This window comes from Triticum aestivum, chromosome 5A (assembly GCF_018294505.1).
Source record: "Triticum aestivum cultivar Chinese Spring chromosome 5A, IWGSC CS RefSeq v2.1, whole genome shotgun sequence".
Taxonomy (NCBI): domain Eukaryota; kingdom Viridiplantae; phylum Streptophyta; class Magnoliopsida; order Poales; family Poaceae; genus Triticum; species Triticum aestivum.
This window is the reverse complement of record NC_057806.1, coordinates 121,332,850-121,404,938: the sequence shown is the minus strand read 5'-3', so window position 1 is coordinate 121,404,938 and position 72,089 is coordinate 121,332,850. Positions and strand designations below refer to the sequence as shown.

Here is a 72,089-nt window from a genome sequence, read left to right as displayed (position 1 = left end):
GTCAACCACCTTTTGACAGGCCACCCACCTTTGACAATCTGAGTTGATTGTCGACCACCGGTACCTAAGTGATCGGTTGGAGCGGTCAATTCCACTCATGTTGCGAGCATCAAAGTGTTCCTTCATCCGGTTCCAATAAGCATCTCTACTTTGATCACCTCCAACGCATGGATCCCTCGACACTTGCAACCAAGTATTGCATAGTAAGATGTCATCGGCGTTGGTGTAATTGCCCGCTCTTCCTTTCGGTGCGTCGATAATGCCCTCACCCTCCTCGTCCACCTCGAACTCATGGTCTTCAAAATGCATGTCATTGGTTTGAGACCAATGCGAATTGTTGGAGCCAACACCCAACGTTGACACGTATGCATCATCATTGAGACTACAATTTTTTTTGCACAATGCAAATAAGCTATCTATATGTGACGAATGCATTCAAAAAATAACAAAAAAAATGAAAAGTTAGAATTTTTTTTACCTTGGAGGCATTTCATCGAACATGTTGTGCGCGCCGGCCGCCGGCTCAACGAGTGAGCTTGCCAGCGCTTCGGCAGCCGCCACGCCCGTCGCACGCCCCACAAGCTTCTTCCTCCTCGCCTTGGAGGTGCCGGAGCCGTCCACCACCTTGTTTTTCTTCGCCGATGTCTTGCCCTTCTTTGGCCGCGCCGCATTGGGGAGCTTTGAGGAGGAGGGGCGGCGGCTCGGGTCGGCGCCGGCGCGACGCCACCCGCCGCCGAGGTCATCTGTGGCGGCACGAAGAGGCCGCGCGTGAGGCCGCTGGTCGGAGGAGCTCCGGTGGAGGCGAGGCCAACGTCACCCGGGCTAGGGTTTGTGGCGGCGGCGACGGCGGGGGCGGGGGGGTCGCAGCTATAGGACGGGGTGAGCGGGGTGCTGGCGCGTGCGTCCATCGGTGCGGGTCACCGGCGCCGGCACGCGGGGGGCTTTGGAGGGGGAGAAGAAGAGCGCAGCGCGAGCGTCAAGTGTGCCGCGCGCGGAAGCGGGCGCCGCAAATACACCGCGTGAGGTACCGCTTCCTGTCGCGCGCCCAACTGGTTATACCGCGCGCGCGGTTATTGCGCGCCCGCTGGAGCCATCCGCCGGGTTGTGCCCGCGCTAAAGTGGGTATATTTACGACGCGGTGCCTGTTTAGCGCGCCTGTTGGAGATGCTCTTACGCGGTCGACGCACAGATTGGCTGCCTATACTGGTGGAATCTATCGTCGTGTAATTGTTCAATCTCATCTCATCTTTACCTTATGAATACAACTGCTTGTTCATTTGTTACAAATTTAGAATGCATAGCATGTCTATAACCACATCATTGCTATATGTTCCTCTCATTTCCTAGATTTTTATGACCACACATGTTATTGTTAGAGTTGATATGAGAACAATTGGCATCTAATGATTGTTATAATACATATTATGATCATAACATCATGATTGCTATATGTTACTGTCGTTTACAAGATTTTTATGACAATGCATGTTATTGCTTAGAGTTGATATGAGAACAACAGTAGTAAGTGCTATGGTAGAATATGAGTAGGCATTGTCATAGCTGTTTTCCTCTCGTTGTTACATGATGTTTGAACCATGACATATTGCTAGACTATGAAAGCCATTGGCTTATTTTTTTAACTTGGGGTATGATTATGACCACGACATTGCAATTCTCTGTCTATGATATGTGTCACTGTTATAATAATCTTAATTCCACACATACTCTAAACATGATTGTTTATTTTTGTCCTTTTGGTCTCCAATTTGAATTGTTGCAGCAGATGCAAATGCGCTGGCCTTCATGATTCCAGGACCTGGAATCATCCCAGCCGATGGGTGGTGGTTTATCGCTCATTCAGCTGACGGCGGTCATTTGATGCTCATTGGCACGTACCAAATTGACCAAACCATTACATCAAACCACATGCAGTACAATGCGTGGGAAGTTCGTGACATTGATGGCTATGGCTGCTTCGTGTTCGAGAAAGATCCCAGCTCCGTTGGGCCAGGCTTATTCAACTGGAGGCGGCTTTACAGCCTCGGCAACTACTCCTTGTTCCTCAGGCTCAATTATCCGATCATCCAACCAATCATCGATCATATCACCGGCGATGATTACTGTCCTATGCAACTTCCATTAGCGAGGGGGGCTGTGTTTACACATCATACCATGGGTTTCATGAATCACCATATCCAGAGATTCATCGACACAGCTTGTTGCTAGATAATCTTCAGTGTGTGAAAGGCATCAAGCTTCCATGCGATGGATGGCTTTTGCAAACCCGACATGCTGCGATGTGGTTCATGCTAATAGCAAATATGCACAACTTGGTTCGTGCTGATATCTAGACTGAGCCATGTATTTTGCTGCTGTAGCACGACCCTCTTTTGTTGGATATTATGTATTGTTGTTAGTCTGAAGCACTCCTCTGGTTTGAAGGATAGATACCTTCCTGGGATCAAGTGCATCCTAACTCACCTGCGTAGGATGTACTGATAATGATGATGGAGATGTTGTGCAGAAGCCATATATATATATATATATATATATATATATATATATATATATATATATATATCAGTTAGGCTTCAAGTGCGTACTTGTTAGTTAAACCTATGTATAAATTGTGACACTAAATATGACTAGTAAGTAGTACAGTAGCAGTACTAGTATACGTCGGTCAAATTATTCATCATGTCCACACATTGAATTGACGTGACAACACGCTGCGCGTGAGGTGACACAAGAATCCCGGCGGCGTGTTCGGGTATTCTGGACTTCAGATTTAGAGTACCACTTATCTGTCGAAATCTTTCATCATTCACTTAAAATAGTCGATTGATCATACATTGAGTACCATATAACTGGAATTACCGATGCAAGTCAAAGAAGGATTGGCCGGTGCTGTCGGCTGGCATCTAGTTTGATCCCACGGATCAAGAGTTGATCGAGCACCTTAAGGCCAAAGTAAGTGCTGACAGCGCGAGATTTCAGTCTCTCATCGATTTGTTCATACCAACCATCGACAACGAGCACGGCATATGCTACACCCAACCTAAGAAACTTCCATCTAAGACACCGATCGGCCGTCTACTTGCACAAACATATTCCTTTGTTTATAGCTCTATTTTTCTTTTTAGACGCAGACCTGGTGAAGCAATTACAATTTGACAGTTAATAGAAAGTGAAACAAGTAACTGCAACATGCCAAAGATCTTATGAAAATACCAACTACGTACACTAAAACCTGTATTCCACAATACTGCAGGTAACACACTGAGTGACCCAAGGAAGCATTTCTTCTAGCGTAATTCCAGGACATTCAAAAGGGGCACGTGGACGCGTCGCAAGATATAGTCGGAGTGCGGCATGCACGCGATGTGGCACAAGACCGGCAATACCTTGCTGGTGATGGTCAACGGCCGGCAGACGGGCAGCAAAAAGGTTCTGGTGCTGCACACCAACAAGAACTTCGACCAGCAGAGGACCAACTGGGTGATGCACCAGTACCACCTCGGGGACCTGGAGCAAGAGAAGGAGCGGGAGCTGGTCCTCTGCAAGATTTTCTACCAGACGAACACTAGGTCCAAGAGTAAAAAGATTATAAGTTAGTTTGGTATTGGTAGTTGTACTACCTTGTCGTCTGCAAGTTGGTATTGTTGTTAATGATCTTTTGGTATGAACTTGCATTTGCTTCCAACCATCATGCCGAGGGTCGACGTGGATATAAAGCTGAATCATTTGTTTCGAAACGAATTTTCAGGCACCTGATTTTTATTTGATGGGTAGCATAAGCACCCACCGTTCGAATTCCCAGTTCTCCAATTTTTTCGAAACAAGTGCATGCACTTATTATCATGATAAAAAAACAATATTCGTGCTGCATCCCAGTTATCAGTCTGTACTTGCAGAATTCTCTCATTTATTGAGCACGTATATTGTTTTTTCAGGTCGAGCAAGTTTCAACTGGGCTGTAGACTGTCCAGGGTTGGTTTTGTTTTTAACAGACCCAGCCCATGACGACAACGGGGCACAAAGATCCATCAGGTATCTACTGGCCTCTGGCCCTCCAGCGTTAGTTATATTTTGTCTTACAATATCCGTAGGCAGTTTTTTTACTGAATCAAACACACAACCCAGTTCTATTTTCCTCTTGAAACGCATGTCCTACATCTGTTTTCTAATCTCTACCTATAGTTTTACTAGTTCATATACACGTATCATTATATTGAAAACACATAAAATTCCCTTTTCATATTTACATCCTTATTTTTGTTGTTTTTTCCCACCCAGCGCTGATTTTTTACCACTGGTTTTCCCTTAAACCAACTCAATTGTCCCACGTCTTATTTGCTTACAAAAAAATGATTTTTTTGGCAAAGCAATAAGTTTTTAAAAATGTTTATCATTTCGGGATTACAACAGTTCGGACTCCACCAAAATATGCAAAATAAGGTTGAACTTTTTGACCGTGGTCCTGGGCAGAAAATGGGTTGTGATAAATTACTTAAGAATTAGCAGATGGGCTGCAAATTATAAAAAATAGCAAATGGGCTTTATGTTGTCTGCCACAGATTTGGAGGCTGACTTGTGGGCCTACTAAGTTCATGCATACACAAGGTTTCTCAAAAAAGAAACTTAGTCAACAATTGACTCTAACAGCATCAGACCGTTAGATGTCAATCTAACGGCAATCGTGCTTCTTCAGTCAATGATCTTCCTGCCCCCGCCGCCCAAACCAGCGCCGTCGGAACCGCCTGCTCCCGCCTCCCGTGGCTGGCAGTGCTGCCGGGCAGGCCTCACAACCCCATCATACTCGCATCCCTAGCATGTCTATCCCTCTACTCACCCACACATCCTGTTATTTTCCGGCGACGGTAGCTGAACCAGTCAACCCTCATACTCTCCACCGCGTCGGCAGCCACTGCCGTGTCTTCCCCGGCTCTGTGTCGTTCCCTTCATAAGCATCGTCGTCCACCGCCCTGGTGCTCTCGGCGCGGCGTGGTCAACGATGTCCATCCAACGGCTGTAGTGCTTCTTCAACCTCTGATCTTCTTGCCCCAGCCGCCCAAAGCAGCGCCGGTCGTGCCGCATGCTCCTGCCTCCTGTGGCCGGCTGTGCTGCCGCGGAGGCCTCACCATCCCCATACTACTCCCACCACTGGCCAGGCCATCCCTCTACTCACCCACTCCCCATGTTATTCTGCGGCGACGGCAGCCTCACACCACAGTCGAACCAATGAACCCTCGTACTCCTCTCCGCGTGGGCATCCACTGCCGCGTCTTCCCCGGCTCCACGTCGTCCCCTTCCTAGTCCTCGCCATCGTCCACCGTCATGGTGCTCTCGGCGCGGCGTGGTCAATGTGGTCAATGACCAACTTCCATCGGAAGAGTACTGTACATGGAGAGGATGATAGTTGGGTCCACGGCAGCCACAAGGAAGTGCCTCCTTATTACGCGCAAAATAATTATTCCTCCACCTGACCGCAGGGACCCATCGGACGGGCCACCAGTATTTCATGGAAAAAACGTTTCCCCCCTGACTGCTGGGACCCACCGGACGGGCCATCGTATTTCACGAGAAAAACGTTTGCCCCTGACTGCTGGGACCCAGCGGACGGACCACCGTAGTTCGCGAAAAAAATGTTCCCCCCGCTGTCAGCTCGGACCCACCGAAAGTGCCTCCTTATTACGCACAGAAAAATGAATACTCCCCCCGCTAGCCGGGACCCACCATGGCGGGAGGCTGACTTGTGGGCCTACTAAGTTTACGGGGACGGAGGCTTTGTCAACTTAGTCAATATGAACGATTCTAGCTCTGTTGGATTTCGGGTTCCGGCAGACCATTAAGGTTCGAACTCTAGGGTGCACACGGAGATCTTTCCCCTACCGACTCGCGCTTCTATGGCTCGCAAGAAATCTAGGCTAGAAAGAAGAACACACAAGGGACACGAGGTTTATACTGGTTCGGGCCACCGATGTGGTGTAATACCCTACTCCAGTGTGTGGTGTAGTGGATTGCCTCACGGGCTGATGATGAACAATACAGGGGAAGAACGGCCTCGCGAGAGGTGTTCTTGAGCTGGTGCAGTGTGTTCTACTTGGTACGGACCTTTCTCTCTTTCTTTCTCTTCTCTCTTTCTTTCTCTATGGACCTCTCTCTTCTTCTTTCTCCTCTCTCTTTCTTCTTTCGGGGGCTAGTCCTATTTATAGAGGCCCTGGTGCTCTTCCCAAAAAATGATCGGGAAGGGCGCCAAAAATTGGCCATTTTGAAGGGGAACATCTAGTACAAGTTATCCTGGCCAAAGATGGTCTTCGGCTGCCAAAAGCACTGGTGATGACGCCGTCTTGTGCTCCACGGTGACCTCCGTCCTGCCGCTCTGCTGGTCTTGGTCTCGTTGCACCGGAATGGTAACCTATTCCTGATGCCTTGGCTTGTGCTTTCTCCCTTTGCACCGAAGGGGAAACAAGGACACTGCGCAGGCCGGCGCCCGCCTGGCGCCCGCCTAATCTCGATCGTCATGGCTTGCGTCACGGGCTCCTCGTGAGGCACCCCTCCCTTGATCTCTCCGCCTCCTTGAGAGCCTGCCTGATGAGGCTACTCCTGAGGAAGCCTCCTGTCATCCGCCCCGCAAGGCTTGTCCCCTTGCGAGGGTCTTGAGCTTGAGCTGATGAAGCTGGGCCGCACTGGGCCCCCACTCGAGCCACGCCGCAGGCCGCAGGCAGGCAAGTCTAGGGACCCCCGTTTCCAGAACACCGACAGTAGCCCCCGGTCCCAAGGCGCGCCCGGACTTGGCTTAGCAGAGAAGCTAAGGGGCAAGCGTGAAGCGCCGCGGGCCCCAATAGCCTGCGGCCTTGGGCGCCGCATGGCGATTGATGGGACGTGGGCATCTACGCTTCCCCACGACGCCTTGTTACGCGCCCGGCTAAGCGGACCCGTAGTTGCACACAGTTGTTCCCTTTTCCGCTGCTCGCTCGCCTCCTACCTTTCCTTCTTCTTCGAGCTCCAACCTCCGCCGCCAATCCGGCTCGAGCTCTTCCCTCTTTCCATCGCCATGGCGCCAACAAAGAAAGAAAGGGGAAGAAGCCCACGCCTTCGCCCCGCTCATCTGCGGTGGCGCCCCCTGCCATTGATTGGTCGATCATACTCAATCCAGAAGCCCTGAACAAGGTCCGCTCTGCCCTTGCCACTATCTTCAATGATTGCGGCAGGACCACAGTCTGGCCTGCGTCCCATGCCTCCCTTGATAGGATCGTCACGGAGGTCCGATTCTTCGCTGATGCCATGTGGGCGGGTCTGGTTCCCCCCTTTTCCGCTTTCTTCAATGCGGTGCTCTCCCATTATCAAATCCGCATGATGCACCTCGGGCCTGAGTCCATCACCCTTCTGGCTGTCTTTGCTTTTGTTTGCGAGGAAATGGTAGACATTCCTCCTTCTGTTGCCCTGTTGCGCCACTTCTTTTCCTTACGCTTGAGCGACCCCACTCAGTGCTCAGGGTGCGTGGGCTTCTTCGCCGTGCCAGAGATGGCCGCTTCAGGGATCGACTTCGGCCTTCCTCCTTTTGAGGCCAGGTTCAGAGAGCGGTGGCTATATGTGGATGTTGGAGTGCCCAACCCTCTGCTTTCGCACCCGACCTCGCCTGTTGTTCCCCACTCGGGCTGGGAGCATGAGATGCTCGTGAGCCCCAGGCTCGCCTTCGTCTGGCGCCGCTTCCAGAGTTTGAGGGCGCTCAATGTCACTGCGCCCAAGGTGGTGAAGGAGTTCCTCCAATGCTGCATTGCTCCTCTCCAGCGCCACTCTCGTCGGATGTGGGACTTTGCAGGGCACAGAGACCGCATGCGACTTCAGGATGAGGACTTGGCGCATGAAGTGCTGTGGACTGTGCTTAGGGTCTTGACTGGCGATCCTTCCCCAAGCAGCCTTCGGCGTGATGGTGCCCTTTTGTATCTTTGCTCTAGCAGGGCCAATTTTGTGAGGCAGATGCCCAGCTTCGACGAGTGGGGGCTGCGCCCGGCTGGCTTCACGGGGCCCCGCGAGAACCCAACCGCCGTGGTTGCTCCCCCTGTCGTCCACAGTGGTCCTTCCTCAGGCGATAGAGCGGGGAGACAAGAATTGGCGGGAGCTGAGGCGACTGATGTCGAGGTGCCGATGCCGCGAGAAGCCCTGAAGGTGGCGCCTCCCGAGGCCCGCCCTAGAGCGGCGGCTGGCGCGGAGTTGCGTCCCTCGGCTCTTGAGGCCGGGGCTCCCGAGGCCCTGGCCGTTCCTCGCGAGGCGTTGCCTGATGGCGTCCCCCAGGACGGCTCCTTCGGCGCTGATCTTATTGATGCTTCTTCCGCGCCCCAGGCCGACCCCTGCATCGGGCGCTTAGGCCGGTTCCGTGTAGATTTCGAGGCCCTCCGCAAGAGGAAGGAGGCCTTGGGTGGCGACGACCGCCCTTGCCGCTTGTTGAAGCGCAGGAAGTACTTCGCCAGGGACGAGTAAGTCCTCTTCTTTCTCTGCTCATTTACTTTACTATCCCTGCGGCTGATTGTGGCCTTTCAGGCCCCGTCCTACCAAATTCGCCAAGTCAGACCAGGAGCCAGCCCCCAAAGCTTCGCCTTCTTTGCTGGCTCTGGGCGCACCGAGCTCGAGCGGCACCCCCGCCGCTAGACCGGTTGGTGGAGTGGTCTGTTCCACTGGGCACCTTGAGCCTTCGCGCCTGATACGTCTCCAATATATCTATAATTTTTGATTGCTCCATGCTATATTATCTACTGTTTTGGGCAATATTGGGCTTTATTTTCCACTTTTATATTATTTTTGGGACTAACCTATTAACCGGAGGCCCAGCCCAGATTTGCTATTTTATGCCTATTTCAGTGTTTCGAGGAAAAGGAATATCAAACGGAGTCAAAACGGAGATTAGATCTGGAGTTCCGCCGCCGCAAGCCTCTGTAGCCACCAAAAGTCAATCGGGACCCTGTTCCGGCACCCTACCGGAGGGGGGAACCCTCACCGGTGGCCATCTTCATCATCCCAGCGCTCTCCATGACAAGGAGGGAGTAGTTCACCCTCGGGGCTGAGGGTATGTACCAGTAGCTATGTGTTTGATCTCTCTCTCTCTCTCTCTCTCTCGTGTTCTTGATTTGGCACGATCTTGATGTAGCGCGATCTTTGCTATTATAGTTGGATCTTAGGTTTCTCGTCCCCCTCTTCTCTCTTGTAATTAATCGAGTTTCCTCTTTGAAGTAATCTTATCGGATTGAGTCTTTAAAGATTTGAGAACACTTGATGTATGTCTTGCCGTGGATATCTGTGGTGACAATGGGATATCACGTGATTCACTTGATGTATGTTTTGGTGATCAACTTGCGGGTTCCGCCCATGAACCTATACATAGGGGTTGGCACACGTTTTCGTTGTGATTCTCCGGTAGGAAATTTGGGGCACTCTTTGAGGTTCTATGTGTTGGTTGAATAGATGAATCTGAGATTGTGTTATGCGTATCGTATAATCATACCCACGGATACTTGAGGTGACATTGGAGTATCTAGGTGACATTAGGGTTTTGGTTGATTTGTGTCTTAAGGTGTTATTCTAGTACGAACTCTAGGGCAATTTGTGACACTTATAGGAATAGCCCAACGGATTGATTGGAAAGAATAACTTTGAGGTGGTTTCGTACCCTACCATAATCTCTTCGTTCGTTCTCCGCTATTAGTGACTTTGGAGTGACTCTTTGTTGCATGTTGAGGGATAGTTTTATGATCCAATTATGTTATTATTGTTGAGAGGACTTACACTAGTGAAAGTATGAACCCTAGGCCTTATTTCCACACATTGCAATACCGTTTACGCTCACTTTTATCATTAGTTACCTTGCTGTTTTTATAATTTCAGATTACAAATACTATTATCTACTATCCATATTGCACTTGTATCACCATCTCTTCGCCGAACTAGTGCACCTATACAATTTACCATTCTATTGGGTGTGTTGGGGACACAAGAGACTCTTTGTTATTTGGTTGTAGGGTTGCTTGAGAGAGACCATCTTCATCCTACGCCTCCTACGGATTGATAAATCTTAGGTCATCCACTTGAGGGAAATTTGCTACTGTCCTACAAACCTCTGCACTTGGAGGCCCAACAACGTCTACAAGAAGAAGGTTGTGTAGTAGACATCAAGCTCTTTTCTCGCATTGTTGCCGGGGAGGTCAGTGCTTGAAGGTATATCTTGCAATCAAGTCTTTTAGTTTCTTGTTTTATCACTAGTTTAGTTTATAAAAGAAAACTAAAAAATTGGAATTGAGTTTGTCTCATACGCTTCACCTTTTTAATATCTTTCGTGAGTATGATGGAAAGGATAATTGAGCTCAAGTGCTAGAAGAAGAAATCTATAAAATGTTTGGCACTAAATATTTGAATTATGAGCATGATTGCAATGTTGTTAGTATGAATTCCTTGAATATCCATGATGCTAATGATATGCAAAGCCACAAGCTTGGGGAAGCTATGTTTGATGAAGATGATATTTTTTGTCCCCCAAGTTTTGATGAGCAAATTTATTATGATGGAAGCATACCTCCTATCTATGATGATTATTGTGATGACACGTATGCTTTAAAGAATAATGATAACCATGAAACTTGTCATCTTGATCTTAATTTTCAATCACATGATAGTTATTTTGTTGAGTTTGCTCCCACTATTATTCATGAGAAGAATTTTGCTTATGTGGAGAGTAGTAAATTTTCTATGCTTGTAGATCATGGAAAGAATGATTTAGGTGCTGGTTATATTGTTGAATTCATTCATGATGCTACTGAAAATCATTATGAGGGAGGAATATATGCTTGTAGGAATTGCAATAATATCAAGTTTCCTCTCTATGTGCTTAAAGTTTTGAAGTTATGCTTGTTTTACCTTCCTATGCTAGTTGATTATTGCTCCCATAAGTTGTTTGTTCACAAAATACCTATGCATAGGAAGTGGGTTAGACTTAAATGTGTTAGTCATATTCTTCATGATGCTCTATTTATGTTTCAATTCTTATCCTTTATGTGAGCATCATTGAAATCATCATGCCTAGCTAGGGGCGTTAAACGATAGCGCTTGTTGGGAGGCAACCCAATTATATTCTTGTTCTTTGCTTTTTGCTCCTGTTAAGTACTCCCTCTGTAAACTAATGTAAGAGCGTTTAGATCATTATTTTAGTATTATAAATGCTCTTATATTAGTTTACGGAGGGAGTAATAAATAATTCATATATCCTCTGTTTAGATGTGGTTTTATGCTTTTAATTAGTGTTTGTGCCAAGTAGAACCTTTGGGAAGACTTGGGGAAAGTCTTGTTGATCATGCTGTAAAAAACAGAAACTTTAGCGCTCACGAGAACTGCTGCCATTTTTATTTGGAGAGTTCTATTTAGTTAATTATTTTTGCAGATGATTAATAGATAAATTCCTCAGGTCCAGCAATTTATTTGAGAACTGTATGAGTTCCATAAGTATACGTTTGATCCAGATTACTACAGACTGTTCTGTTTTTGACAGATTCTGTTTTCTATGTGTTGTTTGCTTATTTTAATGAATCTATGGCTAGTAAAAGAGTTTATAAACCATAGAGAAGTTGGAATACAGTAGGTCTAACACCAATATAAATAAAGAATGAGTTCATTACAGTACCTTGAAGTGGTGATTTATTTTATTATACTAACGGAGCTTACGAGTTTTCTGTTAAGTTTTGTGTTGTGAAGTTTTCAAGTTTTGGGTAAGCATTCGATGGACTATGGAATAAGGAGTGTCAAGATCCTAAGATTGGGGATGCCCAAGTCACCCCAAGGTAATATTCAAGGATAGCCAAGAGCCTAAGCTTGGGGATGCCCCGGAAGGCATCCCCTCTTTCGTCTTCGTTCATCGGTAACTTTACTTGTAGCTATATTTTTATTTACCACATGATATGTGTTTTGCTTGGAGTGTCAATTTATTTTGTTAGGATTTGCTTTCTTTTATTTAGAACAATGTTTTGCATCTTTTATTTCAATAAAAGTGGCATTGATAGCCTTTACTATGCCTATGTTACAAGTATACATGTTGCTGTTTGAAAACAGAAAGTTTACCGCTGTTTCAATAATCCCCTAGAAAAGTCAGAATGTGATAAAATGTTGAATTTTTTTGCATATTAAGCTCTGATAAATTTACTACAGTGGTAATTTTATTTCATAATTTTTGGAGCTAGGGAAGTATGGATGTTGCAGCATTCTTTACAGACTATCCTGTTTAGGCAGATTGCTGTTATGTTTGCATTGTTTGCATATGTTTGCTTCTTTAATGATTCTATTTGAGGATAGAACTATTAACTATGCAGAGCCATTTAGTATGCATTGTTGAATAATAATTTTAGTGATTTTCTACAGTAGAGTATGATAAGGTTTTTGCAATGGTTTATACTAACTTATCTCACGAGTCCTTGTTGAGTTTTGTGTGGATGAAGCTTTTGAGATTTAGGGAGACCGTGATATGAGAGGAATTAAGGAGACACGAAAGCTCAAGCTTGGGGATGCCCAAGTCACCCCAAGATAATATTTCGAGAAGTCTCAAGCATCTAAGCTTGGGGATGCCTCGGTTGGCATCCCACCTTTCTTCTTCAACAACTATCGGTTAGTTTCGGTTGATCCTAAGTTTTTGCTTTTTCACATGATGTTTGCTATTCTTAGATGTCATTTTATTTTGATTTGCTTGCTGTTTGAATAGAATACCAAGATCTGAAATTATTAAATGTTAGGGAGTCTTCACATAGTTGCATAATCATTCGACTACTCATTGATCTTCACTTATATCTTTCGGAGTAGTTTGTCGTTTGCTCTAGTGCTTCACTTATATCTTTTAGAGCATGGTGGTAGTTTTATTTTGAAGAAATAGATGAACTCTGATGCTTCACTTATATTATTTTGAGAGTCTTAAATATCATGGTAATTTTCTTAAATAATCCCAATATGCTAGGTATTCAAGATTAGTAAAAACTTTCTTATGAGTGTTCTGAATACTAAGAGAAGTTTGATGCTTGATGATTGTTTTGAGATATGGAGGTAATAATATCAAAGTCATGCTAGTTGAGTAGTTGTGAATTTGATAAGTGCTTGTGTTGAAGTTTGCAAGTCCCGTAGCATGCACGTATGGTAAACGTTGTGTAACAAATTTCAAACATGAGGTGTTATTTGATTGTCTTCCTTATGAGTGGCAGTCGGGGACGAGCGATGATCTTTTCCTACCAATATATCCCCCTAGGAGCATGCGTGTAGTACCGAGGTTTTTGATGACTTGTAGATTTTTGCAATAAGTATGTGAGTTCTTTATGACTAATGTTGAGTCCATGGATTATACGCACTCTCACCCTTCCATCCTTGCTAGCCTCTTCGGTATCGTGCATTGCCCTTTCTCACATAGAGAGTTGGTGCAAACTTCGCCGGTGCATCCAAACCCCGTGATATGATACACTCTATCACACATAAACCTCCTTATATCTTCCTCAAAACAGCCACCATACCTACCTATTATGGCATTTCCATAGCCATTCCGAGATATATTGCCATGCAACTTTCCACCATTCCGTTTATCATGACACATTCATCATTGTCATATTGCTTTGCATGATCATGTAGTTGACATCGTATTTGTGGCAAAGCCACCGTTCATAATTCTTTCATAAATGTCACTCTTGATTCATTGACCATCCCGGTACACTGCCGGAGGCATTCATATAGAGTCATATTTTGTTCTAGTATCGAGTTGTAATCATTGAGTAGTAAATAAATAGAAGTGTGATGATCATCATTATTTGAGCATTGTCCCAAGTGAGGAATAAAAAAAAGAGAAAGGCCATAAAAAAGTGAAGGCAAAAAAAAGAGAAAGGCCATAAAAAAAGAAAAGGCCCCAAAAAATGAGAGAAAAAGAGAGAAGGGACAATGTTACTATCCTTTTACCACACTTGTGCTTCAAAGTAGCACCATGATCTTCATAGTAGAGAGTCTCTCATGTTATCACTTTCATATACTAGTGGGAATTTTTCATTATAGAACTTGGCTTGTATATTCCAACAATGGGCCTCCTCAAGTGCCCTAGGTCTTCATGAGCAAGCAAGTTGGATGCACACCCACTTAGTTTCTTTTGTTGAGCTTTCATACATTTATAGCTCTAGTGCATCCGTTGCATGGCAATCCCTACTCCTTCCATTAACATCAATCGATGGGCATCTCCATAGCCCATTGATTAGCCTCGTTGATGTGAGACTTTCTCCTTTTTGTCTTCTACACATAACCCCCCTCATTATATTATATTCCGCCCATAGTGCTATATCCATGGCTCACGCTCATGTATTGCGTGGAAGTTTATAGGTTTGAGATTACTAAAGTATGAAACAATTGCTTGGCTTGTCATCGGGGTTGTGCATGATGAGAGCATTCTTGTGTGACGAAAATGAAACATGACTAAACTATATGATTTTGTAGGGATGAACTTTCTTTGGCCATGTTATTTTGAGAAGACATAATTGCTTAGTTAGTATGCTTGAAGTATTATTATTTTTATGTCAATATGAACTTTTGTCTTGAATCTTTCGGATCTGAATATTCATATCACAAGTAAGAAGAATTACATTGAAATTATAAAGTAGCACTCCGCATCAAAAATTCTGTTTTTATCATTTACCTACTCGAGGACGAGCAGGAATTAAGCTTGGGGATGCTGATACGTCTCCAACGTATCTATAATTTTTGATTGCTCCATGCTATATTATCTCCTATTTTGGGCAATATTGGGCTTTATTTTCCACTTTTATATTATTTTTGGGACTAACCTATTGACTGGAGGCCCAGCCCAGATTTGCTGTTTTATGCCTATTTCAGTGTTTCGAGGAAAAGGAATATCAAACGGGGTCAAAACGGAGATTAGATCTGGAGTTCTGCCACCGCAAGCCTCTGTAGCCACCAAAAGTCAATCGGGACCCTGTTCCAGCACCCTGCCGGAGGGGGGAACCCTCACCGGTGGCCATCTTCATCATCCCAACGCTCTCCGTGATGAGGAGGGAGTAGTTCACCCTCGGGGCTGAGGGTATGTACCAGTAGCTATGTGTTTGATCTCTCTCTCTCTCTCCCTCTCTCTCGTGTTCTTGATTTGGCACGATCTTGATGTATCACGAGCTTTGCTATTATAGTTGGATCTTATGTTTCTCCTCCCCCTCTTCTCTCTTGTAATGAATCGAGTTTCCCCTTTGAAGTAATCTTATCGGATTGAGTCTTTAAAGATTTGAGAACACTTGATGTATGTCTTGCCGTGCATATCTGTGGTGACAATGGGATATCACGTGATTCACTTGATGTATGTTTTGGTGATCAACTTGTGGGTTCCGCCCATGAACCTATGCATAGGGGTTGGCACACGGTTTCGTCGTGATTCTCTGGTAGGAACTTTGGGGCACTCTTTGAGGTTCTATGTGTTGGTTGAATAGATGAATCTGGTAGGAACTTTGGGTTCTTCCCCTGTATTCTAGTACGAACTCTAGGGTTGTTTGTGACACTTATAGGAATAGCCCAACAGATTGATTGGAAAGAATAACTTTGAGGTGGTTTCGTACCCTACCATAATCTCTTCGTTCGTTCTCCGCTATTAGTGACTTTGGAGTGACTCTTTGTTGCATGTTGAGGGATAGTTATGTGATCCAATTATGATATCATTGTTGAGGGAACTTACACTAGCGAAAGTATGAACCCTAGGCCTTGTTTACTATCATTGCAATACCGTTTACGCTCACTTTTATCATTAGTTACCTTGCTGTTTTTATATTTTCAGATTACAAAAACTATTATCTACTATCCATATACCACTTGTATCACCATATCTTCGCCGAACTAGTGCACCTATACAATTTACCATTGTATTGGGTGTGTTGGGGACACAAGAGACTCTTTGTTATTTGGTTGCAGGGTTGCTTGAGAGAGACCATCTTCATCCTACGCCTCCTACGGATTGATAAACCTTAGGTCATCCACTTGAGGGAAATTTGCTACTGTCCTACAAACCTCTGCACTTGGAGGCCCAACAACGTCTACAAGAAGAAGGTTGTGTAGTAGACATCAACTCTCCGGTAGAATCTTTGGGGAAGTCTTTGAAGTACTTTGTGTTGGTTTGAATAGATGAATCTGAGATTGTGTGATGCATATCGTATAATCATACCCACGGATACTTGAGGTGACATTGGAGTATCTAGGTGACATTAGGGTTTTGGTTGATTTGTGTCTTAAGGTGTTATTCTTGTACGAACTCTATGATAGATTGAACGGAAAGAATAGCTTCGTGTTATTTTACTACGGACTCTTGAATAGATCGATCAGAAAGGATAACTTTGAGGTGGTTTCGTACCCTACCATAATCTCTTCGTTTGTTCTCCGCTATTAGTAACTTTGGAGTGACTCTTTGTTGCATGTTGAGGGATAGTTTTATGATCCAATTATGTTATTATTGTTGAGAGGACTTACACTAGTGAAAGTATGAACCCTATGCCTTATTTCCACATATTGCAATACCGTTTACGCTCACTTTTATCATTAATTACCTTGCTGTTTTTATAATTTCAGATTACAAATACTATTATCTACTATCCATATTGCACTTGTATCACCATATCTTCGCCGAACTAGTGCACCTATACAATTTACCATTGTATTGGGTGTGTTGGGGACACAAGAGACTCTTTGTTATTTGGTTGCAGGGTTGCTTGAGAGAGACCATCTTCATCCTACACCTCCTACGGATTGATAAACCTTAGGTCATCCACTTGAGGGAAATTTGCTACTGTCCTACAAACCTCTGCACTTGGAGGACCAACAACATCTACAAGAAGAAGGTTGTGTAGTAGACATCAGCGCCCGCTGTCCTTTCTTCATGAGTCCCCCTGGGGCACATCCGGCTTGCCCCGCATTCCTCCTCTGATCATAGAGGGTGAATGGTTGAAGTCTGCCTTTAGCTCCTCCTCCGTGGGTGGACCGACGACCGGCTGGATTCCCAGAGGGGTCCATTCGGTGATGGCTAGGGCGCCAGCCCCCAGCCCTGCGCTGGGAGGGGGCATGCCGCCTCGGGGCCCTCCGCATACTCCGGTGGAAGAGGGTGATGCGGAAGAGGTGCTCAGGAGCACTCGGGAGCGTCGCGCCCTTCGCCAAGAGTTCCTCCAGGGGGCGGCGGACGCGGTGAGCCGGATCAGGGCATAGCTTGCTGGCGAGGATGCGTGCCTCGAGGCCGAAGGTTTGCGCCTTGCTGAGGAGAGGCGCAAACTGAAGGTAGACGTCGCCCTCGCGCGTCACCAACGTGATCTTGACAAGGCGAAGGCTGAAGCGTCGCTGGTGGCTTCGCGGGAGGCCTGCTCCCAGGTCGTCGAGGAGGCTCGGGAAGGAGACCGTTGGCGCAGAGATGCGGAGGAGCGCGCATGGGAGCTCCAAGCCTGGAGCAACTCCCTGGAGCAGCAAGTGGAACTGCGCCAGGCGGCCCTTGAGTCGCTGAAGGGGGCCTCCGTCGACCAGGCGGAGCTGCTGAAGCGCGAGGAGGCACTGACGCTGGAGGCCGCCGAGCGCAACCTTGACCTTGAGCGGTTGGAGACAAGGGAGCGCCTGGTGGCCCAGGCGGAGGATGACGTTGCTGCGCGCGAAGTCCGGGCCCAGGAAGAGGTCGACCGCCGCATGGCGGAAGCTCGCTCGGCTTTCGAGCGCGAATACGAAGCGAGGTTGGGGCTGATCAGGGCCGAGGCTGAGGGTAGGACTGTGGCCCTCAGGGCCAAACTGGATGAAGTGACGCGGCGTGCGGACTCATCCACAGCTGCCCTTGGCACAGCGCAGGCGGAGCTGGCCTCTTCCCGGGCTAAGCTGGTTCTTCTCCAACAGAGGGTTGATGACGCCGAGGCCGTCGCGCAGCGGAATGAGGACGAGATCCGTCGGCGGCGGGTTCTAGAACACGTGCATGCCCCCATGCTTCGAACGCTCAGGGAGAGGGCCAACACAGCTTTGGGCAACATTTGCGAGGCTGCCGCTAAGGAGCCGCATGAGGCCAGCTACGCCGGCAACCTCCAGTTTTTCACTGATGTGGTGACGCTTCTGGAGAACCGCTCCGAGAGGTCCCGTTGGCTTGTCGAAGAGAGGAGCTGAGCCTTGCTCGGGCGTGCCTTCTCCCGCGTCTTCAGCTATCTGCAAGACAGGGACCCCCACTTCGACTTCGACGCTGCCATTGCACCCGTGCCCATAGCCGTTCGAGGCGACCTGGCGCAATGGGTGGACGACAATGTGGATGCCCTCGTCAGGGCCTTTGCGTCTGATGATGACGGCGTGATCGTGGCCGCCAATGAAGGCGGCGTTGTGGACGAGCCTGGCGCTGTCGGAGGTGTTGGCGGTGGAGGCGACGATGTCAGCGACGCCAGTGATGCCTCCGGGGGTGCCCTAGAAGACACGGTGAGTGATATGTCCGACTGACCGTATGTCGCTACTGTTTACCCTGCACGAAGAAGGTTCGGGCTCGGCCCTGAAGAATGTAAGAGCATTTTGGGAGGGGAGACCCCTCATGTAAAGGTTTGCGATCAGTATCTTGGTAAACATAACGTTGCGTGTGAGCTTAGCTGCTAGCCCGGTGATGGGTCAGCCGACTTGTTTTCCTTTCGACTCCGACGAGTTCCGAGCGGGCCTGCGGGGGCCGCCGCGCCTCGGGTGTCTTCTGATTATCATGTTGATCCTGCGATGAGAACCTCCGGAGAGGGTGCGGTGACGAGGGGCTCGCGAGGGGGCAACCAACGCTAACTTTGGACGCAAAGCCGAAATCAGAACACGAGAGATTGCTCGAACGAGACTAAACACCCCTTCCCCAAACACACGCAAGTCTCGAGCTCAAATCCAACGTAAATCCAAACCGAAGAAACTTGTCAACAAGGAAGAAGCGAAAAGCAAAAGGCCGCGTCCGGCACCTAGTCTAGTCTTCGACGTCTTATCACTAACACGGAGCTAAGTGCTGCCACTGGGCGTGGGCGGGAGCCCCCGAGGCCCGAGGGCAGCTCTCCGGAGACTCCGGGGCGTGTACATCCCCACTCATTATTATGTGAGTGTCACGGGCGGCGAGCTTCACAGGCACTGGGTCTTCTTCACAGGTACCAGCCTTGCTTCATATCGCCTGACAAGGGCCCCGCCTTGCGCCACACTCTACCGCCATTGACGGTGGCCGGAGACCAAGGACGACACCAATGGGGTAGAGCGGTCGCTAGCGGTTCCCCTAACGACCACGGGTCCTCTGCCGGGGGCAGGCCCTGGGGCACCTCCTCGGCAGAGGGCCTACCTCATGAGAGCGCCTTGCTCCGACTGCCGCGGGGGCGAACCCGGATCTCGGCCCCTCTCATGCAGCCCCCTGCGCCCTCCTCATGAGGGATAGGAGGCTGCAGCATTGGGGCAGCCATCTGCTGCGGCGACCTGTATCTCATGCGACCCATTGTTAGCATAAGCTTGCTCCCGAGGAATGAGTGGTACCCGATAGTTGTTGCCGCCAGTGCGGTTGTCGAGGCTCTCTCGGGGTTCCTGAAAGAGCTCAACTTCTGGCGCCTCCTCGCCCCAGCCTGGCCCGAGGAATGAGCCATGATCTTCTTCCAGCGCGCACCCCTGATCCACCATGCGGGGCACATAAGCTTCTGGGTCCACCGCCTCGTGGGCCTCGCCGTAGCGCCCCGCATGCCATGCAGTCTGGCTTGGAGCATCATCTTGGGGGTGATGGCGCGGCGGTCCGCAGAAGCCAGAGGCCATGGCGTGCATCCCTTCGCTGGCCGGAGGTGGGGCCGGCGCGACTTGTCGCCTGGTGCCGACGGAGGCGTTGGCGCTGAACAGGCCCTGGAGTCCGCTTGAAGTTGCATGAGCACGTATAATGTCGCCATACGGCCCGCCCTAGACCTGGGGCGGCAGCTGGACGCGGAAGGGAGGTGATCCTGAGGCGGCGGCGTCCAGGAGCTCGGCTACTCGCTCCAACAACACGTCGCGGCCGCCGGCACCGTAGCAGCTCTCGGGCCACCGTGAGCGCGGCCCTGGAGTTCGCCTGTTCCCGTCGGGTGTGCGGCGCTGTGGCCGCGACATGGTTTGAGGCCCTTGCTGTGGCCCGCACCTGCCGTGGTGTGAGGGCAGGCGGCGTCTGGCCGCGTCGCCCGCGCCCCGCAGGGCCCTACGGAGCACGGGCTGCCTGAGGCGCAAGGTTGAGGTCGCCCCGAGCCGGCGACACGGCGTGGGCGGGCCACGCCGCCCAGTGGTTGGTGTTGGCAGCCGGGTCACTCGACATCTGAACGGCGAGGCGACGGAACGCGATGCGGAGGAAGAAGGATTGCAGCGCACCCCTACCTGGCGCGCCAAATGTCGGATTTCGGGTTCCGGCAGACCCTTAAGGTTCGAACTCTGGTGTGCGCATGGAGATCTTTCCCCTACCGACTCGCGCTTCTATGACTCGCGAGAAATCTAGGCTAGAGAAAAGAACACACAAGGGACACGAGGTTTATACTGGTTCGGGCCACCGATATGGTGTAATACCCTACTCCAGTGTGTGGTGTAGTGGATTGCCTCAGGGGCTGATGATGAACAATACAGGGGAAGAACGGCTTTGCGAGAGGTGTTCTTAAGCTGGTGCAGTGTGTTCTACTTGGTCCGGACCTTTCTCTCTTTCTTTCTCTCTGGACCTCTCTCTTCTTATTTCTCCTCTCTCTTTCTTCTTTCGGGTGCTAGTCCTATTTATAGAGGCCCTGGTCCTCTTTCCAAAAAATGAGCGGGAAGGGCGCCAACAATTGGCCATTTTGAAGGGGAACATCTAGTGCTCTCGGCGTGGCATGGTCAACATGGTCAACGACCGACATGCATCTGAAGTGGAATGTACGTGGAGAGGCCGACAACTGGGTCCATGGCCGCACGCAAGGAAATGCCTCCTTATTACGCGCAAAATAATGATTCCTCCACCTGACATCAGGGACCCACCGAAAGGGCCTCTGTATTTCGTGAAAAAATGTTACCGTCGCTGACAGCTCGGACCCACCAGCTATATCTTCGCACGCAAGGAAGTGCCTCCTTATTACGCACAAAAAAATGAATACTCCCCCTGTTAGCTAGGACCCAGTATAGTGGCAAGCTGACTTGTGGGCCTACTAAGTTGACGGGGATGGAGGACTTTGTCAACTTAGTCAATATGCACGATTCTAGCTCCAGTGACCGTACGATGTCCATCCAACGGACGTAGTGCTTCTTCAACCTCTGGTCTTCTTGCTCCAACCGCCCAAACCAGTGTCGGTCGTGCCTCGTGCTCCTGCCTCCCGTGGCCGGCTGCGATGCGGCGGAGGCCTCACCGACCCCCTACTACTCCCGCCGCTGGCCAGGCCATCCCTCTACTCACCCATACCCCCTGTTATTCTGCGGCGACGGCAGCCTCACACCACAGCGAATCAGTGAACCCTCGTACTCCTCTACGCGTGGGCATCCACTGCAGCGTCTTCCCCGGCTCCGCGTCACCCCCTTCCTAGGCCTCGCCATCGTCCACCGCCCTGGTGCTCTCGGCGCGGCATGGTCAACGTGGTTAAGGAACGGCTTCCATCGGACGTGGACTGTACGTGGAGAGGCTGACAGCTGGGTCCACGGCCGCAGCAAGGAAGTGCCTCCTTATTACGTGCAAAATAATTATTCCTCCACCTGACAGCGGGGACCAACCAGACAGGCCACCGTATTTCGCAAAAAAAACGTTTCCCCCTGACTGCTGGGACCCACTAGCTACACCTTCGCACGCAAGGAAGTGCGTCCGGGAAAAAAACAAAACGATTCGCCCCCCTGACTGCTGGGACCCCACCAGCTACATCTTCGCATGCAAGGAAGTTCCTGACAGTCGGGACCCACCTGGTCGAAGCATACGTAGCGTTGTCATTCTGGTCGCGAACGTGCACGTACATACTGGTTGATGTAGAGGCGCGCACGTGTCGTAGTAGAGGCGCGCACATGTTGTAGTGGAGGCGCGCACGTAGCATGTACACGTACGTACAGCGGCCAGGATGCAAGAAAGAATATACGGCCACGTATGTGTACATACGGGTGGGGTCTCGAACGCCTACTCGTGCATACGTACGGCCAAGGCTCCTGTACATGGCTGGGTCGGAACGGAGAAACAGCGTCGTCGTCGTGTTCACGGGAAGGCAACGGAATGCGTCGTGTTCATCGGGAGGCGACGGAATGCGTCGTGTTCATGGGGAGGCAACGAAATGCGTCATGTTCATCGGGAGGCAACGAAACATGTGGGAGCCAACCGGCTGGGTCGAAACGGAATGCGTGGTCGTGTTCATCGGAAGGGTTTGGACGGAACAAGCGATGGAAACGAGGCCTGGCGTACCGCAGAACGGAGGAAACGGACCTCCTATGGTCAAAACGGGGGTCCTGTTGATCGGGAGGGGTGTGGCGTACCGCAAAACGGAGGAAACGGACCTCCTACGGTCGAAACGGGGGTCATGTTGATCGGGAGGGGTGTGGCGTACCGCAAAACGGACGAAACGGACCTCCTACAGTCGAAACAGGGGTCCTGTTCATCGGGAGGGGTGTGGCGTACCGCAAAACGGGACTCCACGGGATACTGTTCATCTCCACCGTCGACCTCCTCCAGCCTCCACGGGCTACCGTCGACCTCCTCCAGCCTCCACGGGCTCCTGTTCACCCAGCCTCCACCGCGCGCTATTCCACCGGCTACTATTCAACCACCTCTCCATGGGCACCCCTCCACCGTCTACTGTTCATCCAGCCCTCCACACCACGGGGTCTTGTTCAACCACCCCTCCACGGGCACCCCTCCACCGTCTACTGTTCATCCAGCCCTCCACACCACAGGGTCCTGTTCATCCAGAGGCAACGCCACCGCTCACTGTTCATCCAACCCCCCTCCCCCTGCAACGCTCACTGTTCATCCAATCGATCGGCTTCAGTTAGCAGCAGTAGCGAAGGAATCGCTCGATCGGGTTCAGTTAACAGTCATCGATCGATCGCTCGGGTTCAGTAATGCGTAGCCTGCAGTGCAATCGCTCGGGTTTAGTTAGAGCCCAACGCCTCGCTCGGGTTCAGTTAGAGCCAACGCCTCGCACACACGCACGTACGTGTACGAGAGAAACGAGCATCGCTCGGCCCCCGACCTTCCACCGTAACCAGGAACTCCCCAAAATTTTCCTCGCCCTCGCTTCTACCACGGTTTTTTCCGTCATGGACGACCCAAAGAATGTCATGCAGCCACGTCTCCGGCCCGCCCAGGACGAAAAGCCCATTTTCTATCATGATTTTTTGTCATAGAAGTATGATCCCACCACATCTATGATGATACCGGGTTTTGTCATAATTATCATCATAGAAGTGTCATATGTATGACAAAAAAATTTCGTTCGGCTCAAAATGTCACAGATGTGTCTTTTTTTGTAGTGATTACATCGAATAGATCTCCAAGAACATCGAGGAGAACTTTGTATTGAGAACCAAAGAGAGAGAAGAAGCCATCTAGCTAATAACTATGGACCCGAAGGTCTGTGGTAAACTACTCACACATCATCAGAGAGGCTATGGTGTTGATGTAGAAGCCCTCTGTGATTGATTCCCCCTCCGACAGATCGCCGGAAAAGGCCCGAGATGGGATCTCACGGGTACAGAAGGTTGCGGCGGTGGAAAAGTGGTTTCGTGGCTCCCCTGGATGTTTTTAGGGTATAAGAGTATATATAGACAAAAGAAGTACGTCGGTGGAGCTACGAGGGGCCCACGAGGGTGGGGGCGTGCCTACCCCCTGGGCGCGCCCTCCTGCCTCGTGGCTGCCTCGTTGCGTCTCTGACTTCCACTCCAAGTCTCCTGCATTGCGTTTGTTCCCAGAAAGATCCTTGTGAAGGTTTCGTTCTATTTGGATTCTGCTTGATATTCTTTTTCTACGAAACACTGAAATAGGCAAAAAAACAGAAACTGGCACTAGGCCTCCGGTTAATAGGTTAGTCCCAAAAATAATATAAAAGAGCATATTAAAGTCCATTAAACATCCAAAACAGGTAATATAATAGCATGTAACAATCAAAAATTATAGATACGTTGGAGACGTATCACTCGTCAAGCCGAAGATGGAGCCGGGCCTCGCCGCCGTGAAGAGCGAGCATGATGACGCGCTCGACGACGAGGCCGCCATGAAGTGGTCGCGGAAGGATTGGGCCCGGCTCGAGATGGAGCACCAGCGCCGTGCCCTGGAGGAGATCCCCGCACGCCACCGTGGCCACGACGAGGGAGGCGTCATCGTGCTCAAGGACAACGACGATGACGCACCGCCACCGGCCAAACCAGTCCGCCAGGGCAACCCCGGGCAAGGCTCTGGCAGGGACGGCCGTGTGAAGAAGGAGAAGGAGGAGTACGACGACGGCGACGGCGACTACACCGCGTTCAGCAAGTTCTTCGGCCTGTAGGCGTGGCAGCAGCCCTTTGTTTTCCTTTTTAGTAGATTTTATTTTTTCTATATGTAAAAAACTGTGAAACGCCTAAATATCATCAAATATATGTCGTGTTTGCTGAATTTTGGCCAAATGTCTTTTTAATTTTTTTACAAAAAGGGCGTCTGGGGGCGGCGGCTAGAAACCCGATCGCCCCCATGATGAAAATATCGTCGGTTCGCCCCCAAGCTACGCTTTTTCTAGCCCCTCGGGGGCGAACGGCTGGAGATGCTCTTAGCACGATTGGGACATGAAATATAGTCACATCAATAGCATGTACATCAAGGAGTAGGACGTTTTGGTGCCCAGGCTTATTTGCACCTGGTTAGAAAAGAATTCATAAAAAATTCAAAAAATTCCAATTTTTTTGTACGGTAGACAATTTGTTGCATGAGGCCCGCTCCAAATTTTAAATCATTTGAACATGTGAGCAGCTCTCAGCAAAAAAGACAAATTGGACCAAAACAGTACATGAACAATAAACATTTTTACAGACCCTCAATTTGTCTTTTTTGCTGAGGGCTCCTCAGATGTCGAAATGATATGAAAATCGGAGCGAACCTCACGCATCAAATTTTCTACCTCACAATTTTTTTGGAATTTTTTGATTTTTTCTAGTTTTTTTTATTTTTTTCGTCAGCGTGGGTGCAGATGAGCTCGGGTGCAGAGATGGATTTTCGGTATATCAAGCATATTGTGCACACAACTATGGGAAGCATGTAATGCATATGATAGATGAGCTCGGGTGCAAAGATGGATTTTTGGTATATCAAGCATATTGTGCATACAACTATTGGGAGCATGCAATGCATATGATGAATCACAATCTTCTAACATGTATAAGGAAACTATAGAGGCTTCCTCACGAGCAATAGTATAAGCATGTTGCAAGTAATGAAAGGAGAAATTGAACAACATCTAAAACAATGCATGTCCAAAGCAAGGCGATCATGGCATGGGATATGTGAAGAATCATGCAAATTATGTAAAGGTAAAGGTTGCATAACAATAACATTACAAGATATGCAAATAGCACTAACCAAGATTTTTTTTATCTATGCTATATTCACATATCAAGTTGATTTTAATGAAATGGCATAGGCACAATAAGCTTAACGATTTTATATTTGCAATCTCATTCATAGGATATATAAGAAAACAAGTTGAGTTTTTTTTTGCGAAATGTGAATATGGCATAGATTCACATATAAACCGGAGTTGCAAACATAATCTGACGAATGAAATTATCACAAGATGTCCTATCAAATTTGATTCATTGTCCAACTTCAAAAAGAAAAAGTTTGATTCATTGTCCCCTCAAAAGGAAAAAAATGATTCATTTTGTAGAGCTCAAGCAAACTGACCATAAAATCGAACCGAATTCATAGCTTGCCTAGCTCGAACTTTTTTTTGACAGCCCGTACCGACTAACGTCTACCGGCCACCACCGACCCCCGTCCTTTACTGGCTCCTCCTCCCCTCCTAAGGCCAACTTCACCGCGCGACCCCAAACGGACGTCCGTTTTGTCCGGATTCTGTCCGTTTGGGTAGGGATTTGGGGTCGTGTCCGGGCGTGTCCTGGGATGCGGTGGCCGTGCGCCCACCGCGCGGACGCATCCCGGCCGCATCATGTCCGCGTATTATTTCTTTGCAAGTCCTTAACTTTATTTCATCATTCATTTTTGGTACATGGAAAATGCATCATCACATTTTGACTAGTAAAGCAAGACCAAAGAAAATAAGAACAACAAGAATACATTTTAGAAGATAGCCAACTTTCATAACTGCCCCCTTGAGTTGGGTTAGGGCCTTCTCGATGCACTCATTGCTGATCTGTGGAGGAGGCTCGATCTGGCATCCTCCTTTCTTCTTCAAGCCACAAGTAGATGTTGCTTCCTCAGATCTAGTCTTGTGTCTAGCCTCTAATCTAGCAACAAGTGTACTTGTCTCATTTACAGCCTCTATGCTAGCTAAAAGTGCACGAACATGTACTAAATTTTGCTCTATCGATATATCGATGTACTCTTCTTCTCAATACCAAAACTTGCATCCATTCTACACAACAAAATTTGAAGTTAGCACAACTAGTCAAATCTAGAGCATAAACCGAAGCTAAAAAAGCGCATACCCCATCGTTTAAGCACTTGATGAACACCCATCCGGGATGTTCCGGCGTTGTAGAGATGTGGCGCACGACCATCCTTGGGCAGTGGTCGCACTTAATGAGTGGCAACGGTGCGCCGGTGAGCTTTTGGGCAAGCACCGAGCCCGGCCGGCCGCCATTCGTGTATCTGCCGGCGGCCCACCGACGATGCAGATCCGAGCAGCTAGAGGAGGAGCCACTGCCTGCATGTGGCCTTGCGGCCCTGCCAGGGCCTCCCGGCGAGGTGCCCGGCCAATCCATGGCGCGGCCAGGCCTCCCACAACCGGCCGAGCTCAAGACCGACCGGATCTGCCCCAAAACCGGCCGGCGGGTGCGCAAACCAGGTGGTCGTGGTTGGGTAGCTCGGCGGCACCGAGGGGAAGGGGTTGGGCGAGCTCGCGTCCGAACTGCACGGCTGCAATGGCAGCGGCGGCGGCGGCAGCGAGGGGAAGAGTGGGGAAGAGTGGGGAAGAGTGGAGGGGGTGCGGCCGGAGGAAGGGAGGGGCGGATAGAAAAAGACCCGTCTTGTACCACCGACGGGCGGGCCAAGGGAGGACACGCGCAGACGACCCGCGCGTCCGCGTGGTGTCCGTTTCACCCCAAAAGCGGCGCAAACTTGGGCCGCGGATGGGTCGAAAGCGGACACAAAGCGGACAAAAGTCTGTTTGCTCCCGTGCTGGGCCGCCTTTTTTGTCCCTTTTACCCTAAACGGACGGGGACGGACAGGATAGGGTCGCGCGGTGGAGTTGGCCTAAGCCGCCGCCGCCCCGCCGCCGGTACAGGAGCCCAGCAGCGCCTCCCTCCATCGAGCAGCCGCTCCCACCAGCAGCGCCGCCCTCCCTGGAGCAGCCGCTCCCGCCCAGCAACGCCGCCACCCAGAGCTACGCCGGCGACCAGTCCATAGGCAGGTAGCCATCACTCCTTCGTCGTCCTTTCTCCCTCTTTCCTTCCTCTTTCCTCATCCCCCTCCCTCCTTCTCTTGCATCCTCTGTTTGTTCAAATGTCTTTCCTGATTTTTTTATTGGGTTGGTACTTGCTGTAGATTTGATATTGTGAGAATATAATGATGATTATTTCTTGATGAGTACTTGTCGCATGATACTTTAAGTGCATATTCAAGTTTGCATGTGAATAGGTGTCTATGATAATGCTTGTAGGGCTAAATGCTTACAAATTCTAGTTTAATTTTTTTTATTCAGATGAGCAAATGTTTTGGTTTAAACATGTCAGCAGTGAAATATGCAATGAATTTTATTTTTTTGACATGAAACATGCAATGATTGACGGTATATGAAAAGAAAAAAAATGAAGTTGTTTTATCTGCACCATCTTGACCTGAAATCAAAGCTTAGCAGTAACATGCAATTTGAGAGAGCAGGAGCTTTGTCTTGGGTTATACTAGCCGAAATTGGTTAACACATTATTACTAGTGGTATTGTTGACCTGATAGACATCCCAGGTCTTGTTTATGATCGGTAATATAGTGGTATTGTTACGCTGTGTTGTTGATTTTAACAGTCAAACCTAAAATATTCCCGTTTAAAGTGATTGTTTCTCCTTTTGCATGTTAGCTATTTGATTTTCAGGTTCCACCTTACATGTTATGCCATGAGAGATATACAACTAACTAATGATTTGATTTGGTGCTCCGTATTCATTTTACACTTACTAAAAGTCTAATTCTACCTCTTTGGAACTTGGAGTTGGAACAGGGCATCAACATTGTCAGTTGGAGGGGCTTGGAGCTGCTTCGGCATACACAGTAGAGCCAATAAGAAAGCTATCTGTTGTTCCTAGATTCTATACATATTTTTTTTTGTGAATTAAAAAGTAGTTAAACGTATCCCTGTATTGGCGTATTGGCGCTTTTCCACAAATGTCGAATTTATGTATCCGTATCGGTGCAGCTTAGCTCAGCACCCTGCTTTGCTTTATATGCAACTTGTACTATCGACATTTCATCGAAAAATAAAAATAAAAATTTGGGAGCCTCGATGTCGAAGAGCAATCCTGGTTATCTTGGCGTCTCCGAGCCAATCTCGTTAAGGCCTTGTTCGTTTAATCCTCCTTCCAAGGGGATTGGAGTGGATTGGAGAGGAATTTGGCTTGTAGGGGATCTAATCCCCCTCAATCCCTGCCAATCCCCCTCACAAACCACCTCAACCGAACAAGGCCTAAGCGGGCCGACCGAGAAGGATGTCATTCAGACAGCTGAGGTCGAAAAGGTGCGAGCCTGTGTGGCAGGGGTGTCAGATGGACCAAGAATTTGCAATTTTTTTGCTGCTCTCTTATGTAATATGTTTTGCTGATATATTGTTATATTGGTGTTAACCAGTTTCTTGCTGACGCGGGCTTGTACGAGAGTCAAGAGGAGGCTCTCTCGAGAAGAGGTCGTAGGCAAACTTGACCAGGTTTGAGCCTACTTTGCCGATGTGCTTATATTTTGGGTAGGCCGGCTTCAAGATGACTTGCTGTTTGTCCTGGCAGACTGTGAAAACATGGATTAAGAAGGCCACCAGAGTGAGCGGTTATCGCGAGCAGTTTGTGCAAGAAGCAAATGCTAAGAACTTCACATTTGGTTCATACCGCTTTGGGGTAGTCTGTTACGCCGTTTCTTGAGTAGTTCTTATTTCTAAAGAAAGACTCGTTAGTTGTTACAGTGTTTTTATGCTTTTTGCCTATTTTGTATTCCCTCGGTCCGGAATTGATTGTCGCTCAAATGGATGCATCTAGCACTGAAATATGTCTAGATACATCTATTTCAATGACAACTAATTCCGGACGGAGGTAGTATGTTTTTTCTATCAACGATGCAAGTGAATTAGTCACTATGCATATATCCATGTAGAGTCTGGTGGTTTTAGTTATGTTTAATGATAAAGATATATAGTTTTGCCGCTTTTCGAGGTTTTGTATCTGTCACTTTTTTTTGACATCACTCTATCTTTGTCACCTAAATTAACTGTTGTGGTCCTATCTATTCTGTTATTTATTGCCCAAGTGCACGGTCCTGGCGCAGATATTGATACGCTATGTGTGGGTCCAAGACATGCAACTCGAAATGTAAGAGGATCTGTTACTAATAAAAGTAAAAAATCCTAAGGTATCACTGTCCTACGGTGTCCAATGGTCATTTCATTTTCCGTAGGACTACTTCTTCCAGTAGCTTCACGATATGCTAGCTGAGATGCCAGAAGTTTCCGAATTACACCCAGTACCAGATGCTCATGTGCCTGTTCTGGTGTTCAAACTTTGTGGGGTGTCTATTGACCTTTTATATGCAAACCTCGCACATGTGGTGATTCCTGACGTAAGTTTTATTTTACAACTTTGTTATTTAAATAATATATCGCTACTGTATGTTATCTTTATCTTGCACTCATTGTAGTAAATGAGTATAGAATGGAAGCATCTGCATCTCAAAAAATGGAAGACTGGAAATGGAGTTTAGCATTTTATTCCCTAGTTTTGTTTGGCTTGCGTATCATTTCATAACATGTTCTTGTGATGTTCGATAGCAATTCCTAATCATGTTAGATGATTCCATTTCAGGATCTTGATCTTTCTCAGGACTCCATACTGCACAATGTTGATGAACAGGCTGTCAGTAGTTTAAATGGATGTCGAGTTACGGATCAAATCTTACGATTGGTCCCAAACATTCCGGTATGTGTCACCTGTTTCTCATGTAAACATGTTATTATTATTCTATGGACTAAAACCCTTATTTTTCTTCTCAAATCCAGAGTTTCCGCACAATCTTAAGGTTCATGAGATACTGGGGGAAGCGCCGTGGGGTGTACTCAAACGTATGGTTCTTCTTGCTGCAAGAGTATGCTTTAAAGTATGAACGTACGTGCATTATTAGGGAGAGTTATTTACCGAAAACCATCACACTTGGGGTTAGGATAACCACTTAGTACCACATTGAAGGCAGGGCACAAAAAACCACCGTTTTTGTGCCTAACTAATAACACGGAGCATTGATAGTCGAATAACCTCACGAAAACAGCCAAACTGACTGGTTGGGCCCACATGTAAGGCTGACGTGGCATGCCTATGTGGAAGTTCTGCTTAGATGGACCTAGGTCCCACCTGTCATCCACCCACTGCCTTCTTCCTCATCTCTTCGACAGGTCACGCACACAGGAGCGGGGCAGGGAAGTTGCAGACGAGCTCGCCGGCGGCGGCCAGGAGCGGTGCAGGCCACCATGCTCCCGTAAGAGAAAAAGGAGGCCACCACGCTCCGGTGGTGGAGAGGTGCTCCTCCGCGTCGCACGCCCTACTCGGCCGGAAGAGAAAAAAGGGAGGGCAGGTGCGTGGCTACGGCGGCCGGGTTGCTGAACAGCGGCGGCGGTCGGAGTTGGCGGCGTGGAGCTCCGCGATGGCGGCAGAATACGGCGGTGGCGCTCCTGAGTGGGAGCAAGGAGGCGGGGTCGCGCGACAGGGGAGTGCACGATGCGGGCGCGGAGTCGCACGGCCTGCTGCCAGCGCTGCTCCCGCTCTATGCGTCCCTGCCTCCTTCCTTCGTTCCTTGCCGCGCAGCCATTGACGGCTAAATAAGAAATTTCGGCGCCTCCATCTTGCTGTCCATGCCGAGCGGGGCCGTACGCTGAGCTCGGGCGAGATCCCGCCTCGACCATGTCCGCGTCCACCGGAGGAAGAGCGGCCACTTCTACGACGTGGCCCGTGGACGCGAGCTGGTCTCCCGGAGGAGCTCGCCGGCAGCAGCAAGGAGTGGTGTTGGCCAGGCATTACCGCTGCAATGTCCTCTGTGGCGGCGCTGCCGGCGATGTCCGTGTCCAGTGCTCGCCCACAACCTGTTCGGTCAAATGCCCATAGACGAAAAGAGAGAGAAATAAAAAAGAATAGGTGAAAAAAATAAACACTTTAGTCATTGACAGGTGGGACCTAGGTCCAACTCAGCAAAATTTCCACATAGGCATTCCATGTAGCCTTACAGGTGGGCCCAACCAGTCAGTTTGACTGTTTTCGCGAGGTTATCTGACTATCAGTGCTCCGCGTTATGCATTAGGCACATTTCCGGTGGTTTTTTGTGCCCTGCTTTCAATGTGGTACTAAGTGGTTACCCTAGCCCCAAGTGTAGTGGTTTTGGGTAAATAACTCTATTAGGAAAGAAGAGGAAACTTTATACGAGGAGGCCAACAGAACAAGAGAATACATTATGTTCCATTTGGTTTCAAGCAAGAGCTGACACCAAATGTAACAATATGCTGTCTGATTTTCTGCATTTATCTGCCTATAGTGGATCTACCAAACTAGTTTTTATTGTTTTGGGGTCAACTGTTAAAGTAGTACTGTGGTAGTATGGGGCACAAATACAAGTAAAGAAAACAATATTACAAAAAAGCATTTTCTTAAGCTGTTCAATGATGTTTCTAAAATACCGCCGCACATAAAATATGGTTGGGTAAATAAAAACAACTTGCAGCACGGGGAGCCCCCTAGCACCCTGCTAGCCATGTCCAGTGCATGATTGCATGTTCACATTATGTACATTTGCATATCATTATATCAGTATTATGATAAGCATGTGGAATTGATACTCAGATATTCCTTGCATTTCCAGGTTATAGGATTTTTGGGTGGCATAAATTGGGCTATTCTTGTTGCTCGTATATGTCAATTGTACCCAAATGCATCGCCCAGCATGTTGATATCTCGGTTTTTCAGAGTCTACAGCCAGTGGAAGTGGCCCAACCCTGTTACACTTTGCCATATTGAGGAGGGTCCTCTTGGCCTCCCTGTGTGGGATCCAAGAAGAAACTTTAGAGACAGGGGCCATCAGATGCCTATAATTACACCTGCCTATCCTTGTATGAATTCTAGTTATAACGTATCTACTAATACTAGGTATCTGATGGTCCAAGAATTCACACGAGGATACGAGATCTGCCAGGTATTTATTATTTCAGAATAATTTGTTTATAATTATTCAATGGCGAGATGTTACTGATGTCTACTGTCTAGTATTATATATTGATCTTAAATGTGTGAACTGTATCCTCAGAAAACATTGATCTGAATGTAGAATTTGTAACTAGTTGGGTTGTAATGCTAACCGAAGCACCCCATTTTTGTAACTCAATCTGCAACTGTCTAAATAGTAATTATGAATGTAGGATCTGTATTTGTTATACAGAGATTTATAGTTATGCAAATTCATTTCATTGTAGAGTTATCGAACTTTAATTAATGTATGCAATGCATGTGTTTTGGCTGTCAACTTATACTATATTTGAACAGATTCTTGAGATTATGTGGCTACTCTGTAGCATTTTTTTTTTTGCATTTATCTTTAGCACTTCTATTTTAAGTTCACAGGTATGGAACCTATTTATGTCTTGCATCAAACTTGATTTGCCCTCGATTATTAACTGTAGGCAATAGATGAAAATAGAGCAACCTGGGATGATTTATTCGAGCCATATCCATTTTTTGAATTATATAGAAATTATTTAGAGGTCGGTATCACAGCGAGAAATGAAGATGACCTCAGGAATTGGAAAGGTTGGGTAGAGTCTCGCCTTCGAACACTTGTATTGAAGGTGAGTAACTGAAAAAAGCTTCCATTTTTCTTAAGTAACATGTGTGCTGCGCTGTCTTTTAATATGTGATTTTGGCTGCTGATGTAGTTTGAGCGATATACGCATGAGATGCTCCTTGCACATCCTCATCCCCGAGATTTCTCAGATGGATCCAGGTCGTTGCATAGCTTTTACTTCATGGGTCTTTGGAGAAAAGAAACTGCCCAACCTCAAGAACCTGAGCAATTTGACATCAGATGAATCGTAAATGAGTTTAAGGTCGCAGTTCTTGCTTATGTACATCGGAGAGAAGGAATGGATATTGTGTTTGAAATATGAGCAATTTACCAAATGATTTTATTAACAGAAATACTAGATAAAGTATGACTAATATAGTAGAGATAAAACAAGTCATGCGTTCTGACAGAGAGAATGTAAATAGCTTCTGCATATATGAACCGTAGCCTATCATATCTATAGCAGACAGTAGAACTAGTTGCATATATGAGGTAGAACCTAACATATTTAGGGCAAGTACTAGTACGAGAAACTGTGGTAGGATATCTAACAGAAAGAAGAACACATACGGGACAGCAGCAGCAGTAGCACTGGACTTGGGGTCGGTGTCCTCGCCAGCCATGTCGTCGAGGAGGTTGTCGACGTCAGGGAAGAAGTCGTCGTTGGGGAAGTAGTCGTCGGAGTCCGGGGCGTCCGTGACGAAGGAGTCAGTCAGTAGTCGCACAGAGCGCTCCCCAAAAACCTTATCACCCTTCTCCCGTACAAGACTCAAAGAGGTGCGGTTTCGAAGGCCTACTGTCCCGACCTGCGATGCACGCCGCAAGCCGGGATGAGGAAGAGAATAGCAGCTCAGAGATTAGAACCGGTGGCGAGAGGAAGGAGAAGTTCTGGTGCGTCTCTCTGAGAGGAGCGACCTCCCTTTTATAGGCGCAAGAGAAAGAGGCGAGAGGCTGCGCTGGGAGCTGAAGGGAACGCGGGAGATGAAACGAACAGGCAGCAGCCGAAGGGTGCAGCGTTCGTATTCAATATCCACTACAGCAAAAACTTTCCAGCTCCCGAATGACCTTTCGTATACCCGTAGTGCGTGGCAAAAATTTAGACATCGGCTCATTCCCGCAACCCGCGTCGCGTCGTGGCATGGCGTGGCGTGGCGTGGCGTGGCGTGGCGTGGCAAGGCGGACGGCGGAGGAGGAGCGCGCGTGGATGTTCCTCTTGTTCTCATGCTCATATAAGTGGGGAAAGAATCTCCCTTATAAGGAGGTTCAACTCCCACTAAACTAGCAATGTGGGAGTAAACTTTAGTAGTATCCCTTACTTTGCACAAATGGGATAAGTGGGCCTCTAGAATTTATTAGGAATTTCTGAAATAGTTATTGGGCTGCCCCCAATATAGACAAAATTCCAGCATATTGATGTGTCCCACGTAAAAAGAAAAGATATCCCTTTGTTCGTTTTTCCTGGTGGAGTATGCCCTCCTCGTTCTTCCAGGACAACAGCTAGGAACAGTCGCGTTGTTTCTAGGAATGTTGTTACAGCTAATGTTCAAGTTGGAAATCCATTGTGTGTTATTTCTAGGAATGATGTTACAGCTGATGGTCAAGTTGGAAATCCGTTAGCCGCTGAAAGTTGGAGTGATCCTCAATCTGCTGTAGATCGTTCTGGTGGCTATCAAAGCACTTCTTTATTGGCCTCTAGTGTATCAAGTAAAGAAACCCAAAATATTTTGAATAGACATTCAAATCTTCACACAGAATATGTTGAGCATGAACATCCAGGGCGCTTTCTTGGAAGTACATCCGCTCCTGGGAACATTGCCGTGTCTGATGTAGTTACACAACCAATCAGTATGCCATCTACTTCAATTAATGTTGGTCCAACAAATGGGTTGGGCATTTGTTTCAATAGTTCACATAAGGAATCAGAGGGTGTCGTGGAAATGTCACGGCAGATGTCCTAATGGAAGGACTTAGTTGTGGAGCCATTGCGACGAGGTTAGCTTAAAGGGGTTAAACGGGACAAAGGACACAGAGAGTTTATATTGGTTCGGCCCCTTGCGGTGAAGGTAAAGGCCTACTCCAATTGAGGTGGTATTGCTAGGATTTCGATTACCAAGGAGCAAACACGCTTTGGCTGGCCCTCGATTTGATGTTTCTTGCCCTAAGCCGATGCCGGGTCATCCACTTATATACACGGGTTGACGCCCTGCGGCCTACAGAGTCCCGACCGGCTCATACAATGTGTCTGGCTCGGTGACGTATCTTATATGCCTCATATTACAAGTCTACTCATACATGGCGGTTTACGCTTATGGGCTTTAAGCCATCTCCGGGCTTGGGCCTCTTACCGGCCTATTTATGAACTGCCATCTAGTATACTCTTGGGCTTCATGGATGAACCGCCATTGTGGTTGACCCAGCCCCTCCTGGGCGGGTCATACCTGATAGTCATATCCCCAACATTAGGCCCCAGGTTGATTTGAACTTGTTCATGTCAATTTTCAACACTTAGAAAAATCCTTCTTCCTCTGCTGTGAAACATTGTAACCCGCCATGATGTCATCTCCAGAAATTTCAGAAAACCCGCCACAACATCATCTTTAACAGATCTTTTCTCTTTAATGACCTTCCGAAAATCGAGGCGTTCAATTAGTTGGATAATCATCATTTGGCCTCCTCGTTTTTCACGCCTGCCGGTTACTCTTTTCCTTATAAATAGGGTTAAACCACCCCTTTTCTCATTCTCCTCTCCTTCCTGTCTTCTTCTTCCTCGCGACGCACCACCCTGCACGAGCTCCGCCATCGTCGACCTTCGTCCTCTTCGTCAACTCCGGCCGCTGCATCACCCTGAACGGTCCAGAAACGCCGCGGCGCTCCTCCACTATCAGCTAGCATCAGTAAGTCTTCCCTTTTCCTTTTCATGGATCTGTTCTTTAGGGTTTCGGTGTTCGTCGGTGTTCATCGTTGCTCCTCCTTCTCCTTGCTAGATCGTGTAGTTTTGATCTGAAAATAATGTAGGTCCTATGCGACAGAAGTTCTAGCACCCGCTTTTGATATTAAAACGTATCCTCATCATGACAGATCTCCTCTGGAGCACCTCCACTTTTTCGCTGCCGCCTCTGCAGGTTTAGATTTTATCTCCTTTTTTGAACAGCTATAGATCCAAATTTATAACTTTAGCCTGCGGAACCTGTTTGTCCCAACACTTAGCAAATTTTGCTCTTGTTAGATCTTGAATATCTTAGTCATGGCGGCTTACTTTACCGGCTTATCATTACTTTATATATCATTAGCCCTCGCTTAAGCCGCCATTCTGAATGTACACTGCAACTGTTAACTTGTGATTTCACCAGCTGACTTGAACCGGCAAATTATTCCCTTATTTAGGTTGTCCTTCTTTCACAATGCCACCAAAGACAGTTACCACATGTAACTGGGTTCCTTCCATCATTACTGAAGGTACCTTGAAAGATTTTGTCAAGGTTGGATATCTACCAGAGAAGAGTGTCATGCATTACCGCGCTCCTGACCCGGGCGAAAAGAGACCTCTGCCAAAAGACGGTAAAGTCATTGTTTTCACTGATCGTATGAACCGGGGCTTCTCACCGCCCGGCTCTAAGTACTTTCGAGATGTTCTGCACTTCTTCAAACATTGGACCCAACTCCGTGTCAAACATCTGTAACTTTCAAGTTTTATGTGAAGTATACCTTCAAGAAGAGCCTAGTGTCGAGCTTTTCAGAGAATACTTCTATCCGAACCGGCAAAATGAGTTCACAAACGGGCCCAGCTTGGAACTTGATGGAATTTCAATTCAACGCGGAAGAGACGCCATCTTTCCTCAAGCAGCTCTACCGAGTCACCCAAGGACTGGAATCAAACATGGTCCTATCTCGTCGTCTGATGTGAATCCATTGCTGGGTTATCGTGCTGAACGTCTTAACCGAAATTATCAACTCCCTGAGAAACTTACCGCCACTGAACATAAGAAACTCGCCCCTACTATCAGAAAAGTCCAAGCCCTGCTAACCGGAGTTGATTTGATCCGATGTTGGGTCGCATGGCGGATCATACCCTTAAGCCGCCGGTCTGGCTTGATCTGTACTTATACCGGAGGAACAGATGATCCATTACGCCATAGCTCTCTGCGTCTGACTGAAGATGACATTGTTGAAATGGCAACAACCCTTGTAAATAGTAAATTCAAAGACTGCAAGAAAGTGGGTCTGAACCCTTTCTGCAAGCTTAACCCGCCGCCAGATGTAAGTCTCTTGATTTCACTTACTTTATCGCTTCGTCCAAATATTATGTGAGATCAAGTATGTTACTCTTCCACGGGCTAAGTCTGACTTTTGGAAGGCAAAATATGATCATGAAGCCGCCAAAAAGGCTAGGGCTGCCGCAAAAGCCGCCAGAAAGACCAGCAAGAAACCTAAGAAGTCAAGCGCCTCTGACATGTTTAAGCTGGATGACACTTCTGAGTCAGCGATAGCCCTTGACTCTCTTGGCTTGTTTTTCAACCATCTTATTGACACTGACTATTACCAGGATGACACGGAAGCCAGCCAAGCAGTTGAAGAAGAGGTAACTATTATTTCCAATGAGTCAGACCCTTTGCCAAGACAGAAACTTCGGCGAGTAACCCGGAAAGTAAGGTTTTCGCACCCCTTGGCTTATTTAGATCCTCATTTTCTTTTGAAATGACAGCAACACGAGAATCACCGCCAGACTTGGACCAATGGAGGTGAAGAATTATCCTTCGGTTTACCAAATACTCCTCGAAAACGCCAGAATGAGGTTCTTTTTAACCTTAACTCTCTTATTTACTGGCGGGTCTCTTTCGCTAGTCACTCAATTCCTTTGATTCAATCTTGTAGGAAATTTCTCGTTCTTCCTCTAGCGATTCATCTCAGACCCAGCTGCCGGCTTTCAAGACTGCCCCTGGGTAAGAACAATTACCTTTTCTCCTATACTTTGATATCCTCGTCGTTATGCTGACTTGTGCAAATTCTTTTAGTGGTCAAGCAAAGCCCAACAAGAAGGCAAAGGTGTCAAAACCGGCCGAAGACCCTAAAGTACCTGAACCGGACCAGCAAGCTTCTGCACCAGACGCCTCTGAACAACAACCAGATGATCCTGCTTCCAACACTCAATCTGAAATACCTGAGTTGTCTGTTGATCAAACCAACATTGACCCTTCCACTACTGAACCGCCCAACTCACTTAACTCGCCAAAAACTTATGTTGATGACATTCTGATCACTGGCACTGGTTTTACTGAACCGGGGAACCCAACTGTGTTAGCCAAACATTCTGCCAAGCAAGAAGTCATGAAGAGACGGAAAGTCAGATTTGATGTCTCCCACTATGCTCAATTGAGCAGTAGTGAAGTATTGTCTGGTTATCTCAATCAAGTACACTCCAGTCGTGACTTAGAAATTGAGATGGTGAAACAGATGCCCTAGGAGTATGAGGTATGTCATCCGGCTTACATAGGTTATGTATATCCTGCTAGCCGCCAAGTCTTCTGATTATGATAAGAATGAATAATCTGTAGACTTAGAAGAATCATAAGCTTATGTCCTAGACTCCCTCCAAGTCCGGTTTAAAACTAAATCGGATGCTGAAAATAACATAATTTTGCATTCATAGTCCCCAAGGGTCGGTTTAATCAGTATGAATGAGTCGGTCCTATTGACCACTTTGCACACCCAGCTCATCTTTAGGAAGATACAAGCAATATGCATTAGCCCCCAAGTGCCAAGTAGTCTTGCTTTGCAAAGTGCTTGGGAATTTTAGTTATAAAGGTCGTTTCCGTTGAAAAATTGCTTTGATAGACATTAGCCCCCAAGTGCCAAGTGTTGTTGCTTGCAAAGTGCTTGGGACTTATATTGTTGTAATCCGCCATGAAGTATGTTTGATAAATACGTGTTGTATGTAGGCTGCTACCGCTGAATTGGAATCTCAACTGAACGATGCCAAGACCCGGCTGGCGGCTCAAGAAACTGAGACCCGGAAAGCTGAATCAAAATTCTAGTTTAGTGTGTTTGAGTCCGAAAAATTGAAGACCAGTTTTACTGCGGATAAAAAGGCTTGGTCTAAAGAAAAGACTGCCTTGATACAGCATGCTGAAAAGGCAGAGGCGGCTCTTCAGGAGGCTACCACTGAACTCACCAGTTTAAAACACCGTGTGTCTCAGATGGTTTCTGCTTTCTTCGGTGAGTTGCCTTGTTATTCATCCAAAGTAAGTACTTGTCGCCATAACGTAAGCCGTCATTCTAATCAATCTATGACTTACTCAGGTCCTAGGAGCAGCAACCTTAGTCAAGACACTCTTGTGAAGCTCAAGGCGGTTTATACTCTCGTCGAGCAATTGTATACTGGAGCTCAACGTACATTGGCTACCATCTCTCCGGCTAATCAAGGATCCAATCTATTAAGCGATGTGCTGAAGAAATTATCAATCTTGCCCACCAGGATTCAAGAGATAAAACGGTCGTGTGCGAGAGTTAGTGCTGTGACGGCCTTGAGCCGTTCTAAAGCTTGGGTACTGAAGTTAGACCCGGCGGATGTAGCTAGTGGATATCCATGTCTGAAGGAGGACGGTACTTCTTTTGATCAACGGGATTTCGCGGCTTGTGTTAAAGCCATCCGTCCTCATGCCATAGTCGTTGCCGAAGAAACCAACCTCTCTAAATATCAGCCGGCTTACGACGCAGAGAATCAAAAGATGCATACTCCTGGGTACAAAGTGATGGATTTAATTCCGCCGATTCGTAAGCACACTTTTGTTCCTAAAATTGACCCATCCAATCTGATTGACGATGAAGTTGAATTCTTCGCCTTGCGTGTCTTTGACTGGTCCAAACCAAACTTCTAGACAGCGGAGGAGGAAGAAGAACCGACAAGGGATGAATCGGAGGCCTCCCATCAGCAAGGTCAAGAGAATTGAACCGTTGGGCGATGTATAAACTTTAATTTTTGGAAAAACACTTGATCTCATTTTGGTTCATGGAGCCATGTAACCGGGTCGTTTAAAACTTGTCTGTGTTGTGCCATCGTGCATGTTTCTGTTGTCTGTAATACTGCTGGTCCACCGGCTTAAAAAATTATTCTGTGTATGATAGCCTTTGATTTATGCAGATTTGAATTATTATTATCCTGCACGTAAAGAAAACACAAGGGCCCTGGCGGCTCACTGTCGGGCGGGTCATGGTACCCAATTAAAGCCGCTGGGGACAAATAGTCCATAACCAGAGCCGGTCTGACAACTGGTAAGTAAAACAACATACCTGTAGTATATACTTAAACTGCCGATTTATCAGCTTCATGCAATTGAGAGGTGTTAGAGTTATACCTTCAACCATAGGATTCATCATACTTTGGAAATTGAGAGTCTGCCCTCCTGACGGGTTGTATAAACCCTAAGTGTGCTTCCAATACGAGCCGTAAACAGGGCAGCTGGCCCTGACTTATAAAAAACCAGAAAGCAGCGAAAAACTCAAATACGAATAAGAAATCAAAAGAAAGTCAAGGCTTTTGTAGACTATCAAAGTAAAGTGTCATCTTCAATGAAACTAGCCGGAGCCACTGGATTGTTCCTGTTGCCGTGATCCTGACTCACAGTGTGCCCAATCGACATTTGAACCCTAGATAAGTCTGGTCTTGCTCAAAGACTTATGAGGAGTACGTGGGGCCAGAGTAACAATATCATGGGCCGATTTATCCAAGTTTCAAGGAAGGCGGCTTATGAAGCCTGGATCCATCTGACTCTGTAAACCGTACTCTCGCATGACAAGCCGCCGTTTGTACCTTAATCAAGCTCAGATCTTGGTCGAATACGTCGTAAAGACTGATCGTTAAGAGTTCATCGGGTCAATCAGGATGATCTGATGGAGTTGAAGCAGCTAGTGTTACAGGTAGGACGACCCGGTCAGAGTTTGTTCTCTTCGGTCGAATACGCCTATGTTTGAACAAACCTGGTCAAGAGGGTAGTAACGCTATGTTTTCTTTAGTCGAATACGCCTATGTTTGAACAGGAAGCCCCCAAGTGACATACTTACAAGCGTGGCATTGAGCCGATCAAAAGGGTGCCGACAACTATGTTCTCTTTGGTGAACACACATATGTTTGAACAGGAAGCTCCCAAGTGACCATATAAACTTTTGGCCTTGCGCCGATCAAGAGGGTACCGACAGCTATGCTCGATGAGCAGGAAGCCCCCAAGTGATCATATGAACTTTGGCATTGCGCCGATCAAGAGGGTACCGACAGCTATGCTCGATGAGCAGGAAGCCCCCGAGTGATCATCAGGGACCTATGTTTGAGCTGTGCTGTGCATCCAACTCTCTTTGGTCCTTGAAATTGTGGGCGTCAAGCCTCTTAAATGATGATAAAGACTCAGCTTTGACAAAGTGAAACGTTAGAGGCCCTGAATTGTCAGGGATGCCAGCTTTATTATACTGCTTATAATATACACATCAGATAATTATGTACATCATGAGAGCCGGAGGCTCAAGTATAGTAGGGTCGAAGATGAGAAATGTTCCACGGCCGACGGGTCTCCTCCTCCGATGTGCGTGAGTCCTTGTTGTCTCGAACGTCGATAAGGTATTATGGCCCATTATGTAAGTTCTTGCTGACCACAAAGGGTCCTTCCCAAGGTGGTGATAATTTGTGCATATCTGTCTGATCTTGAATGAGCCGGAGAACTAAATCGCCCTCTTGAAAGGTTTTGGTTTTGACCCGGCGGCTGTGATAACACCCTAGGTCTTGCTGGTAAATCACTGAACGAGCCGCCACGAGATCACGCTCCTCATCCAATAAGTCAAGTGCATCTTGACACGCCTTTTCATTGTTAGCCTCAACATAAGCCGCCACCTGGGGTGAATCGTGACGGATGTCACTAGGGAGAACCGCCTTTGCCCCATAAATCATGAAAAAGGGTGTGTAACCCGTAGATCTGTTAGGGGTCGTGTTGATGCTGGAGTTTCACCCTCGTCGGGTAGAGCCGCCAATCGTGTAGCTGCAGCAATCATGTTGTCTAGAGGGGTGGAGTAATGACATGGCAGTGTCATCACATGATGAGGCGGAGTGCTGTTCATACGTGGCTGGCCGGGCGGTTCAACTATTCGGTTCATCACCGGCGGGTTACTGGCCCCAGCTCCAGGGGTGTTGAAGAGGTCCCTTGACTCATAAACCAAGGGCAAATGACTCTGTTGCTTCTTCCTCAAGACTTCGTGTGAGGCGTTCTGATCTACCCTAAGCCGATACGAATCTGCTTGAATCCGCCGTGCTTGGGCGTCCAAAACTGCCTGTTCTTCGGCCATCCTAGCATTCTCTGCCGCTAAGTCTGCCTTAGCTTGCGCTATTCCATCACGTAATTTAGCCACTTATACCTTCTGTTGATCCTGGTTTTCTGGGGTTACCTCAACCTCCATCAGAGTCGCCAGAGCATCCAGTAGATCTGTTAAGACTTGAGCCGGCGGGCGAGCTGAACCGCCAGCCCCAGCTACCGTGACCGCAGCTGCACCAGAAGTTATAGCCGCGGCGGCTGTCGAGCCAAGAACCGGCTGTGTGCCAGCCATGAAGATCGCCACCCTGTTTGGTGGCTCACTAGGGTCCGGAATACTGTCGCCATCGGAACAGCCCCCAAGCCTTCCATCATGTAGCTGATACATTAAATTGGTCTCGCCCGTGGACTCACCATCAGAGCAGATCTCCGTCTCACCTCCAGAGACAGAGCCTTCCAACTCAGCCCATGGGTGAACCCAACGAAGACATGCCTTATGGCCGGCTGAGCCGGGGCGAGTCGTGCACGCTGAGCCATCTCGATGATGTCGGTGCAGATGTCCGGCTCAGGGCCTGGCTCGCCGATCTTGCCGATGAAGACGTGGATTCCGTCGAAGGGGACCCGGTACCCGTACTCAATTGAGACGGCCTCAGGGCCCCCAGCCTGCATCGTCGATGTAGAGCTTGCCGCGACAAATCTTGGTCATCCGGCCCACAGCGTATCCCTTGAGCCCTTCGAAGCTGTCCTTCAAGAACTCGAAACCATCGTGCGCTGATATCTACTACACAACCTTCTTCTTGTAGATGTTGTTGGGCCTCCAAGTGCAGAGGTTTGTAGGACAGTAGCAAATTTTCCTCAAGTGGATGACCTAAGGTTTATCAATCCGTGGGAGGCATAGGATGAAGATGGTCTCTCTCAAGCAACCCTGCAACCAAATAACAAAGAGTATCTTGTGTCCCCAACACACCCAATACAATGGTAAATTGTATAGGTGCTAGAAAAGAGCTTGATGTCTACTACACAACCTTCTTCTTGTAGATGTTGTTGGGCCTTCAAGTGCAGAGGTTTGTAGGACAGTAGCAAATTTCCCTCAAGTGGATAACCTAAGGTTTATCAATCCGTGGGAGGCATAGGATGAAGATGGTCTCTCTCAAGCAACCCTGCAACCAAATAACAAAGAGTCTCTTGTGTCCCCAACACACCCAATACAATGGTAAATTGTATAGGTGCACTTGTTCGGTGAAGAGATGGTGATACAAGTGCAATATGGATAGTAGATAATGGTTTTTGTAATCTGAAAATATAAAAACAGCAAGGTAACTAATGATAAAAGTGAGCGTAAACGGTATTGCAATGCGTTGAACAAGGCCTAGGGTTCATACTTTCACTAGTGCAAGTTCTCTCAACAATAATAACATAATTGGATCATATAACTATCCCTCAACATGCAACAAAGAGTCACTCCAAAGTTACTAATAGCGGAGAACAAACGAAGAGATTATGGTAGGGTACGAAACCACCTCAAAGTTATCCTTTCTGATCGATCTATTCAAGAGTCCGTAGTAAAATAACACGAAGCTATTCTTTCCGTTCAATCTATCATAGAGTTCGTACAAGAATAACACCTTAAGACACAAATCAACCAAAACCCTAATGTCACCTAGATACTCCAATGTCACCTCAAGTATCCGTGGGTATGATTATACGATATGCATCACACAATCTCAGATTCATCTATTCAAACCAACACAAAGTACTTCAAAGACTTCCCCAAAGATTCTACCGGAGAGTTGATGTCTACTACACAACCTTCTTCTTGTAGACGTTGTTGGGCCTCCAAGTGCAGAGGTTTGTAGGACAGTAGCAAATTTCCCTCAAGTGGATGACCTAAGGTTTATCAATCCATAGGAGGCGTAGGATGAAGATGGTCTCTCTCAAGCAACCCTGCAACCAAATAACAAAGAGTCTCTTGTGTCCCCAACACACCCAATACAATGGTAAATTGTATAGGTGCACTAGTTCGGCGAAGAGATGGTGATACAAGTGGTATATGGATAGTAGATAATAGTTTTTGTAATCTGAAAATATAAAAACAGCAAGGTAACTAATGATAAAAGTGAGCGTAAACGGTATTGCAATGATAGTAAACAAGGCCTAGGGTTCATACTTTCGCTAGTGTAAGTTCCCTCAACAATGATATCATAATTGGATCACATAACTATCCCTCAACATGCAACAAAGAGTCACTCCAAAGTCACTAATAGCGGAGAACGAACGAAGAGATTATGGTAGGGTACGAAACCACCTCAAAGTTATTCTTTCCAATCAATCTGTTGGGCTATTCCTATAAGTGTCACAAACAGCCCTAGAGTTCGTACTAGAATAACACCTTAAGACACAAATCAACCAAAACCCTAATGTCACCTAGATACTCCAATGTCACCTCAAGTATCCGTGGGTATGATTATATGATAGGCGTCACACAATCTCAGATTCATCTATTCAACCAACACAAAGGACCTCAAAGAGTGCCCCAAAGTTCTACCGGAGAATCACGACGAAAACGTGTGCCAACCCCTATGCATAGGTTCATGGGTGGAACCCGCAAGTTGATCACCAAAACATACATCAAGTGAATCACGTGATATCCCATTGTCACCACAGATATCCATGGCAAGACATACATCAAGTGTTCTCAAATCTTTAAAGACTCAATCCGATAATATAACTTCAAAGGGGAAACTCAATCCATTACAAGATAGTAGAGGGGGGAAGAAACATCATAGGATCCAAATATAATAGCAAAACTCGCGATACATCAAGATCGTATCACCTCAAGAACACAAGAGAGAGAGAGAGAGAGAGAGATGAAACACATAGCTACTGGTACATACCCTCAGCCCCGAGGGAAAACTACTCCCTCCTCGTCATGGAGAGCACCGGGATGATGAAGATGGCCACCGGAGAAGGATTGCCCCTCCGGAAGGGTGCCGGAATGGGTCTAGATTAGTTTTCGGTGGCTACGGAGGCTTCTGATGGCGGAACTCCCGATCTATTGTGCTCACGGATGTTCTTAGGGTATATGGAGATATATAGGCGGAAGAAGTATGTCAGGGGGGCCACGAGGGGCTCACGAGGGTGGAGGGCGCACCCAGGGGGTGGGCGCGCCCCCCTGCCTCACGACCTCCTCGCAGATCCCCCGACGTGCACTCCAAGTCTTCTGGGCTTATTTCCTTCCAAAAACGAGTTCCATGAAGTTTCAGGTCAATTGGACTCCGTTTGATTTTCCTTTTCTTTGAAACTCTAAAACAGGGTAAAAACAAAAACTGGCACTGGGCTCTGGGTTAATAGGTTAGTCCCAAAAATGATATAAAAGTGTATAATAAAGCCCATAAACATTCAAAACAGTAGATAATATAGCATGGAGCAATCAAAAATTATAGATACGTTGGAGACGTATCAGCATCCCCAAGCTTAATTCCTGCTCGTCCTCGAGTAGGTAAATGATAAAAACAGAATTTTTGATGCGGAGTGCTACTTGGCATAGTTTCAATGTAAATCTTCTTAATTGTGGTATGAATATTCAGATTCGAAATATTCAAGAAAAAAGTTCATATTGATACAAAAATAATAATACTTCAAGCATACTAACAAAGCAATTATGTCTTCTCAAAATAACATGGCCAAAGAAAGTTCATCCCTACAAAATCATATAGTTTAGTCATGTTTCATTTTCGTCACACAAGAATGCTCTCATCATGCACAACCCCGATGACAAGCCAAGCAATTGTTTCATACTTTAGTAATCTCAAACCTATAAACTTTCACGCAATACATGAGCGCGAGCCATGGATATAGCACTATGGGTGGAATAGAATAATGAGGGGGTTATGTGGAGAAGACAAAAAGGAGAAAGTCTCACATTAACGAGGTTAATCAATGGGCTATGGAGATGCCCATCGATTGATGTTAATGCAAGGAGTAGGGATTGCCATGCAACGGATGCACTAGAGCTATAAATGTATGAAAGCTCAACAAAAGAAACTAGTGGGTGTGCATCCAACTTGCTTGCTCACGAAGACCTAGGGCACTTGAGGAGGCCCATTGTTGGAATATACAAGCCAAGTTCTATAATGAAAAATTCCCACTAGTATGAAAGTGATAACATGAGAGACTCTCTACTATGAAGATCATGGTGCTACTTTGAAGCACAAGTGTCGTAAAAGGAAAGTAACATTGTCCATTCTCTCTTTTTCTCTCATTTTTTTGGGCCTTTTCTCTTTTTTATGGCCTTTCTCCTTTTTTGGGGCCTTCTCTTTTTTATGGCCTTTCTCTTTTTTTATTCCTCACTTGGGACAATGCTCTAATAATGATGATCATCACACTTTTATTTAATTACAACTCAATGATTACAACTCGATACTAGAACAAAGATGACTCTATATGAATGCCTCTGGCGGTGTACCGGGATATGCAATGAACCAAGCGTGACATGTATGAAAAATTATGGATGGTGGCTTTGCCACAGATACGATGTCAACTACATGATCATGCAAAGCAATATGACAATGATGATGAGTGTCATAATAAACGGAATGGTGGAAAGTTGCATGGCAATATATCTCGGAATGGCTATGGAAATGCCATAATAGGTAGGTATGGTGGCTGTTTTGAGGAAGATATAAGGAGGTTTATGTGTGAAAGAGCGTATCATATCACGGGGTTTGGATGCACCGGCGAAGTTTGCACCAACTCTCAATGTGAGAAAGGGCAATGCACGGTACCGAAGAGGCTAGCAAGGATGGAAGGGTGAGAGTGTGTATAATCCATGGACTCAACATTAGTCATAAAGAACTCACATACTTATTGCAAAAATATACAAGTTATCAAAAACCTCGGTACTACGCGCATGCTCCTAGGGGGATAGATTGGTAGGAAAAGACCATCGCTCGTCCCCGGCCGCCACTCTTAAGGAGGACAATCAAATAACACCTCATGTTTCAAATTTGTTACACAATGTTTACCATACGTGCATGCTACGGGACTTGCAAACTTCAACACAAGCATTTCTCAAATTCACAACTACTCAACTAGAACGACTTTGATATTATTACCTCCATATCTCAAAACAATCATTAAGCATCAAACTTCTCTTAGTATTCAATACTCTATATGAAAGTTTTATTATTTTTGGATGCCTGGCATATTAGGTTTATTTAAGCAAATTACCATGCTATTTAAGACTCTCAAAATAATATAAGTGAAGCATGAGAGTTCATCTATTTATTCAAAATAAAACTACCACCATGCTCTAAAAGATATAAGTGAAGCACTAGAGCAAATGACAAACTACTCCGAAAGATATAAGTGAAGATCAAATGAGTAGTCAAATAATTATGCAACTATGTGAAGACTCTCTAACATTTAATAATTTCAGACCTTGGTATTTTATTCAAACAGCAAGCAAAGCAAAATAAAATGACATTATAAGAATGGCAAACATCATGTGAAGAAGCAAAAACTTAGGATCAACCAAAACTAACCGATAATTGTTGAAGAAGAAAGGTGGGATGCCAACCGGGGTATACCCAAGCTTAGATGATTGAGACTTCTCGAAATATTATCTTGGGGTGCCTTGGGAATCCCCAAGCTTGAGCTTTTGTGTCTCCTTAATTCCTCTCATATCACGGTCTCCCTAAATCTCAAAAGCTTCATCCACACAAAACTCAACAAGGACTCGTGAGATAAGTTAGTATAAACCATTGCCAAAACTTTATCATACTCTACTGTATAAAATCACTAAAATTATTATTCAACATTGCATACTAAATGCCTCTGTATATTTAATAGTCCTATCCTCAAATAGAATCATTAAAGAAGCAAACATATGCAAACAATGCAAACATAACAACAATCTGCCTAAACAGGACAGTCTGTAAAGAATGCAGCAACATCCATACTTCCCTAGCTCCAAAAATTATGAAAGAAAATTCCCACTGTAGTAAATTTATAAGAGCTTCATATGCAAAAGGTTTCAACATTTGATCACATTCTTAATTTTCTAGGGAATTATTGCAACAGCGGTAAACTTTATGTTTTCAAACAGCAACGTGTATACTTGTAACATAGGCATAGTAAAGGCTATCAATGCCACTTTTATTTAAATAAAAGATGCAAAACATTGTTCTAAATAACAGCATGCAAATCCTAACAAAATAAATTGACGCTCCAAGCAAAACACATATCATGTGGTGAATAAAAATATAGCTCCAAGTAAAGTTACCGATGGAAGTAGACAAAAGAGGGGATGCCTTCCGGGGCATCCCCAAGCTTAGGTTTTTGGTTGTCCTTGAATATTTCCTTGGGGTGCCTTGGGAATCCCCAAGCTTAGGCTCTTGCCACTCTTTATTCCATAATCCATCGAATCTTTACCCAAAACTTGAAAACTTCACAACACAAAACTTAACAGAAAACTCGTAAACTCCGTTAGTATAAGAAAGCAAATCACCATCATAAGGTACTGTAATGAACTAATTCTAAATTCATATTGGTGTAATATCTACTGTATTCCAACTTCTCTATGGTTCATACCCTCCGATACTACTCACAGATTCATCAAAATAAGCAAACAACAAGATGAAAACAGAATCTGTCAAAAACAGAACAGTCTGTAGTAATCTGAATCAAACGTATACTTATGGAACTCATAAAATTCTCAAATAAATTGCTGGGCCTGAGGAATTTATCTATTAATCATCTTCAAAAAGAATTAACTAAATAGCACTCTTCAAATAAAAATGGCAGAAATTCTCGTGAGCGCTAAAGTTTCTGTTTTTTACAGCATGATCAACAAGACTTCTCCCAAGTCTTCCCAAAGGTTCTACTTGGCACAAACACTAATTAAAAGCATAAAACCACATCTAAACAGAGGCTAGATGAATTATTTATTACTAAACAGGAGCAAAAATCAAGGAAAAAAATAAAATTGGGTTGCCTCCCAACAAGCGCTATCGTTTAACGCCTCTAGCTAGGCATGATGATTTCAATGATGCTCACATAAAAGATAAGAATTGAAATATAAAGAGAGCATCATGAAGAATATGACTAGCACATTTAAGTCTAACCCACTTCCTATGCATAGAGATTTTGTGAGCAAACAACTTATGAGAACAATAATCAACTAGCGTAGAAGGGCAAAACAAGCATAACTTTGAAACTTTAAGCACATAGAGAGGAAACTTGATATTATTGCAATTCCTACAAGCATATGTTCCTCCCTCATAATAATTTTCAGTAGCATCATGAATGAATTCAACAATATAACCAGCACCTAAAGCATTCTTTTCATGATCTACAAACATAGAAAATTTACTACTCTCCACATAAGCAAAATTCTTCTCATTGAATAATAGTGGGAGCAAACTCAACAAAGTAGCTATCATGGGATTGAAAATTGAAATCAAGATGACAAGTTTCATTGTTATCATTATTCTTTAAAGCATATGTGTCATCACAATAATCATCATAGATAGGAGGCATGCTTTCATCATAATAAATTTGCTCATCAAAACTTGGGGGACAAAAAATATCATCTTCATCAAACATAGCTTCCCCAAGCTTGTGGCTTTGCATATCATTAGCATCATGGATATTCAAGGAATTCATACTAACAACATTGCAATCATGCTCATCATTCAAAGATTTAGTGTCAATCATTTTATAGATTTCTTCTTCTAGCACTTGAGCACAATTATCCTTTCCATCATACTCATGAAAGATATTAAAAAGGTGAAGCGTATGAGACAAACTCAATTCCATTTTTTATAGTTTTCTTTATAAACTAAACTAGTGATAAAACAAGAAACTAAAAGACTCGATTGCAAGATCTAAAGATATACCTTCAAGCGCTAACCTCCCTGGCAACGGTGCCAGAAAAGAGCTTGATGTCTACTACACAACCTTCTTCTTGTAGACGTTGTTGGGCCTCCAAGTGCAGAGGTTTGTAGGACAGTAGCAAATTTCCCTCAAGTGGATGAACTAAGGTTTATCAATCCGTAGGAGGTGTAGGATGAAGATGGTCTCTCTCAAGCAACCCTGCAACCAAATAACAAAGAGTCTCTTGTGTCCCCAACACACCCAATACAATGTTAAATTGTATAGGTGCACTAGTTCGGCGAAGAGATGGTGATACAAGTGGTATATGGAGAGTAGATAATAGTTTTTGTAACCTGAAAATATAAAAACAGCAAGGTAACTAATGAAAAAAGTGAGCGTAAACGGTATTGCAATGATAGTAAACAAGGCCTAGGGTTCATACTTTCTCTAGTGTAAGTTCCCTCAACAATGATATCATAATTGGATCACATAACTATCCCTCAACATGCAACAAAGAGTCACTCCAAAGTCACTAATAGTGGAGAACGAACGAAGAGATTATGGTAGGGTACGAAACCACCTCAAAGTTATTCTTTCCAATCAATCTGTTGGGCTATTCCTATAAGTGTCACAAACAGCCCTAGAGTTCGTACTAGAATAACACCTTAAGACAGAAATCAACCAAAACCCTAATGTCACCTAGATACTCCAATGTCACCTCAAGTATCCGTGGGTATGATTATACGATAGGCGTCACACAATCTCAGATTCATCTATTCAACCAACACAAAGGACCTCAAAGAGTGCCCCAAAGTTCTACTGGAGGATCACGACGAAAACGTGTGCCAACCCCTAGGCATAGGTTCATGGGTGGAACCCGCAAGTTGGTCACCAAAACATACATCAAGTGAATCACGTGACATCCCATTGTCACCACAGATATCCATGGCAATACATACATCAAGTGTTCTCAAATCTTTAAAGACTCAGTCCGTTAATATAACTTCAAAGGGGAAACTCAATCCATTACAAGATAGTAGAGGGGGGAAGAAACATCATAGGATCCAAATATAATAGCAAAACTCGCGGTACATCAAGATCGTATCACCTCAAGAACACGAGAGAGAGAGAGAGAGAGAGAGAGATCAAACACATAGCTACTGGTACATACCCTCAGCCCCGAGGGAAAACTACTCCCTCCTCATCATGGAGAGCACCGGGATGATGAAGATGGCCACCGGAGAAGGATTGCCCCTCCGGCAGGGTGCCGGAGCGGGTCTAGATTAGTTTTCGGTGGCTACGGAGGCTTCTGATGGCGGAACTCCCGATCTATTGTGCTCACGGATGTTTTTAGGGTATATGGAGATATATAGGCGGAAGAAGTACGTCAGGGGGGCCACGAGGGGCGCACGAGGGTGGAGGGCGCACCCAGGGGGTGGGTGCGCCCCCCTGCCTCGTGACCTCCTTGCAGATCCCCCGACGTGCACTCCAAGTCTTCTGGGCTTCTTTCCTTCCAAAAACGAGTTTCGTGAAGTTTCAGGTCAATTGGACTCCGTTTGATTTTCCTTTTCTTCGAAACCCTAAAACAAGGTAAAAACAGAAACTGGCACTAGGATCTGGGTTAATAGGTTAGTCCCAAAAATGATATAAAAGTGTATAATAATGCCCATAAACATACAAAACAGTAGATAATATAGCATGGAGCAATCAAAAATTATAGATACGTTGGAGACGTATCAAGAGTCAAGATGAAAATGTGTGCCAACCCCTATGCATAGGTTGATGGGTGGAACCCGCAAGTTGATCACCAAAACATACATCAAGTGGATCAACAGAATACCCCATTGTCACCATGGGTATCCCACGCAAGACATACATCAAGTGTTCTCAAATCCTTAAACACTCAATCCGATAAGATAACTTCAAAGGGAAAACTCAATTTGTCACAAGAGAGTAGAGGGCGAGAAACATCATAAGATCCAACTATAATAGCAAAGCTCGCGATACATCAAGATCGTATCACCTCAAGAACACAAGAGAGAGAGAGAGATCAAACACATTGCTACTGGTACATACCCTCAGCCCCGAGGGAGAACTACTCCCTCCTCGTCATGGAGAGCACCGGGATGATGAAGATGGCCACCAGAGAGGGATTCCCCTCTCCAGCAGGGTGCCAGAATGGGTCTAGATTGCTTTTTGGTGGCTACGGAGGCTTCTGGCGGCGGAACTCCCGATCTATTATACTCCCCGAAGTTTTTAGGGTATATGGGTATATATAGGAGGAAGAAGTACGTCGGTGGATCTCCGGGCTGTCCACAAGGCAGGGGGTGCGCCCAGGGGGGTGGGCGCGCCCCCCACCCTCGTGGGCAGCTCGGGACTCTCCTAGTCCATCTCCGATACTCCGTGGGCTTTTTCTGGTCCAAAAATAAGTTCTGTGAAGTTTCAGGGCAATTGGACTCCGTTTGATTTTCCTTTTCTGCGATACTCTAAAACAAGGAAAAAACAAAAACTGGCATTGGGCTCTAGGTTAATAGGTTAGTCCCAAAAATCATATAAAATAGCATATAAATGCATATAAAACATCCAAGATTGATAATATAATAGCATGAAACAATCAAAAATTATAGATACGTTGGAGACGTATCAGCATCCCCAAGCTTAATTCCTGCTCATCCTCGAGTAGGTAAATGATAAAAACAGAATTTTTGATGTGGAATGCTACCTAACATATTTATCAATGTAATTTTATTTATTGTGGCAAGAATATTCAGATCCATAAGATTCAAGACAAAAGTTTAATATTGACATAAAAATAATACTTCAAGCATACTAACTAAGCAATTATGTCTTCTCAAAATAACTTGGCAAAAGAATGTTCATCCCTACAAAATCATATAGTTTGGTCACGCTCCATTTTCGTAACACAAGAATGCTCTCATCATGCACAACCCGATGACAAGCCAAGCAATTGTTTCATACTTTAGTAATCTCAAACTTTTTCAACCTTCACGCAATACATGAGCGTGAGCCATGGATATAGCACTATGGATGGAATAAAATATAATGATGGGGGTTATGTGGAGAAGAGAAAAAAAGGAGAAAGTCTCACATCAATGCGGCTAATCAATGGGCTATGGAGATGCCCATCGATTGATGTTAATGTAAGGAGTAGGGATTGCCATGCAACGGATGCACTACAGCTATAAATGTATGAAAGCTCAACAAAAGAAACTATGTGGGTGTGCATCCAACTTGCTTGCTCACGAAGACCTAGGGCATTTGAGGAAGCCCATTGTTGGAATATACAAGCCAAGTTCTATAATGAAAATTTCCCACTAGTATATGAAAGTGACAAAACAAGAGACTCTCTATCATGAAGATCATGGTGCTACTTTGAAGCACAAGTGTGGAAAAAAGGATAGTAGCATTGTCCCTTTTATTTTTTTATTGTTTTATTTGGTCTTTCTTTCTTTTTTTGGCCTTTCTCTCTCTTTTTTGGTCTTTTTTTGGGACAATGCTCTATTAATGATGATCATCACACTTCTATTTATTTACAACTCAAAGATTACAACTCGATACTAGAACAAAGTATGACTCTATATGAATGCCTCCGGCGGTATACCGGGATAGCAATGAATCAAGAGTGACATGTGTGAAAAATCATGAACGGTGGCTTTGCCACAAATACAATGTAAACTACATGATTATGCAAAGCAATATGACAATGATGAACATGTCATGATAAACGAAACGGTGGAAAGTTGCATGGCAATATATCTCAGAATGGCTATGGAAATGCCATAATAGGTAGGTATGGTGGCTGTCTTGAGGAAGATATAAGGAGGTTTATGTGTGATAGAGCGTATCATATCACGGGGTTTGGATGCACCGGCGAAGTTTGCACCAACTCGCAAGGTGAGAAAGGGTCAATGCACGGTACCGAAGAGGCTAGCAATGATGGAAGGGTGAGAGTGCGTATAATCCATGGACTCAACATTAGTCATAAAGAACTCACATACTTATTGTAAAAATCTACAAGTCATCAAAAACCAAGCATTACACGCATGCTCCTAGGGGGGTAGATTGGTAGGAAAAGACCACGCTCGTCCCCGACCGCCACTCATAAGGAAGACAATCAAATAACACCTCATGTTTAAAATTTGTTACACAACGTTTACCATACGTGCATGCTACGGGACTTGCAAACTTCAACACAAGTATTTCTCAAATTCAGAACTACTCAACTAGCACAACTTTGATATCACTATCTCCATATCTCAAAACAATCATCAAGTATCAAACTTCTCTTAGTATTCAATGCACTTACATGAAAGTTTTTTTATTATTATATCAAAAGAAAATTACCATGCTGTTCTAAAGGACTCTCGAAATAATATAAGTGAAGCATGAGAGATCAATTATTTCTATAAAATAAAACCACCACCGTGCTCTAAAAGGATATAAGTGAAGCACTAGAGCAACAACAAACTACTCCGAAAGATATAAGTGAAGATCAATGAGTAGTGGAATAATTATGCAACTATAAGAAGACTCTCTAACATTTAAGAATCTCGGATCTTGGTATTTTATTCAAACGTCAAGCAAAACAAAAGAAAATAAAATGATGCTCCAAGCAAAACACATATCATGTGGTGAATAAAAATATAGCTCCAAGTAAAGTTACCGATAGACGAAGACGAAAGAGGGGATGCCTTCCGGGGCATACCCAAGCTTAGGCTTTTGGGTGTCCTTGAATTTTACCTTGGGGTGCCATGGGCATCCCCAAGCTTAGGCTCTTGCCACTCCTTGTTCCATAATCCATCAAAACTTAATCCAAAACTTGAAAACTTCACAACACAAAACTCAAAATAGAAAATCTCGTGAGCTCCGTTAGCGAAAGGAAACAAAACACCACTTCAAGGTACTGTGATTAACTCATTATTTATTTATATTGGTGTTAAACCTACTGTATTCCAACTTCTCTATGGTTTATAAACTATTTTACTAGCCATACATTCATCAAAATAAGCAAACAACACACGAAAAACAGAATCTGTCAAAAACAGAACAGTCTGTAGTAATCTGTGACTAACGCAAACTTCTGGAACCCCAAAAATTCGAAAATAAATTTCTGGTGTGAGGAATTTATCTATTAATCATCTTCAAAAATAATTAACTAAATAGCACTTTCCAAATAAAAATGGCAGCAATTCTCGTGAGCGCTATAGTTTCTGTTTTTTACAGCAAGATCTAAAAGACTTTCCCCAAGTCTTCCCAACGGTTCTACTTGGCACAAACACTAATTAAACACAAAAAACACAAACAAAACATAGGATAGATAATTTATTTATTACTAAACAGGAACAAAAATAAAATAACAAAAATAAAATTGGGCTGCCTCCCAACAAGCGCTAACGTTTAACGCCCCTAGCTAGGCATGAAGATTTCAATGATGCTCACATAAAAGATAAAAATTGTAACATAAAGAGAGCATCATGAAGAATATTACTAGCACATTTAAGTCTAACCCTCTTCCTATGGATTTTGTGAGCAAACAATTTATGGGAACAATAATCAACTAGCATAGGAAGGCAAAACAAGCATAACTTCAAAACTTTAAGCACATAGAGAGGAAACTTGATATTATTGCAATTCCTACAAGCACATGGTCCTCCGTCATAATAATTTTCAGTAGCATCATGAATGAATTCAACAACATAACCATCACATAACACATTATTTTCATGATCTACAAGCATAGAAAATTTACTACTCTCCACATAAGCAAAATTCTTCTCAATCGGAATAGTGGGAGTATCATAAGAGACTCGAATACTATAAATTGTTTCCACATTAAAAGAGTAATGTTAGAAAAAGGGCAATCATAATCATGACAAGTTTTATAAATATAATCATCACTATTTTTTATAGCATGTGTATCATCACAATAATTATCATAAGTAGCAACTTTGTTCTCATCGCAATCGATTGAAACCTCTTCCAAGATAGTGGAATCATCACTAAATAAAGTCATGACCTCTCCAAATCCACTTTCATAATTATCATAATAAGATTCAACATCCTCCAAAATAGTGGGATCATTACTTCCTAAAGTTGACACTCTTCCAAACCCACTTTCATCAATATAATCATCATAACTAGGAGGCATGCTATCATCATTATAAATTTGCATATCAAAACTTGGGAGACTAAAAATATCATCTTCATTAAACATAGCATCCCCAAGCTTGGGACAAACATTAATTGCAGCAAATATATTCTCAAACATGTCATTCTCATCAAACATAGCATCCCCAAGCTTGGGCATTTTCATATCATAAGCATAATCACTCTCATCATTAATAGTGTGGATAGCACTGATAGTATAGCAATTATCATCATCACAATGAGTAATAGGAGCAACATCATTTGGGAGGGATACCTTTTTACCTTTGCTTCTCCATATTTTCTTTTTCTTCTTCACATCATGTGTGGGTTCAACCCTCTTTTTGGAGCTCGTTATTAATGAGATTGGTTGAATAGAAGGCTCCTCCTCGTTACCTGATTCATCATAAGAAATAATAGGAGGATATTGGGAAGTCTCTTCCCTTTCATTAGTATTCTCTTCATCTTATATTTGTTTTGTTTTCTTTATGTAATTGGCAATATAAGGATTTTCAATACAATTCACCACACAATACATATAAAATTCCCCTAGATCAACATCAAGAAGTTTATCACGGGCAAATACTGGAAGACAGTTAGTTATACGTTTCATTTCTTCATAACCCATAAGCAAACTAAGTTCATTATGATGTGCAAGGGAAATCAAGTCATCACAATTTTTGGAAATGATTAGATCATGAAACAATTTGCATCGGATGGTTAAATGACCACGTTCATTGCAAAGTTCACAAGTATGGCTAAGAAAATTTAAATTTTCAGCACAAACATCTAGCCTTTCTTGCAACCATTTAGTTTCTAAGTACTTATGCCTCTTACAAAATCTATCTTCCCTAATTTGTGTGTACTTGCAAACTCTATGCACTCCACAGAAATCGACATGCTTATAAGAGACATTCTCATCATGACTAGTGCAATCATCATTAGTACTATGGATATTCAAAGAGCTCATACTAATAACATTTCAATCATGCTCATCATTCAAGGATTTAATGACAAACATTTTAATGCATTCTTCTTCTAACACTTTGACACAATTTTCCTTTCCATCATACTCACGAAATATATTAAAAAGATGAAGCATATGAGGCAAACTCAATTCCATATTTTTTTGTAGTTTTCTTTTATAAACTATACTAGTGCTAAAACAAGAAACAAAAAGATTCGATTGCAAGATCTAAAGATATACCTTCAAGCGCTAACCTCCCCAGCAATGGCGCCAGAAAAGAGCTTGATGTCTACTACACAACCTTCTTCTTGTAGACGTTGTTGGGCCTCCAAGTGCAGAGGTTTGTAGGATAGTAGCAAATTTCCCTCAAGTGGATGACCTAAGGTTTATTAATTCGTGGGAGGCGTAGGATGAAGATGGTCTCGCTCAAGCAACCCTGCAACCAAATAACAAAGAGTCTTTTGTGTCCCCAATACACCCAATACAATAGTAAATTGTATAGGTGCACTAGTTCGGCGAAGAGATGGTGATACAAGTGCAATATGGATAGTAGATAATGGTTTTTGTAATCTGAAAATATAAAAACAGCAAGGTAACTAATGATAAAAGTGAGCGTAAACGGTATTGCAACGCGTTGAAACAAGGCCTAGGGTTCATACTTTCACTAGTGCAAGTTCTCTCAACAATAATAACATAATTGTATCATATAAATATCCCTCAAAATGCAACAAAGAGTCACTCCAAAGTTACTAATAGCGGAGAACAAACGAAGAGATTATGGTAGGGTACGAACCACCTCAAAGTTATCCTTTCTGATCGATCTATTCAAGAGTCCGTTCTAAAATAACATGAAGCTATTCTTTCCGTTCAATCTATCATAGAGTGCGTACTAGAATAACACCTTAAGACACAAATCAACCAAAACCCTAATGTCACCTAGACACTCCAATGTCACCTCAAGTATCCGTGGGTATGATTATACGATATGCATCACACAATCTCAGATTCATCTATTCAAACCAACACAAAGTACTTCAAAGAGTGCCCCAAAGATTCTAACGGAGAGTCAAGACGAAAACGTGTGCCAACCCCTATGCATAGGTTGATGGGCGGAACCCGCAAGTTGATCACCAAAACATACATCAAGTGGATCAATAGAATACCCCATTGTCACAATGGGTATCCGACGCAAGACATACATCAAGTGTTCTCAAATCCTTAAAGACTCAATCCGATAAGATAACTTCAAAGGGAAAACTCAATTCGTCACAAGAGAGTAGAGGGGGAGAAACATCATAAGATCCAACTATAATAGCAAAGCTCGCGATACATCAAGATCGTATCACCTCAAGAACACGAGAGAGAGAGAGAGATCAAACACATAGCTACTGGTACATACCCTCAGCCCCGAGGGAGAACTACTCCCTCCTTGTCATGGAGAGCGCCGGGATGATGAAGATGGCCACCGGAGAGGGATTCCCCCCTCCGGCAGGGTGCCGGAACGGGTCTAGATTGGTTTTTGGTGGCTACGGAGGCTTTTGGCGGCAGAACTCCTGATCTATTATGCTCCCTGAAGTTTTTAGGGTATATGGGCATATATAGGAGGAAGAAGTACGCCGGTGGATCTCCGGGCTGTCCACGAGGCAGGGGGGCGCGCCCAGGGGGGTGGGAGCGCCCCCCACGCTCGTGGGTAGCCCGAGACTCTCTTGGTCCATCTCCGATACTCCGTGGGCTTCTTCTGGTCCAAAAATAAGTTCCATGAAGTTTCAGGTCAATTGGACTCCGTTTGATTTTCCTTTTCTGCGATACTCTAAAACAAGGAAAAAACAGAAACTGGCACTGGGCTCTAGGTTAATAGGTCAGTCCCAAAAATCATATAAGATAGCATATAAATGCATATAAAACATCCAAGGTTGATAATATAATAGCATGAAACAATAAAAAATTATAGATAGATACGTTGGAGACGTATCATGCGCTGGCCCCACGGTGGGGCCAACTGTCGTGGAACTGTCACGGCAGACGTCCTCATGGAAGGACTTAGTTGTGGAGACATTGCGACGAGGTTAGCTTAAAGGGGTTAAACGGGACAAAGGACACGAAGAGTTTATACTGGTTCGGCCCCTTGCGGCGAAGGTAAAGGCCTACTCTAGTTGAGGTGGATTGCTAGGGTTTCTATTACCAGGGAGCAAACACGCTTTGCCTGGCCCTCGATTTGATGTTTCTTGCCCTAAGCTGCTGCCGGGTCGTCCCCCTATATACACGGGTTGACGCCCTACGGCCTACAGAGTCCCGACCGGCTCATACAACGTGTCCGGCTCGGTGACGTATCTTGCATGCCTTATATTACAAGTCTACTCATACATGGCGGTTTACACTTACGGGCTTTAAGCCGTCTCCGGGCTTGGGCCTCTTACCGGCCTATCTATGAACTGCCATCTGGTATACTCTTGGGCTTCATTGATGAACCACCATTGTGGTTGACCCGTCCCCTCCTGGGCGGGTCATACCTGATAGTCATATCCCCAACAGAGGGAATTCCTGCAAATAACCCCGTGAATTTATATCCAGCTGTGGTTGATGAGTTGGTATCGTATCAAGCTAAGCCTGACAATAAGCATGTGATTCCTGTTCATGTATCATCTTTGGAAGGATGTTCTGGAAGGACCCCGGGCCAAACAGGCAATTTAAGTTCCCATGGTAATAATCATCTGAAGCGCAAGGCTGAGGAAGAGCTGGAGGTATGTTTTCTTCTAAAATTTTCATAGGTATATTAGTACTCTGTTTGGCCTTGAGTACTGGTACTCTTTTTTGGTCCTTCCTTGCGAGTTGTACCCTTGCACTGGATACTATTCATTTTTCCTCTTAAATTTGGACAACAGATAAACTTATGGTCCCTTTTCATGCATAAATACATATTTTGGTATTCATAAAGAACCCCTTGCTAGTTTACAACCACAACACACTTTTGCTGCTGCAGTTATCTAGTTCTTTTTTATGTAGTAATGGATGGCTTTACAATATCCTTACACATTCTGCCAAATTGTTCACAAGAGCCAGATGCATATGTTCAAGTGTTTTGACAAGTTTGAAAGAACATGCGGTGCCCCCATGTTTGGTTTTGGTAATTGATGACAATCTCTATGGACTAACGGTTGCCTTGAGTTATATTTGAAGGTTTTGTCCATATGCTTTTCTTGGAGTACATGTGTTGGTTTCAAGGAGAGTTTGTGTCGACCAAGGTGCTATTCAAGGAATTACCTAAAGATTGGTCTTGTGAGAGGTTGATCAAGACTAAGTTAAAGAGTGAATCAAGTTGATCAACCCACAAAGCGTAGAAGATGTACCGAAAGGGATCAAGTGATCCCATGGTATGGTAAGCATTGTCAATTACGCTTTGTGTACTAACCCATGGTCTTCGTGAGGGTTCTTTGTGGGGTTACGTTGCGGTGTGCAAGTTCAAGTGGAGCACCACGAAGAGATCAAATGCTTGAAGCTTGCTGTCCTTTGTGGTGACAATGGACCTGTGAAGATGTGCGGAAGAGTAGCTCACCCATAGTAGAGTATGGGGGAGCAATCAACTAGTCTTCATCGACTCAACACAATCAAGAAAGGTTGCGGTGTGCAAGTTCAAGTGGAGCATCACGAAGAGATCAAATGCTTGAAGCTTGCCGTCCATTGTGGTGACAATGGACTTGTGAAGATGTGCGGAAGAAAGGCTCACCCATAGTGGAGTATGGGGGAGCAATCAACTAGTCTTCATCGAGCCAACACAATCAAGAAAGGTGGTCCAACTTGAGGAAGTCAAGATCGTCATCATCTAGCTCAAGTGGACCATGTACAAGGCAAAGGTTTGCCCTTGATAGGTTTTCTATTTTACCGGTCTCATGATGGTAGTTGGGAGACTGGGTTATAGGATCGATTGCCGTACTATCAAGGGGGGCTCTCGATGAGTAGCTTGATCATATCGTTCGTTGAGAGCTCAAACCATTTCATCCTTGCATCATCTTTCTTGGTTCTTGTTTGGTTCTCTTTGTGAGTCTTAGAGCGTACGGTCATCTTGTTGACAAGCTTGAGTTCATCGAAAACGGAGTTCGCTTGCATCTTCTATGATGTTTCCGATGTTGGAGGTTTTGCCGGTTCTTCTCAGTTGGAGGTTTCACTCCTCTTTTTGTTAGGCATACTGTTTTGATGCTACTCGTCGTCTTGTTTCCAACAAGTTTGAGTTTGCTCAATTCGGAGCTCATATGCAGAAGTTATGGCAGTTCTGGTTTTCTTGAGTGTGGTTTTGTCAGGGTCCCAGCGGTAGTACCGTGATACCCAGCGGTAGTACCGCTGAGGAGTCACAAGCGGCAGTACCGCTCCGCAGCGGTAGTATCGGCGGTGACTCCGCAGCAGTACTACCGTTGGCTTACTAGGTCCCTACCGCGTCGATTCGAGGGGTCTTTTTCTGTGTCGGATTATGCGGTACCTCGCCGCGGCAGTAGTGCGGCAGTACCGCTCCTTAGCGGCAATGCCGCCCTTCCTCCGCGGTAGTACCGCCCGGTTCCCTCTTCCCCTTTACCCTTCGTTCTGCGCGGCAGTACCGCCGAAGTGAGCGGTAGTACCGCTGTCTCCTGCGGTACTACCACCCCAAGGTTCATGTTTTGTTGCTCCTTTTCCCTGTTTCTTCCACCTGAGTGGTAGTACCTCTCGTGGAGCGGTAGTACCGCTCGTGTGCAGGCTGAGCACTTAACGGTTGGATTTTCCCCCTCCTATAAAAGGGGGTCTTCTTCCCCTTTGAACCTTATCCTTCGAGCTCGTGTTCTTCCCCCATTGTTGACCTTCTTCGAGCTTGCTAACTCTCAATCCCTCCATGGATTCTTGCTAGTTTTTGAGGGAAAAGAGAGAGGAGATCTAGATCCATATTTCCTCCAATCACTTTCTCCTCTATGTGAGGGGAACCCCGTGGATCTAGATCTTGGAGTTCTTGGTGTTCTCCTTCTTGTTCTTCCTCTCAATTTCCTCCCTAGCATTAGTTGCTTCGATGGGATTTGAGAGAGAATGACTTGGGCACTCCGTGTGCCCTTGCCATTGCATTTGGTGCATCGATTTGAGTTCTCCACGGTGCTACGTGGAAGTGAAGTTTGAGAAGCTTATTACTCTTGGGTGTTTGGGCACCCTAGAGCTTGTTCCTCTTGGGTGCCTTGGCGCCCTAGATGGTTGTTGGTGTTCGGATCTCAATCATTATGGTGCAAAGCTCCGGGCAAGCGTCGGGGTCTCCAATTAGGTTGTGGAGATTGCCCCGAGCAATTTGACGGGTACCGGTGACCGCCCCCAAGGGTTGCCAAAGTGTACGGGTTCGGTGACCGCCCCCAAGGGTTGCCATTTGTACGGGTTCGGTGACCGCCCTCAAGGGTCCCTTAGTGGAATCACGACATCTTGCATTGTGCGAGAGCGTGAGGAGATTACGGTGGCCCTAGTGGCTTCTTGGGGAGCATTGTGCCTCCACACCGCTCAAAATGGAGATTAGCATCCGCAAGGGTGTGAACTTCGGGATACATCGTCGTCTCCTCGTGCCTCGGTTATCTCTTACCCGAGTCCTTTACTTATGCACTTCACTTTGTGATAGCCATATTGTTTCTTGTCATATATCTTGCTATCACATAGTTGCTTATCTTTCTTAGCATAAGTTGTTGGTGCACATAGGTGAGCCTACTTGTTTTAGGTTTTGTGCTTGGCAAATTAACCGCTAGGTTTATTCCGCATTTGTTCAAGCCTAAACCATAATTATTTTAAAACGCCTATTCACCCCCCTCTAGGCGACATCCACGATCTTTCAAAGTTGATATGAATTGGGATTCAATTGGTATGATAAAGAACACTGTAAGAGAAGTAATAGAGGAAACTCCCAATGTTTTGTCTATTTTAGCACAATCTGCTACTGTATCCTAGGATGTTCCATGTGCTATTTATCTATTTATTCCTTAACAGAACTCATCATGCTACTGATAATAGCAGATTGGTTTGCATCACCTCATTATATTAAAACAAATGCTAACTAGCACTATATGATGGACTGGGTTACACTGCATTTAGTTGTAATAATTTGCTCAACATCATTAATACGGTAGAACTATGTGATGCCTCCTCTTGTCCTTTGCGGCCTTGTCTGTATTCATTAGCTCTTATCTCTAAATGCATGTTGTTATTTAGCTTCTTCCACTATTATTTGTTTGTATTTGTATTTGTATTTTGATTTTGTTTTTCTTTTAAAAAAGCCACTTGAGCTTGTTGGCCCGTCAGTTGGCGCTACTCGTGCTGTCCAAAGAAAGCCCCTCAGGTACTCGTGTCCTACCTACTACTGCCTATATTATTTAGAAATAGATGACGTCCTAGAAAGCGTGCAGTCAAACTTCTCTAGCTTTGACTTTACGAACATATGATGTATTATGATTTGTCATGAAAACTGTTTCCATCTTATGATTTTTAAATGTATTGCTAACATATTCATTGAAAAGTAATAATGGTCAAAGTAATATGTTAGAAACTTTACTCTAGTCCATAACTTGTTTTATGTTGGAGACTTTGCCATGTCCAAAGGGTATCATGTACTCCCTCCGTTCACTAATACAAGACCTTTTAGCTATTTCTATATTGACTACCTACATACTAAAATGAGTGAACATACATACCAAAATGTATCTAGAAACATATGAATCAAGAAGAAACTAAAATGTCTTATATTAGGGAAAGGAGGGAGTATTTATGAACTGCGGGAACATTATTTTGCATGGTCGTGTCTCCACTTGTCTGATGGATATTCACAATATGCTGGTGTTTTCAATCTGTTTAAGGCTTAGATTGTCAACTGTGCCGCAACCAAAACAAGCTTGAATGAAGCCCTCAAATCCAATAGGGGGCCAACGTGTGAAGATACGGAGGATAGCGCAATTCCAACACGAGAGCTTTCAATTTATCATTTTATTATGTTGCAAACAAATGTAAACATCCATTGTAGGCCGACTTGTTTGCTGCAGAAAGAGTAAAATGAAAATGTTGCACTTGTTGTTTGCGTTCTTGGGATCTTCTCATCTTCCTTGACGGGTGCACTAATAGTGAAAACATATGTTTTACAAATATCATATTGTTTGTTTAATAAATACAGGCCTTGTGTATAAAGTGAACTGATGAACTTGAGAGGATCACCCACAAAAGCGTTTTGAAGTGCGTTGAAGTATTACCAGATGTACTGGTGTGCTCCACAAACCAGGCAACTAGAATTTACTCCACTAAAAACACAGGAAAAATAGTTTGTTTACATATACGAATACTGTAAAAAACACGACAGTGCAAATAGAAGTCAGTAATATTTAACCCACATCGCATTTTCGTCTCAACTTGAGAGAATTCAAACTGCATTTTCTCACATGCTAACAAGACGAGCGATGTTAGGGTGGCATATTATGGCGCCTAACCCATACAGGTCAAGAATGTGAATTAGACATCTCTACAAGTACATAGGGCTGCAAGACTATGCCTCAACTAAACAAAAATGAATGAAAGAAAGATGGAAAAATTAAAATGGATACTGGGCATGAGTAACATGGGGCTCGAAGTTTGTGATGGAAAGAGGAGTGGTTTAGCAATGCTATGGAAGGAGATAAATCCTTGCCATGTTCAGTTTTCTGCTAGAATTTGTCAAGCTCACTGCCATACTGCGACAACATAATTTGCCTAATAAAATATTTGATTTGTCATGCTTAAAAACCTGACATTAGATTTTTAATATTCTCAAATACTTTATACTTCCACATCTAAGGCATTCGAACAAACAAATAAACACATTATGCCTCTCTAGCTAACTGCCACGTTTCAATGGCCATCGGCACTACCACGTGGAAGATTGTACCGCATAGCCCTTCGTTTACCTACATGTGTATAACTTTATCTTTCTTAGATAAAACAAATAAATCTTTTCCTAATAACAAAGAGGCTATCGCTTCTGGTCGTACGTCGCCATAATTGCCCTCAAAGTTGTCATAAATTACTCACTATGCCACTCATAAATTCATTTTTTTCTTGAAATCATGCCCGGGCTCCATAGTTCTTATATAACTGTTGCACTTAAAGATGTGAGCACTTGAGCAGCGCAGTGGCTATAACCTCCGCCCTCATTGTGGGAGACTAGGGTTTGATCCGCGGTTCCCTGCCCTTTTCTCTCCATTTTTGATCTCGCAAGCGCACCTGCTCCTCACGCACGTGGTAATGGCCCAGCCCATTTGTAGGTCGTAGCGCCCTGTTTTCTATTTCAAATTTTCTTTTTTCTTTTTACTTTCTCATTTATGTTTTAGTTTTTTCTTCTTTAAATTAATTTGTGATTTCCAAAATAATAAAATTTTAAAAGTTGTGATTTTTTAAAATATTGAAAAATCATATACTGATTTTGAATTAAAAAAACCGAACAATCATAAAATGATCATGATTTCAAAAATAGGTTCACATATTCTAAAAACACGGTTTCAAATAAATGTTCGTGATTTTTTTTTTAAAAAATATCCAGTATTGAAAACATATTCAGGAATTATAAAAATTACATGAAAGTTTAGAATATGTTCACAATAATTAAAACAGTTCCATAAATAGTGAGCATAACGATATCCTTTCTCTCTTCTTTTTTCTCTCGCAAGCGCGCCTACTCCTCCCGCACACCTTAATTGGCCGGCCCATTTGCATGGTACAGCGCTTCTGTTTTCTATTTCCCTTTTTGCCTTTTATGTTATCATTTCTATTTTAGTTTTTTTATTTAAATTAATTCGTGATTTTCAGAAGAACCAAATTTTAAAAAGTTGTGAGTTTTTTTTAAGTATTGGGAAATCATAAACTGTTTGACAATTCAAAAAACATTCAGAAAATCAGAAAATGATCATGATTTCAAAAAATTGTTCACATATTATAAAAAAATATCACGGTTTCAAATAAATGTTCATGATTTTTTAAAAAAGATTTAGTATTCAAAAGATATTTGGAAATCTTAAACAATGTCCAAGAAATTTTAGAATATGTTCACAAAAATTAAAACAGGTCCGTAAAGAATCAACACAACGAACCGTTGCTTACGTATATGTTTTATTAGGGGATCTGTAGAGGTTGTTTTATGATTTTATTTAGTCCCTCACTTTGGGTTAAAAAAAGGTTTCCATGTCTACAACGCTGAGCCCCCCAAAATTGACGCAACTTTTTATGGGGTTTTTGTAAGCTATATAAAAATAATTAAATTTCTACTTTGCCTCTATACACAGCTACATTTATTTTGGTGCCACATTACTGATTATGATAAACCCATCTATGCTAGGTCAAGGCGAGACACTCATTCATCAGTCTAGCTCAGGCAGGGTCCATCAATGCAGTCTGCTCAGCGTCATTTTTTTCGTTGTGATGCTTTAGGAAATCAAGTCGTAATGAGACCATCAATTTTTTGTTTTTGAAATGACTTTTTAAAAGTCCCTTATCTCGTCATGACATCACTCAGACGTGCTTTTTGAAATGAAATTTTAAAAGTCCTTATCCCATCCTGACATTTGATTCAGACTTCTTTTATATCTATCACGCTTGCATAATTTAATAGGTTTTCTTCCGTTCCAACGCACAAACATATTTGCTAATTAATAATAAGTACAGTCGATTTTCCATTCGAACCAAAAAAAAAAATCGTGGATCGAATGTATGCATGAAAAACGCCCGTTGGAACTCTAGGACGAGTACGTGTGTAGGCATAGGTAAACGTATGGACCTTTGGAATGTTTCGTACCTAGTCTTGTGAAAGAGATGTACGCGGCAAAGCATATTTGACACTTCAGAATGTATCGTCGTCACGCATACGGCTCCGGCAGCTTAATTATAATTGTGCAAACTTGGTCTTCTCTTGGGGCCAATTCTGCTTTCATCCCAGCGCACGTATTGTACGTGCGTATGTTGTATGTACGGCTTAACAATTGAGAGATGCGGGAAATGAGCCGTCTAAGAGCATCTAGAACCGCAGCTTGCAAATGTGCCCCCTGTGTCTCCGCAGATGCGCGGACATCGACCGATCACCTCTCATTTCTCCGCATCCACGGTCGTCCCTCTCAAATCCGTCATGCCCGTGCAACGTGGTCAATATTTACGTAGACATAGTTTGAACATAGCAATAGCAAACATATGTAGGGGTAGCAAGTTTCATCATCACATAGATATGACTGGACACAAAATATTCATCATCACCAAGATATGATAAGCCTAAAATATATATAAACAAGATAGATAGATTGTCGAGGAGGAGGCCGCCGGACTTCCTACTTCCTTGCCGTCCGCTTCCCCTTGGTGTCTCCGAAGCGACAATTGTAGTTTTTGGTGTAGGCGTTGGCGGCCGGATGGGCGTCATCGCCGTCGCCAGTGGTTGTTCCGCTATCTGAGCAGGAGGAGTGGATCTTGGCAAGACGTGGGCTGACGTAGGCCTGTCCCCTCACGAGCCGTTCATCTTTCTTTATGGTGTTTGCCTTCTGCTTTGCGAGGCGCTCAGACTCCTTGATGCCGATTTGGAGCGTCGTAGCATTTTTGCAACGACAGCGACGATCGTTTGATTCCACTAAGGTGAAGGACCGGTGGATGACGTCATGGAGGAACTCGTCGGCAATGATGAGCGGAAGCGACTCCAGCGCGGATCTGGATGACCCACAACCGAACCAGCTAGAGGCGGCTTGCACCGCCCTCTGCCTTGCGCGGCAAGCGGCCCGCGCCTCCACTCAGGCAGCCGCGGCCGCATGCTCGATGATGCGGGCATGAACACCTAGCGCCACCCCGGAAGAGCAGGGGCTAGAGGTGTCGGGTGTCCTACTGCCTTTCAGGACATGCTCATTCGCACTCGACAAATGCCCAATCCATACTCTCTTTCTATTTCACACTCGATGTCCCTTGATTGATCCCTTAAAATTCAGGATATTCTTATCCGCATTCTCCATATCTGCTAGGAACGTTTGGACCATTGTCATTTCATCCAAAATATTCATGCTCCTCATCTTAAGAGGACGAATCCATGATGTTGTTGTAGAAGTACTTGTAGTCTGAATCCATCTTGTTTGCTACAAAGTAAGGAAAAATTCATCAACAATTTGGCTATGACATTTGGACAAACACTTGCTAATCATGGTGTCCGCCATGAACGACAGCTGCAGGTGCGGAGGGTACCTGGGTGACGGCTGAACGAGGGGGAAACAACGGTGTAGGAAAATCGGGATTGATGCCCGGGTGGAGCGGCGGAGGTCCGACAAGGCTTGGGCGGGCAGCCGGGTGGGACAGCGGTGTGGTCGGCCTGTGAGGGAGCATATACAAAGCAAGGGGATGGACGGAGTGAGAAGATGCGGACTCCGGATGGGTTTTGGATGGGTCAGGGTGTCGGAGTCCCACGTGACGGATGTCCGGACTCCCACAAACCTCTTACAACTTTGCATCCGGTTGCAGGAATTTGGATGCACGGACTCGTCCGGGTATTAGGCACCGCGTTGGATGGCAAAAATCATCGGGACACGGCGATCCAAACGGCGTTGGAGCGCCCTAAGTTTTTTTCACCGCTCACCAATAGTTATTTTCTCGTACCAGAATTTATATACACGTCTCCATATTCATGAATTCTTTCTCAGTTCTTTTCGAAATCCGAAACATGTAACTTTTCCAAGTTTTGTGAATCAAGCGGGATCACACATATAACCTATATATATGTTGAGACTAGATTAATCCATGTGGCAAGCATTTTGCTACTGTGGCCTGCCTATGCACTTGGGATGTGGCGTGATTTGAACAGCAGGCCAGTTCGTACAAATAACTACTCTAGTCTTTTGTTTGAAGCAAAGGTGACCAATCATGGATGACTGCATGGGACACAGAACCAGTAGAAGTCTAGAACCTTCGACCCTCGTTCTCTGACGCACTAAACCTGTTCCTTCCACACGACACAATGCTATTTTTCTCCTTCCCTTAGATCCACAGGTGGAATGTTGCTAACTAACCATGTGAAAGAGACGCGTGACGAAAGTAAACAAGAAGCCAGGATAGCTGATAATCAATTAACTAATATCGCGTGGCTGAGTTTAGCTCTAGCCGTCATGTGCTAATATGCGGCTGAGTTTATCGATACCTTGTTGGGTTGGGGTAATTAACATGCACGCATGAAATAAGCCTTGCTAGATTCTTTTTCATGGTGCCACGTTTAATTTTTGTGCAAAGAAATGTCAGGGAATGATCGTCGTGGGAATGGCGCCATTTTTCATGCCAGAAAAGATTAAGAGGAAGCTGCGTTGCCGAGTGGCGTAGTAATAATGCTGCCTCGATCTTTTTCGGAGTGTGAGACAAGGTTTTTTTTTTAGAACGAAAACGCCGGAGGCGTCCGGCTTTAAATTAATAAAGCCCACATAAGGCAACATTCAACAGGTTCAACACATAACAACAAAGATAAAACGGCCGTAGCCAAGGTACGATACATGCTACCGGCCGAAGCCTGCAAGAGGAGATAAGCAACATAGAGCAATGTGCCGGTCCAAAAGATCAGAGCCTACGGCAGGCTAGTGGCGGGCATCAATCTGGATCGTCCGAATCCGCTCCATCGCCTCCGACATCCGATCCGCATCACACCGTTTCCCCAACGGCGTCCATGTCTGAAGAAATAAGTGGCATTTGAAAATAATGTCAGCCGGGTGAGAAGGAAATTTGTGCTCGATAGTCATCTTATTGCGGGTGGTCCAAATGGACCACAGCAAGGCTCCCACGCAGCGCCATAAGACCCGGCTAAAACCACCCCTAAAAGCAGCTAGAAAAGCGTGCAGGTCCGAGGTAGAGCGGGGATCCCAGGTCTGCCCGAACGCCTCCCTAACCGCACTCCAAGCAAAGCGAGCAAGGTGACAGTTAAAAAATATGTGGTTGGCATCTTCATGTTGGCCACATAGCACGCAAGAGCCGTCAGAGGGCCCATTCCTACGAGCGATAATATTGGAGGAGGGGAGGCGATCGCGAAACATCTGCCACACGAAGATTTTGATTTTTAAGGGAATGGCAGCATTCCATAGCCCCCTAACTATGTCCAGGGTCGGTCCCTCGGTCAGTTTGTTGTACAAGGATTGGACAGAAAACTTCCCCGAGCGCGAGAGAGCCCAGGAGACCGAGTCGGCCTCAGGACAAAGGTTCACTCCCACCAAATCAGCTACAAGCCCGTCCCAACAGGCTCGTTCGTTATCAAGCAGGGGTCTTTTGAAAGAGACCGCATGCGGATTGGTACGCAGCGCATCTGCCACTAGGATATCCACGTTAGTAGCAAGCCGATATGCTAAGGAATGGCTTTTCCACAAGGGTTCCGAGCCAAACCAGTGGTCCAACCAAAACCGTGTTGAGGACCCATTGTTGACACAAAACTTGGCTCCTAAGGTGAATGCCGGCATAACTTTCTGGATCCCATTCCAAAAAGTTGATCCCTTAGCTTTGGAGGTAAGGAAATTCCCATCTGGGAAGTATTTGGCGCGAAGAATATCCACCCAGAGCCCTTGCTCGTTTTGGCAGAGTTTCCAAATCCACTTGGTTAAGAGAGCGACATTCATTAGCTTCGAATTAAGAATCCCAAGACGTCCAAATTTCTTAGGGCGACAGAGCGCGGCCCATTTGATTAGGTGGTACTTCTTTTTGATCCCCGTTCCTTCCCAAAAGAACATGGATCGGGGCGTATCAAGCCTGGCATGAATCCCATCAGCCAGCAAAAACATGCCCATCGTGAATAGAGGAAGGGAAGACAGGCTAGAGTTAGTTAGAATTAATCTGGGCGCCGAGGAGAGGAAACGACCACGCCAGGGGCTAACTCTATTTGCCACCTTGCCATACAAGGGTTCCCAGTCCAGAATGGAGATGTGTTTATCTGAGATAGGCAGGCCCAAATACTTAATTGGAAAGCTCCCTAGCTTACAATTAAGTAAATTGGCTACATGAGAAGCGAGTTGAGGATCCATCCCAATGGCTATTACCTCGCTCTTAAGGAAATTGATCTTAAGACCAGAGATGATTTCGAAAGCGAGGAGAATAAGTTTGACCGAAGCTACGCTATGATCGTCAGGCTCAAAGAGCAGCAAGGTGTCTTCCGCATATTGGAGGTGGGTGAGACCACCCAGAATGAGGTGAGAGACCACTCCGCGTATGTGACCGTCGTCCTTAGCCTTATGGATCATGGCTGATAAGGCGTCCACAACAAAGTTGAAAATCAGGGGCGAGGAGGGATCCCCTTGCCTGAGACCTCTTTTGTTGCGGAAGAAGTTCCCAACCTCTCCGTTGATCGACACCGCGGTCTGGCCACCCGAGACCAAATGCATGATGCGGTGGACAAAGCCTGACTCGAATCCCTTCCGAGTCAACACCTCGCGGATGAACTCCCAGTTCACGCGATCATATGCTTTCTCAAAGTCAAGCTTTAGGAGCACGGCCTGTTGCCCGGTGCATTTAAGCTCATGGATAGTCTCCTGCAACACTATCGGCCCTTCGAGAATGTTGCGGCCTTTGAGAAAGCCATACTGACTATGGTTTATAACGCGCTGCG

General features: G+C 45.2%; 1 pseudogene; it reads left to right on the top strand.

Annotated features, from left to right (window-relative positions):
- Nucleotides 1–28,640: 28,640 nt before the first annotated feature.
- On the top strand, nt 28,641–64,381 carry LOC123106692 (nuclear poly(A) polymerase 1-like; annotated as a pseudogene).
- The last annotated feature ends 7,708 nt before the right edge of the window (nt 64,382–72,089 follow it).